Raw genomic sequence first — 72089 nt, forward strand, 5'->3', positions numbered from 1 at the left:
ATTCACAAGCACTCACTCATATACATACTCACACCCAATCACACTAGTTAACTTACGTCTGCCTAAACTCATCGTCCCTGACTTTCATTTGCATTCACATTTACTGGCACTCATATTCATATTCATATAGGAGGTTGTGGCCAAGTACTGCACCAGGGTGGCCAATCCTGCTCTGGTGAGAGAGTGCGTTACCGGTTCTGGTCCCCGGGATCAGGCCGCACTCCAGGCCTGTTTGTGCAATTTTCTCAACACACTGTTTTTTTTTATTTTCCGGTGGAGAATTGCGCGGCATCGGGATTTGAACCAAGGTCCTCTTGCACGGGAGGCGGATACTCTACCGTCCCCGCAGAAGTTAAATTAAAAAATTAAATTATGGGGTTTTACGTGACAAAACCATGATTATGAGGCACGCCGTAGTGGAGGACTCCGGAAATTTCGACCACCTGGGGTTCTTTATCGTGCACCCAATTCTAAGTACACGGGTGTTTTCGCATTTCGCCCCCATCGGAATGCGGCCGCCGTGGCCGGGATTTGATCCCGCGACCTCGTGCTCAGCAGCCTAACACCATAGCCACTGCGCAACCACAGCGGGTCCCGCAGGAGTTGTGCGCCTCATTTCACCTACAGTGGTGCCCTATTTGATCAGTCAAGGTGGACCAATCTGAGCTCGGTTATACCGCACGGATGGCACTCGGCTAGAGAACCTGGCATTTATGATCTGCATATGTGTGGTCATATATAATTGACCATATATATCTTGTTTTTTGAAGGAGGGTTCCCGTACAGTGATAAAAAAAAGGAAAAGACATTAAAAAGAAAAAAAAGCTTTGGGGGGAAAAAAAGGAACATAGGTGATTTGAACTCGTGACCCTAGGATGTTGCCCGGAAAGATAGCTCAGTCCGTTGGTTCGACAGGCCCCAGGTTACTTTCAAACGCCATAGCTCCTGCTCCAAGCCTCATACTTACTTGGAAAGGACTGATGTTGTCCGCGACAGTGGCTTTTGTTGGAAGGCATAATTTCTTGGAAAAATGGCCGGCCGAGGAGAAGAGCGAACTTGAGCGGCTTTAGAGACTAGGAAAACTGCCTTAAAATATTTAGACTTGAGGGAAAACTTCGTTAACAAACTTTAACACGGCAATCAGCACTCGAATACGACGAGAGAAATTATTGAAACGTGGCAAACTCCCTTGAAATAAATATGGTTTGCGAGACAAATGCGTGTAAGTATTAAACCTTTTAAAAGATGAGGGGAAATATGCACTCACCGAGAGGTCACCGTCCGCACGAGACCACCACCAGGCACCTTACTGAGACGTGGAGGGCTTTGCGGCCGGAATCAAAGCCCCCCATTCCCGTCGGCCAAGAGCAGAAAACGTGTTTTTCCGATCGCTCAAGGTTGCGCGTACCTATATAGTGTAACTCTAGTGTCTAGGAAAAGCGTAAACAGGTGCGAGGGTGGCACGCATAGCGTGGGAAGCTAGCCGCCAGAATAACTATCTCAGGGACTGCTGCTGACGACAGCGAAATACCTTCGTGTAATTATAATAACCCTAATAGGACTATTTTCGAAAAAAAAGGAAACGGCCCAGAGCGCTATACTACGAGAGCTATGACAGATAAGTTTCTATATATATATATATATATATAAATATATATATATATATATATATATATACATACATATATATATATATATATATATATATATATATATATATATATTTATATATATTCATCTCGGCTATGGGAGCGCACGCGCGCGCTGTTGCTTTGTCTCTGCGTGTAGTAGTTAAGAGAGCCAGTTTAAAGGCGCAGAAGAAGGAAGGAAAGGAAAGCGAAATTGCAGCGCCGTGATTTTAAAGCGCACCCGTGGTAGAGAAACGAAAGGCGATATAAGCGTGCGTGGCCATGATACGCACAGGACAAACTGCCTTAAAATATTTAGACTTGAGGGAAAGCTTCGTTAACAAACGATAGCACAGCAATCAGCATTCGAATATAATTATAACCGTAATAATTATTGTAAATATTCATCTCATCTATAGGATCTAATGCGCGCGCTGTTGCTTTGCTGTTGCTATGAATACAACAATCAAATCCCGGTCCTCAGTCCCCAGCAGCCGCGAAACAACTGACCACGGCGGCGGTCAGATCTGTGGCGCTGCGGAGGGTGCTAAGAATACCTGGCTCCGGACAGGCCGCCATTGGAATCTGAACCTGGCAACGTTTAACGTTAGAACGTTATCTAGTGAGGCGAGTCTAGCAGTGTTATTGGAGGAATTAGAGGGTAGTAAATGGGATATAATAGGGCTCAGTGAGGTTAGGAGGACAAATAAAGCATATACAGTGCTAAAAAGCGGGCGCGTACTGTGCTACCGGGGCTTAGTGGAGAGACGAGAACTAGGAGTCGGATTCCTGATTAATAAGGAAATAGCTGGTAACATACAGGAATTCTATAGCATTAACGAGAGGGTGGCAGGTCTTGTAGTGAAACTTAATAAGAGGTACAAATTGAAGGTGGTACAAGTCCATGCCCCTACATGCAGTCATGATGACCAGGAAATCGAAAGCTTTTATGAAGACGTGGAATCGGCGATAGGTAAAGTCAAAACAAAACACACTGTACTGATGGGCGACTTCAATGCCAGGGTAGGCAAGAAGCAGGCTGGAGACAAGTCAGTGGGGGAATATGGCATAGGCTCTAGGAATAGCAGAGGGGAGTTATTAGTAAAGTTTGCAAAACAGAATAATATGCGAATAATGAATACCTTTTTCCGCAAGCGGGTTAGCCGAAAGTGGACGCGCAGGAGCCCGAATGGTGAGACTAGAAATGAAATCGACTTCATACTCTGCGCGAACCCTGGCATCATACAAGATGTAGGCGTGCTCGGCAAGGTACGCTGCAGAGACCATAGGATGGTAAGAACTCGAATTAGCCTAGACATGAGGAGGGAACGGAATAAACTGGTACACAAGGAGCCAATCAATGAGTTAGCGGTAAGAGGGAAACTAGAGGTATTCGGGATCACGCTACAGAACAGGTATTCGGCTTTAACTCAGGAAGAGCACCTTAGTGTTGAAGCAGTAAACGACAATCTCATGGGCATCATTAAGGAGTGCGCAATAGAAGTCGGTGGTAACGCCGTTAGACAGGAAACCAGTAAGCTATCGCAGGAGACGAAAGATCTGATCAAGAAACGCCAATGTATGAAAGCATCTAACCCTACAGCTAGAATAGAACTGGCAGAACTTTCTAAGTTAATCAACAAGCGTCAGACAGCGGACATCAGAAACTATAATATGGATAGAATTGAACAGGCTCTGAGGATCGGAGGAAGCCTAAAAACAGTCAAGAAGAAACTAGGAATAGGCAAGAATCAGATGTGTGCGTTAAGAGACAAAGCCGGCAATATCGTTACTAATATAGATGAGATAGTTCAAGTGGCTGAGGAGTTCTATAGAGATTTATACTGTACCAGTGGCACCCACGAAGATAGTGGAAGAGAGAATAGCCTAGAGGAATTCGAAATCTCACAGGTAACGCCAGAATAAGTAAAGAAAGCCTTAGGAGCTATGCAAAGGGGGAAGGCACCTGGGGAGGATCAGGTAACAGCAGATTTGTTGAAGGATGGCGGTCAGATTGTTCTAGAGAAACTGGCCACCCTGTATACGCAATGCCTCATAACCTCGAGCTTACCGGAATCTTGGAAGCACGCTAACATAATCCTAATCCTTAAGAAAGGGGACGCCAAAGACTTGAAAAGTTATAGACCGATCAGCTTACTGTGCGTTGCCTACAAAGTATTTACTAAGGTAATCGCAAATAGAATCAGGAACACCTTAGACTTCTGTCAACCAAAGGACCAGGCAGGATTCCGTAAAGGCTACTCAACAATAGACCATATTCACACTATCAATCAAGTGATAGAGAAATGTGCAGAATATAACCAACCCTTATATATAGCTTTCATTGATTACGAGAAAGCGTTTGATTCAGTGGAAACCTCAGCAGTCATGGAGGCATTACGGAATCAGGGTGTAGATGAGCCATATATAAAAATACTGGAAGATATCTATAGCGGCTCCACAGCCACCGTAGTCCTCCACAAAGAAAGCAACAAAATCCCAATAAAGAAAGGCGTCAAACAGTGAGATACGATCTCTCCAATGCTATTCACAGCATGTTTACAGGAGGTATGCAGAGACCTGCAGTGGGAAGTATTGCGGATAAAAGTTGATGGAGAATACCTTAGCAACTTGCGATGCGCTGATTATATTGCCTGGCTTAGTAACTCAGGAGACCAATTACAATGCATGCTCACTGACCTGGAGAGGCAAAGCAGAAGAGTGGGTCTGAAAATTAATCTGCAGAAAACTAAAGTAATGTTTAACAGTCTTGGAAGAGAACAGTAGTTTACGATAGGCAGCGAGGCATTGGAAGTGGTAAGGGAATACATCTACTTAACGCAGGTAGTGACCACGAAATCCGGATCGTTAGACTGAAATAACCAGAAGAATAAGAATGGGCTGGGGTGCGTTTGGCAGGCATTCTCAAATCATGAACAGCAGGTTGCCGTTATCCCTCAAGAGAAAAGTGTATAACAGCTGTGTGTTACCAGTACTCACATATGGGGCAGAAGCCTGGAGGCTTACGAAAAGGGTTCTGCTGAAATTGAGGACGACGCAACGAGCTATGGAAACAAGAATGATGGGTGTAACGTTAAGGGATAAGAAAAGAGCAGATTGGGTGAGACAACAAACGCGGGTAAATGACATCTTAGTTGAAATCAAGAAAAAGAAATGGGCATGGGCCGGACATGTAATGAGGAGGGAAGATAACCGATGGTCATTAAGGGTTACGCACTGGATTCCAAGGGAAGGGAAGCGTAGCAGGGGGCGGCAGAAAGTTAGGTGGGCGGATGACATTAAGACGTTTGCAGGGACAACATGGCCACAATTAGTACATGACCGTGGTAGTTGGAGAAGTATGGGAGAGGCCTTTGCGGTGCAGTGGGCGTAACTAGGCTGATGATGATGATGATGATGATGATGATGATGATGATTACTGGCACTAACATGTCCGCATTCATGTCCACTAAACCTTTTGTCACGCACTGAAGCTCTAACCATGCCTGTTAAATGACTTGAAATCAAGGGGAGAGCATGATCCTACGTTTAGACAAGTGGACTTGTCTTTTTCAGGGCGACAAAAAACAAGTCCACTTGTTAAACCTTTGGCTCCCGCTCACACCTTGTCTTCATGTCGCTCATCGTTTTGCATTTCCATCTCCCACATTCCTCGTGTTTTGCCTGTTGAATGACTAAAGTATGAGTCAGCGTACTCGTGATTGAATTGCCAACATATCGGAAAATAACAGAAAGGCGTCCTTGAACCAGACTTTCCAGGTATGTAACAATTTGTTACTTTTCATGCAAACAGACAAAAATTAAGGATTACTGAAGAATGCGCTTTGCAGGCAGCACTGCATAAATAGTAGTTTGCAAATCATATTACATACGCTACTCAAATTAAGTAAACACAGGCTACTTCAATGTCATTGCTACACAAAACTGTATTAATGCTACTTGACAAATGGAACACTCACTTCTTTTTCAACTGTCAGTGCTGGATACAACTTCAGGAAGTCTTGAATATTCATTGAATCCACTTCTAGGCGCTATCTCCTAGCCTGTGTTGTTCGATCCATGGCATCTTTGACCTTTTCCATGCTTGGGTTTGGACTTTACAACTCTTTTTTCATGAAATTGATGGTCTCTGTCACAAACACTGGATCCATCTCAAAAGAAGTGGAAACAGTGGTCTGAAAATAGAAGAAATTAGAACATATTCCCAGTTGGCACTTAGGTACTCTTAATAACTTTTATTTTTTTCATTTTCTTTAAGCTGTTAGCAGACACTGCAACAAACTTATGTCAGGTGCAGGTACAAACTGAAGCATTTACCAACTGTTCCAGTTTTTCGAAATATTTTTCTTGCTCTACCATAATAATTAATGACCTACTATTTCATTAACTAAAGTGCAAGCTACCTACATTTTCCTTTGATCTTGTTTAGGGCAGATGCTTCTATGCACACCAAGCTCATGCCTTACAGAACACAGTGGTCTATTGTTAAGGTAATAATGAAAGGTTATGCTACAAGCCTTGTGCAACACAAGATAGAAATCAATGCAGATTTAGGAGCTGAAGACATGTGATGTGACACTAAAAGGTCAATCCACAAGTACTTGACTGCTGGCGCATAACACTGTCAGAAACACGAGGACAGAATGCATATCATATTAATTGTGACACATAGAAGTTTTCTGATTTGAATTTCAGAAGCCCTTACCGAATGAGAACATTTTCTAAATATTTGCCAAGATGTGTAAAAATAAGCAACTGAATTTTACAAACTGGCTAAACTGCTAAATCACAGTGAAGTAGGAGTATGAGCTTTACTTCCAAAAAGAACGTAAGAAGGAAGCATTTATAGAATTGAGCAATTAAATGTAAAAAGGCCTGTGCACGTTCATCATCATCATCATCATCATCATCATCATCAGCCTGGTTACGCCCACTGCAGGGCAAAGGCCTCTCCCATGCTTCTCCAACAACCCCGGTCATGCACTAATTGTGGCCATGCCATCCCTGCAAACTTCTTATTCTCATCCACCCACCTAACTTTCTGTCGCCCCCTGCTACGCTTCCCTTCCCTTGGGATCCAGTCCGTAACCCTTAATGACCATCGGTTATCTTCCCTCCTCATTACATGTCCTGCCCATGCCCATTTCTTTTTCTTGATTTCAACTAAGATGTCCGTAACTCACGGTTGTTCCCTCACCGAATCTGCTCTTTTCTTATCCCTTAACAATACACCCATTCTTCTTTCTATAGCTCATTGCGTCGTCCTCAATTTAAGTAGAACCCTTTTCGTAAGACTCCAGGTTTCTGCCCCGTAAAAGCCCCTCAGTGCTTAGTGAGGTTTAATAAACACATATGCAACCGCCTTCCCTTTGGCAGCTTTGTGAACAGGTAAATTGCGCAATACTGCACTTGCCAGCAAAATGAACGCAATGAAAGTTAGACAACTGAATTATGAGGTGTGTGGTATGACATACTGTCATGCATAAAACCAAATTTTTCCACAATAGTCATATTTGCTTACATTCCACGGGATGACAAATCGTAGAAAATCCAGTCGACAATCCTCCTTCTCAATCGGTCTGGAACATCACCTTTTCTCACCGTCTTCACCTCAACTGCAATATCAACTGGCACTTGAGGCAACACGTACTCGTGCGCCTCTTTAGGGGAACCTTCTGTGCTTCCCATCTGGTTTAGGTCTTGAAGCCCTGTGTTTGGTTGTCTAGAACATAGTAGCCATAATTAACAACCTGCTGAAGCTGAGTGCAACAAGGGACTTGAGCTCTGTGCAGTAAAGTGTAACCACTCAGAAATCAATCGATATAGGCATCTCTGTGTTTGAAACTGGAATCACTGGGGGATTTAACTTTCCAAAAACGCGGATATTTTGCCACATGGTGCTTCAATAGCCACACCACAACTAAATGTAGTGCAGGTAGTCGGTTCGCAACAAAAAGTAATTGCATGCATACAATAAGTCAATGTGGCTTCACGACTTAACTGGTGTACCATTACCTTACACTTCATGAAAATTGAGTAAAGGATTAGCGGGAACAATTTTTTAACCATTAGCATGTTTTAATTAGTTGCGGCATGTTAAGAAGGTTTGACTAGAAGGTATACTAACAAAATAAAAATTGAATTCATTAATGAAAGTGCTCCACAAGGCCTTTCAGAAATATATCAGCATGAAACACAATGCAGCAAACAAACGTGACATAACTGGTTAAAAAATGACCTCAGCAGTGATTTCAGTCGTGTACTGGTGAGCACGACATACATATGCAATGTGTAGATGTACCTCAAAAAAGCAGTTATTTAGGAATTTAATGAGTAGAGAATCCTTACTTTTCTGCTATTGGTCGGTCAGTGTCATCGCAGACGAGCAAATTGATTTTTGCTCCATCCTCAATCTCTGTGTCATCGTCCAGGTCCACAAAACACTGCAAGCGCTCATTGTATATCTGAAAATACACAATTTCATTAGGATGGCATGCTGGCATTGTGCCTGACTATACTGTGTTAGAAAACAAAATGTGTTTGTTTAGTGTTTAATGCTGTACGGAAGCTTTTAGCGCTTCAGTACATTAAAGAAAAATTATTCCTTCTTGGGTTTGAAGTTCACTTAGCCTGCACAAGCTGACAAATATTAAGGCTATAGCGTGCTCAAATTTACAAGCATTTTACACCCACTAGCAATGTACGAGCTACTGACCTCACTTTGAATAGCATGAAAAAGATAATAATAATAATAATAATAATAATAATAATAATAATAATAATAATAATAATAATAATAATAATAATAATAATAATAATAATAATAATAATAATAATAATAATATCTATTGTTGCCATCTTACAATAATAACAATAATAATATTATTATTACACTATGAGGAGGAGGAGAAACTTTATTTTCATCAGATCTTTAAATTATGTGAGTTACTGGGTTATTTCTTCTGGCAGGCGGCGTGAGGTGGCTGTAAGCCATTGACATTCAGCGATCTGCAAAGCCCAGTTGACGGTCAGCAACTGGACACCGCTACATTCCAGTCCGAAGTGTTGTTAAGTTGGAGTTCTACCCAAGCCTTTAGCCCAGGGTAGTCGCTCAATATTTGTGTCAGGTCTGCCTTACTGGTGTTGAGTATTTTGCATTTATATTTTATTTTGCCCGGATATATTAGTGGGTACTTGTAAGGGTGGATAAAACATATCTTTCAAAAAATGTCCACTGAAACATAGCAAAATGATGTCTACAATGCGATGCTTTGGTTCACTAACAACGGAATAGTTGTCAATGCCCAAAAAACATGTTTGTTGTTGCTCTCCGTTCAAAACTACTGTAATTTACATGCCTTTCTACTTATATTAGTCTAACTGTGTTTCTTGTAAATGTGCATTTTTTTCATACCTGGATTGTGTGAAATATCTTAGAATATCTTTGGATAGTAACTTATGTTCGCAGCATTACTTATCTCTTATTTGTTGAAAACTGAGGTCACTTGCTTGGCTGTTGTTTAATATCGAAAGCGTTGCAGCCTGTCTGTAAAAAGAATGATTGTGCATGCATTGGGTAACAGTGTGTTGAGATACGGCATTACAGTCTTCGGCTTTTGTTCGGATTGTTGGAGATGCAGAGTAGACAGGACTATAAATATATTCTTAAAGAATGTTGCCTATAATTACCCAATAGTGACAGCTGCAAATACCTTCCGTGAACTTGGTCTACTGAATTTTCCATCACTGCTTATCGAAATAGCTGTCGTTAAACATTATTGCAACTCTGCATTGAAACGAAAAAATTCCGCCACAAGGGAACTTTGAAAACAGGTCCGTTACGTAGTTCCTCGTTCAGCCACAAGGTATGGTGCGACCAGACACTGTGCATATGTGCCGGACATTTTTAACAAGTTACCAGGTGAGATATTTAACGTAACATGGCGAAATTAACTTCCAGGACATTTTTGCATCGTTATATTTACTTCGTTTTTATTTCTTCTCATTCATTTTTTCTTTCTTCTACATGTCTCATCAATTTATGTATTTTTTTCGTCATGTGTATCATGTTCATAGGCACGGCCCTACAAGCCAGCAAGGGCTCAGACTGGCTTGTTTGTGTTGTTTCGCATTTTTGGTGGCAATAAATACTACTACTACTACTACTATTATTATTATTATTATTATTATTATTATTATTATTATTATTATTATTATTATTATTATTATTATTATTATTATATTAGAAAGATATCGCTGCTCTTAATGCTAAGCTGCTGACAGGGTGGCCATGATTGCAGAGAATGTTGGCAATGGATAATAAGGTTAGCACTTTCCTTTTGATGAGAAATTGTACACATTATTGAGCACTTCCTTAAGAATTCTTTAGCAAGACAGTACTTCACCTACACACTCAACTTCCCATGCACATCAGTTTCAATCTTTGAGCTAATTGAGCGTTTTAGATTAGGCTACGTGAGCGTTGGGTGCCGCAAACCGCCGGGGGTACAAAAAAAAAAAGAAAGGAGGTAAAAGAATGCAAAGGGCCCATAAGTTGAGCCATAATTACACTTCACAGGCCACACATTCTTGCAAATGTAAACTCGGTGCAACGTCGTCGTCTCGGAAAAATGCGAAACATAGCGAATAACTGCCATGTTGCGCTTCCAAGGCATTAGAACGCATTGCGGCACGTTGAGTTCTCTTAGGAAATTAGGCAATCTGCCCATGTGGTTCGCAAAATACGATTGCAAAACTCTTGTGCGCTTGTATACATTGCATGAAAAGATAATTGAAACGCGATACTCGGAGCGCGCGGCTGCCGGCACTTTCCGCGCAACCGGTGGACGCTGGGGCCACCGAGCTGATAATTTTCGTATCTCAGGAAAGCGAGAGCCTTTGTGGTGCACTGTGACAGCATTCCGCCTCTCAGCGCTCACCGGTGGCGAAAAAAGCGCCGGCTGCCGCGTCATCCCAGTAGTGCGTTTCGGAACGTATAATAACGTTACATGCACTCCACTCAGTCCACATGCAGAATTTATCTCAGCTTTGGTTCACCCTGGGCGGCAAGAAAACTTGTATATATTTAATAAAGTGATTCTAAACCGACAGAAAACAAGGTATCAGCAATTTAAATTGTGCCCTTAATCAACCCGGGTAGTTATTAATTTGCCTACTCGCGTATCACTGTCAACGTGCCCCACATTTCCTCTAAGTATATATTCGATAGGAAACCGTCAAAACACGCATGTAAAGTTTCCGAGTACTTCTAGTGATATTACGGCTTCGCTTTAAGGACATAGGGAGATAGAAACTAATCCTTCGCACACTCACCTGAATCAGAAAGCACCTGCCAGACAAGATCGCGAAGTGGTTTCCAAGCAGGTTGGCACGCAGATCAGCTTGCTTCCGGCCACCCGTGAGTAGAACCACCTTCTTTGATCGGCCATAAGACACTAAGCAAATAGCTTGCGCAGTGGTTTCAAGCGCGCTCCAGTTCGCTACTTTTTCACAAGGATCGTGTGAATTCGTCGCCATCGTCTCGCCCGACCGTACGTCTAGCGGGTCTTCCCGGTCGCTTTCTCCCGATTTTCGCGCCATACGAAAGCCAAATCCATAGTAAAAAGTCAAAGCCGTCAAAGCTGTCAAATCTAACATGTACGACTCACTCCGTGTAAACAAAGCTGATCTCGTAGAATACGTTTTTTCTTCCGCTGTGTGACGAGCAATTGAAGGAAATAAAGCTCGTCATAAACGCTATGTTTGAAATTATAATGCCGTCTTCGACATATATTTTACTTATGAATAAGTTTTACGCTTTTTCAGCTTCCAAATGCATAGCCTTCAAGATCAGTAAATTTTTACCGGAGTTGTTGCTGGGCGTAGGGTATAATGATGACGATGATGATGGCTCACTCCGTGTAAACAAAGTTGATCTCGAAGTCTACGATTTTTTTTCAGCTTTATGAAAAGCAATTTCAGGAACTAAAGCTCGTCATAAACGCTGTTTTAAATTATCATGCCGTCTTTGACATATATTTTACTTCTCAATAAGTTCTTGCTCTTCTAGCTTCCAAAAGCATAGCCTTCGAGATCTCAGAATTTTTTGCCGGAGCCGTCGCTAGGGCATATATGGTGCTTGATTAGAACCTCTCTGGAGCGTGCAATTGTTCATTTCAATGTGTGTGTGTGTGTGTTTCTATTCTTCCAGATTAAGTTGCCGTCAATCTTTTTCATCGACATGCTCACTTTCACAGTGGATGTTAGTTACGAAGTGGAGGTTTAGCTGGCGCCAAGGGATGCTACGGTCCCGAAATTAGCCCGATATTTATTCGAAGATAACAAGCTGATGGGCATGAGGCGCGTGAGTCATGCGTGAGATTCCATAGGTAATCGCAACGCAAGCGAGCGGTATCAGTGGTATCTTGCAGACGATCACTTGCGGCGCGGAGCTGTTGATCGCTGCTGCTACTTTGCTTTTCTGCTAGCGTTCCCCGGCGCTTCTACAGTCGACGATGTTGGAGGTGTCTGCTCTACACGCTCATCGATAAACTTGTCTGCAGGCTTCGTCGGTGGGGCAGCTGCGCTGTTTGTGTCATCCGCTAACTCCGCCATGGAGGTTAGTTTCTGTATGTTGCGCGCTGACTGACGAGATACTCAAGCAACCTGCGATTTTGGTGCATAGCAATGAGTTACGTTCCCGGCTTTCGGTGTCTGCGATGCCATTTCTTTGCGACTAAGTATATGCGCGTGATTTGGCATCTTGAAGATACCCACTCCACGGAGTCACATTTCGAAGTTACGTGTGGCGTTGAAGGCTGTGAGAAGCGATATACAATTGTGTCAAGCCTTCGAAGCCATCTATATCGCAAGCACCAGCAGTTGATTTCGCGCGTTGACGGAGAAACGCTGACTCAGTCGGACGAAAATCTTTGTGCTTGTGACTCAGACGCAACAGAAGATCCTGGTGCAGGTGTTAGTGGCCAGCTCGCCGCTCATCATACGCAGCATGAACCTGATACAAGATTCCAGGAAATGTCGGAGCCCCCAACACTAGAACACTTTGCCATAGGATTGAAAAAAATCACTTGCAAACCTGTTCTTCCGTGTTGCTGAAGCACGAAAGGTGCCCAATTCGACTTGCGAAACTTTGTTTCAAGAAGTTGAGGCTATACTTAGGTGGACCATACAACAGTTTGCAGAGCGAGTGAGGTCTGCGCTGAATTCATCTTTTTATACTGTGCCTGAATCTCTCACTAACATGTTGAACTGCAACTTCCTTGAAGGCATTTTTGATGATATTCACTCGCAGTACCAAAGAGTTCAGTGTGCTAAATCCAAGTTCCTTTTCACCGAGGCTCAGAAGTGCACATATACTAACAGTAACCGAGCTTCTTTCTACTACGTTCCTGTAGGCAGTGTGTTGAGCAACTTTACGCATTGCAAGGGTATCTCTGAACAGATAACAAAACCCAAGGCAGCCGAAGCAACAGTATTGCAAAGCTATCGTGAAGGCAGGATTTATCAGGACTATGTGACTGACATTCCTGCAAACTCTAATGAGAAGCTGATTCACCTTTTATTGTATACAGATGAACTTGAAATTGCTAACCCAATTGGAGCAGCCAGAGGTGTGCACAAGCTTTTGACAGTGTATTACAGTGTCATCAACGTACCTCCTGCATATCGTTCACAGTTGAAAATGCTGCATCTCGCAATCATGGCAAAGTATGTAGACGTGCAAAAGCATGGCATTGAAATTTTGCTCAGGCCATTGCTTGCAGAATTAAAAAGTTTGCGGGATAGGGGCCTTAATGTCATGTTGGATGGAAAGGCAGTGTGTGTAAAGGTGCTAGTTTTAGCTTTCTGTAGAGACAACTTGTCGATGCATCGCTTGGGCGGTTTCTCCTGCAACTTTTCTCATGGATCTGTTTGTCGGTTTTGCATGGCACAAATCAAAAACCTTTCATCACTAACAAGAGAAGATTTATGCCAGATAAGAACTAAAGAACTCCAGAAAGACCACCTGAAAGCCATTCAAATAAACCCAGCATTGTATAAGCGGCTGTATGGCGTGAATGGTGAGTCAGTAATGTCTCCTCTTGAAGACTTTGATGTTACATCGCAGCTACCACCAGATATCATGCATGATATGTTTGAAGGAGCCTTGCCATTTGTAATGCAGCATGTGCTAAAAGGGTTGTTTGAGGAGCGTATTTTGTCCTCATCAGACCTTGAAAAAGTACGCAAGTTTCAGTATGGTCGAAATGATGTGGCAAAAAAACCGATGCCACCAAGTGAAGCCTTTGTGCAAGGCAAAAGTGCTCTGAAGGGCACTGCATCACAAAAATGGTGCCTTTTTCGACTCTTGCCCCAAATATTTGGGCCCAGTGTTCCAGAGGGAAATGAGGACTGGGAAGTATACCTCTTAAGAGAAATATTGGACATGTTTTTATCAGACAACCTTCCATTGCAGTCCCCTTCATACCTGGAAATTAAAGTTCAAGAGTTCCTTCGTTCTTTTGTCAGACGCTACCCATCTGCCCGTCTCATTCCAAAAATGCACTATCTGATACACTACCCCCGCATGATATCTCTTTTTGGGCCACTGAAGCAGTTGTGGTGCATGAGGTTTGAGGCAAAACACCAATATTTTAAGAGCCTTGCAATGCGTGTAAAGAATTTCAGGAATATATGTAAGACCCTTGCAGAGAGGCACCAGCTGCTTCAAAGTTTTGAGTTCACTGAGTTAGCTTTGGACGGTGTGCTGTCTACGAACAGTGCAAAACCTCTGGATAGGGCTGAGCTTCACCCATGCATTCAAGACGCGCTGCCAGTTGGCATCACATGGCAGGCAAAGTCGGTGGCACAACGCCAGGTAACTTACAAAGTAGAAGATGTGCTCGTAATGCGCAAAGGGGATGACCCAGAGTTTTGCCAGATTATTGGCATCTTCATTGTGAGCAGTAAAGTTGCTTTTTTAGTCAAAAGACTTGAGGTGCTAGAATTCAGAAGGCACCGATATTCCTTTCGGGTCGCAAAAAGTGGTACAATGTCTCCTGTGAGACCTGGAGATGAAGCACTTCCTGAATGCCTTGACCTCCATTTTGGAGGAGAAGTTGTCACAAGATGTGAAATTGTGTTGTTCGATTGAAGTTATTGACACTGTTACTGAGTTGTCCTTGCAATCATACGTTTTGTTATGTATCTGATATTTCATATTTTCATTGCCTTGTCTACAACATTGCTTCAGTGTAGCTTAAAAGTGCGTGCACATGCGTTCAACTCGCATTACCACTATAGATTGCTATTATGTATGTAAATAAACCTAGCATTTTTTGTTGTTAACATAAGGAAATAAATGTGCCATTATAAAATCCTTATTTTCGTGATGCAGTTAAGTTGATCAAATTAACATACTATAGTTCTTGTGTGGATATGTCAACGCCGAATTCACATTGTACACATGATGTGTTTATAGGTGGTATCACGGACACACAAACAGACACACTGAGGTTTAATATAAGACGTTTCTATGCATAAAATTACGTTCTTGATGTGTAATGACGGTTCTCTAATTATTTATAACATACCATATTTGAACAGTTTAATATAATTTGTTCCAGAGTGTCCTTGTATTCACTATGAGGAATAATTTTAAGTGCTACTATATAATGACTATCTCTTATTGGTTCAATAATAAAACGTGTGTAGAACTGCGTAGTAACTGTATTACGGTGATATGATTAATGGTTAAACTAAGAAACTTGTATTTGGGAGAGTGCTTAAACACAAACCCAGGAAAAATTCTAAAAGCCATTGTCGATCTTTTGTGCTCCTGAAGTTTTAGCTTTCCCTCAGGAGTCGCGATCTTCCACGACAACTCTTCACGTGCTATTGAGAGTCAAACGACTCACGCACAAATGTTGACTCTTGTTTTGTGACTCTACTCGAGAAAAATGGGTCTTCGGAAGAAAAAAGAGAGTCAAGTTGCCGTGACTCACTTTTTACTCTCTTTTTTCTTAGAGTGTAGGACAACTAGGAGCGTTCAAAAATGTAGATATTTATCCGGTGTTCTAGAAAACGAAATAAAGCTGGTAATGGGCTATCGCGTCGCGCAGAAGGTCGCGACAGCGGCGCACTTGTAGCCTAATGGCAAGATCAATAAGGAGCAAAGCAGGTTGAGCCCCACGCGAAAGAACATTTCAACAAGGACACCTATAGGATCAAGCAGACTGGCTGGAAGAATAGCTGGTCGCTTTTGGCGTTTATATAGGTCGCAGCTAGCGATATACCTTTGCACAGAGTGATAGAGACCAGGGCAGAATAAACGCGGCTTGGCACCAACACAAGAGTTGGGGATGGCCAGCGTTGGGCTCATTATCAAGCTGGCGAAGGATAGCTGACTGCCGGCGACGATGAGAAGGCGTTCAGGGACGGGGTGACCATGTTGTGGCCACCATTAAGGCAGAGCAAGTGGAGACGAAGGGTTGGGTACACGCCGTAGGGCTATAACTCTCGATGATGAAATGTAAAGACGAGGGACGGCGCAGTTCGTCCCCTATATTAAGGAGGTCCATGATAGACAAGACATGGGCTTTGGTGTCTCGCTCGATGACGTAACGGGGATCTAGGGGACGCCGGGACAGGCTATGGGCATATTGATGCAGCTGGCCGAATATTCACGACCGAAAATATGTATTCTTAGAGGTGGAGGGCGCGATGACCAAGGCGGCCTGTACGGTCTTTGAGCGGAGAAAGTCAGTGAAGAGCAGGATGATCATCTACGGCGCTAAAGGTGCGGCCAAACAGGTAGTGACGAAATCTGGCGGCAGCCCAGACAAGAGCAAGACATTCGTGCTCTGGCCTTGAGGAATTCTTCTCCGGTCCACGCAGAGGGCGGCTAGCGTACGCAATTATGCAGTTGTGTCCGCAGTGATGCTCAGAAAGGATGGCACTGCTGGCACGTCCGATATCATTTTTTTTATTTTCCAGTTTTATGGATGTACATAATGCAGGCACAAGAAGGGTCCAAGCAGGAGGGACACAAGTTGTATACAAAGGTGAAAGGAAGAGATCCACGAAGCTCAAAGATAATAGCTATAGGTCAATAGGTTTGAACAATAAAAAAACTCAAGAAGAAGGAATAAGAGAAATTGCAGAATATTTCAAATCAAGGAAGAAGAGCAATACGTAAATTTACTTTACTAAAAGCAAAGTGCGTGTCAGAAACGGAAAACAAGTTTAGCAACCTAATTGGTATATCATGAGTACTACATAGATGCATTATAAGTAAGCTTTTCCAATTGATTACGGTACATAAAATAAGAGCAATGGAAAACATTTGTCCTGGCAAGATAAGTGGCTGGTTTTAAGTGGCTTGAAATAGGGGGTGCCTGACAATAAAAACAGTTGTTTTTCACAAAAATTTATTTTAGACCGTCAATGGTCCTTCGTAATTGCGATGTTGCAATGCTATCTTTCTACATTAGGCTGCGTTAGTTGGGGAGCCGGACGGGCGGTACTCGAACGAAAATATCTAACTCATCGATTTGCCCTGTGCAATTTTCGAGTGGTCGGTGTTAGTATTGATGCAAGGATCGCATACAATGTATCCATAGTATGGTTCAGTCGGATTTGTAACAAACTCTTAATCAAGCGTCAGGTCAACCTATTTTATTTTATGTCTCAGGAAGCAAAGTTTTCGTAAGGCAGACTTGCATGCATTGGGAACGTATCTGTTTTAAGATAACTTATTTGTTATTGTCACGCCTACATACTTGCATTGATTAAGGTGCGTTAGACGCACGGAAGGACGGCTGTAGGCAAAGGCCATATGGTTAATTTTCTTAATCTTCATAAAAACTTCTTCGTCAGCATTTCCGTGTTAGACTATCCACAACGGCATAAATGTTTTGGAAGTTAGAATGCAGTAATATTTCGTTAACGTGGCCAGATATTTCGACACATAGCGGACAGTAATCTGAAAACAATCTGATTATCAGGGCGAAGTAATTACGTTAAAAAATTTGGAGGACGCTGGAGCTTTGCCTTTAAGAGTGGAAAGCGATAGCATTCAAAGATCCCTGAGTGCTTGTCACGCTTCGCGGCAACTGCAGCTATACTAGCCGTAATGTTCACCGGGAAACACTGGCGGTAAAACTTATTCACAAAGGCGAGCTGTGTGCTATTTTTTTATGGTGTTCAAGGAACCGAGGGGGTTGCACCGCTCCTACTAAAGCAGACCTCAAATGACAGCTTGACAACGATATCATGTTAAAAGTGGTTCGTGTTTGAGTTTCCTAGTAAGAGAAATATGTTTTCTTGTATATGCAAATTATAATGAGACGCTGTTATTTCAGTAGGTTGTGCGTAAGTCTAACTTTTAGACATTTCTACGCATTTTACCTTGACAAATTTAATTTGTTCAGTAACGCCTCTGCGCCACGAGGAAGGCATGCGTGGTTGGGTATGCGTGAATTGAAATCCATTTTGCCGAAGCGATGTCCGACAATGGGCGCCGGACGACGGGTTACTGCTGACGTCCCTGCGTGTTTCACGTCACGGGCCTCCACCCCTCACGCCATGACAGCTACGGTGCCATGGACTCCTTCGAAAGCCCAGGTCTTCCATGTTTTTGTGCCGGCGAGGAATGGTTCCGAGACCATCGTCTACGCGACGGCCTCAATAGCTGGCCTCTCTGAGGTCTATTGCGTGTAGCACATAGGAAGCTCCAACTTCCATGTCGCCTTTTAGAGCATGTCTTCCATGGCTCTAATCGTCGATGCTGGCTGCCTTCGCATCGGTGGCGAGCCTTGTCCTGTCGTTCCCGTAGGCCCGCATGTCACCAACGTAACCTGCCTCTTCTTGTCATTCTTCGTTCCGAACGAAGTCCTCGTCAAGGCCTTATCACCATACGGCAAGGTTCTGTTTGTCAGCATTGCTCTTATGAGCGGACGACGTGGCGCGCTCACAGGTAGCCGCTTCGTACGGACGGAAATGAGCACCCGAACCCCTGTCCGCAATTACCTGCGAGTCTCTACAAGCCCGCAGCGAAATTACTGCAGAATGGTATAGGGCACAACTTCTAAAGAAAATTTAAATAATATTTCTTCTATCCAGAAGAAAGCCATCCGTCATTTATGCAGTCTACTTAATGACAGTCCATTATAAGAAACCTGTTCGGCATACAACATAATATTCTTTCCAAAATTATATAAATACAGCCTGATAATGAGGTACAAACATATTAAATCTTCTTGTGCGTAAACAAACAGGGACGAAGAATAGGAGCTACACAGGGACGAGCGCTTTCGTCATGTGGCGCTCATCCTTGTGCTACTCCTATTCTTCGTCCCTGTTTGTTTGCGCACAAAAAGTTTTAAGATGAATCTGTTCCAACTAGGCCAATTCGCAGTTATGCTTCAGTACAAACATAGCTTAAAAAACAATAACGACGCATTTCTGTCCCTATGCAAATTGCAACCCCCCTCCCTGATAGGGGATATGCATTGAGGAAGGAAGAAACATGCTATGTGCCATTCTGAACAATCAGCCATGGTCTTCAGAGCCTCGAACATTGCCTGAAAGAATAATAAACGAATTCATGCAAAACTAAATTCACCCACGAACAGCAACTAAGGCTAATAATAAACTCCATTTCATCAACCAGTTTTTTTCGCATCGAGTAACACTATCAGTCACCTTCATTAAAAGTAGATATGTGAAATACTTCGTTTCACCACACAGTGCAGTGACTGCGTTTCGTCCTTTGTCTTAATTTTCTTTTATCCGTCCCATTTAGCGAATATGTTTCTCATTACTCTCATCTTTTACGTCACAAATCGTACTGTCACGCAAGTGTTTGTTGTAGCTGCAATAGAGCTGTATGAAACACTGTCGCCCTCCTGTGTGAAAATGGCATCTCCGGCGATTTGTTTGTTCTTTGACTTAGCAACTGATCTAGAGCTATTGCAAAAACTGCCGTCTAAAGGGCATGGAGACCCAATCAATCTTGCTTCAGAGCAGCTTTCTGTCTCCAATCCCTGCATTTTCACCTATGTGAAAACGCAAAAAAGAAATGATTCATTAATTAATTGATTGATTGAATAATTTATTTATTTATTGTATGACGTTTGACAACCGTGGCTTGCAACGCATGTGCCGTCGGCACGGTTCCACCGACCACTACCATGCACAATCTACCCCTTAGTTCTGTGGCCGCTGCGGTGTCCAATTACACGAAAGCGATCGATATGACCATCCTTGTCGGCGTTGCGAGTGTGGCCACCCTACAGTCGTGTGGCCTGTGCGGAGTTCATACTCAGACGCTACTGCTGCAGCCTTTCCTCCCTTACCGCCGGCGTCCATTGCAGTCACGAGTGCGCGTGACCCCGTAACCAAAGAGATTACCTTGGCACCGCATCAACAAGCAACGGCAAATGACAAAGAAGAAGGTTGCAGCTCCAGCACTCACAACACACCATGTACGCTGGTCTCGTCGACCGAAACAGAAGACCGTACTATTGAAGACGTGGCCGTTTGCAACACGCCATGTTCGCTGACCACCCAAGCTGCGAAGGACATGCATGCTGCGGCCGATAGGGCCTCCGCTTTCGGCTGCTACCATCAGTTCTGATAGCACCGAAGTTCTAAACACGGCTAAAACGCCTAGCCCTGCTATTTCTACCCTCGATACACCAACGAAATCTGCGGTGGCTTCATCTGCCTCAGGTGCGTCGCTTACAACACCACAACCGATTTGTGGCTCTTTTACAAAAGCCACTGTGCCGTTTGCACATGAATGAGCCCCCGGCTGCCGATGTTGTTGGTGGCGGTGACACCGATTCCGCAGCCCAATCTCTACCAACATAATCATCTCAAAATAGCTTCATCCTCGGAGTTGATTGTGGCGTTGGACGCCCTCCAAGCCTGGACGGTTTCTACGTAGAAATGGTAGTCGCCCGAGACGAAAAGCGTGGCCACGCGTCAGCCTCTGGCTCAGATGGCGCGTCGGGTCGCCGCACCGAGTTACAGTGGCCAAAAAAACCTCGGCCTTCTTCGACACTGTCGAAGAAGTGACGCGTGTACGGCATGTCCCCTGGACTTGTTACCGGATCGCTGAGTTGAACAACACGACCAGGTATGTTCGGTGCACTTTTGATTAAATACAGCTGACAGCTTGAATATTATTTTATTAAACGCACAGGCGTTCGAAAGTCCCATTAAACAAGCCCAAATTATCAGCGTGGCCCGTGGTAAATATTGTGACATTCTGTGTTTGCAAGAAACAAATTTTTTCACCATTGGACATGCTCTTGCTTTAAACGAACTTTCAACCTAGAATGTTTTTTTTTCTCCTTCGCAACATCACGTTCTAGTGGAGACGGCATTATTAAAATAAATAGAATTTTGCTGCAAGATTATTGTGTTTTTTGTGTGATGAAACAGGGTGGATATTGGCATTTGATTTTGTGTTATCTTCATTTAGGTTACATATTTTGTGCATATTTTGACCGGCGCAAGCCACTAAGTCCAGTAATTTTTTTCGTTACCTGGACATGTATTTCCTCTACGGTCATCACGTGATGCTTGTTGGGGAATTTAATTGCGTTTAGACACGCAAGCAGATGTGCAAGGCCCGGGCTGGGGTCGCCTTGATTGGAACGCACGGGAGTTGCGTCGCCTCGTCCGGCACTTTCCTTTGCTGGATACATATCGCCCTTTTCGTGGTTCTTCATCTGTCTGGACATGGTGACGCGGCACGTCGTCAAGCAGGTTAAGTCACACTTATGCGTCTAGCAATTTAGCTAAGTATCTCTCTCAATCTCATGCGATAGCTTTAGCTTTATCTCCTGTTTATATTTCCGATCGCAAACAAGTTATACCTAAGGTTTCCTTCCTGGCTTCTTTATCAGCAAAACCTTGGCGCCTCGACATCTGCGTTCCACATGACGTGTACTCGCGCTCTTCTTTGTCAATAGTCTTACGCGCCTTTCTTTCTAGATGTCACCCAGAGTCATTGGACGCGCTCAAGGTGCAGTGGCGTCTGCATTTTTCAGTTGAAAGTCGTGCAAGCAGACGACGCACGACAGAAGGACTGGCGAATACTGCTATGAAGCTCCGTATTTCCCTTCTGGTCAATAAACTGACTCCGCTGATGGGGTCATGGCAGTGTGAGTTACGGAGGCGTTCCAAACGCTTCATCACAGCGTCGTCTTTGACAGCTGCTGCTTGACGATGCAAACGTAATCCGTGCGCACACCCTGAAGTTCTGCATTTTGCAAGAAACTCGCTTTTTAGTCAGCCGAATGTATTCGGTTTTGCGTCTCCAAGAGCACTTCCTGTTAGATCGCCTACCGTGCGTGATCATTCGCTTTTTGTATCGCATTTTGTAAACTTGGCCCGCACAAATATGCGAATGGATTATGATGACGTAGAAATGCTTGGTGAGCTGATTCTGGTTCCACCTGAGGTCCCTGAACACCTTTGTGGACGACTGTCAGCTGACGAGGTGAAAGCAGCATTATCTTCCATGATGCGCGGCTCGGCACCAATACCGGACGAGTTACCCGCAGAGTTTTCTCTAACATTCTGGGAAAAGATTGGTCCCAATTTTGTGTCTATTATCAGCTGCTGCTTTGAGAACTTTGAATTGCCGTCTAGTTTTCGTGACGGTCGTATTGTGCTGATACCTAAGCATGATACATCATCTCTTCGTCCATAGGAATGGGGACCAATCCCGCTTCTCAACGTTGACTACAACACCATAACAGCAGGCTCAGTACCTGGCGAAGAGATGCAGTGTCTTGCTTCTTACGCGTGACATAATGTCATACACACTGACCAGGCCAGCACGTGGTCTCTTAGTTTCACTAGATCAAGAAAAGCTATTGGATCGTGTTGGCCATGCTACATAGTTATTTTGGTCAAATCGTTCGGCTTTTCATCAAATTTTATTGAACCTATCAGGACTGCTGATTCCAACATATCCGATGTAAATTGTTTCTTGATGGTCATAAAAGTTCACCATTTACCGTACCTCAGTGTGTTCGTCAAGGGTGCCCCCTATCTCCGATACTCTCTGTGCTCAGCCTTGAATCATTTCAGAGCTGAGTACTGAGAGACCCTTAAGGTGTGCGGTCTGCCACTGCCTTTGTGAATGTGACAGCCTTCGCCGATGATTCACGTCGTATCTTAGAAATGAAGATAACTTACCCTGACCCGCCGTGGTTGCTGAGTGGCTATGATGTTGGGCTGCTGTGCACGAGGTCGCGGGATCGAATCCCGGCCACGGCGGCCGCATTTCGATGGGGCGAAATGCGAAAACACCCGTGTGCTCAGATTTAGGTGCACCTTAAGGAACCCCAGGTGGTCCAAATTTCTGCAGTTCTCCACTACGGCGTGCCTTATAATTAAAAAGTGGTTTTGGCACGCAAAACCCCATAATTTAAAAATAGCTTATCCTGTAGCATTCAAATTTTCGGAGCGCGGGAAGTTTTCGGTGCTGGGCGCAATTTTTCATAATATCGTTATTTGTTCACTGGCACACCACATACACGCCTAAGTCTCCTTTTCCGTCATCAAACGAGCAATTAGCTTCGTATTTTATGCCTTGATTACACCTATGATTGCACATCAGACTCTGTGTGGGTCGTAACCCTTGAAGATGTAAGGCGGAATATTCAAGATGTTCAAGGGTATGATATGCCCCTTTTAGAATGAAGGCTCTTTGCACAGTCTGTATTTTGAGGTCGAGTGTGATACGTTTGTCACGTAGTAGAGCAAATATTATGGGTTACTAGGTACTAGGTCCTTGCAATCACCTCTTGGTTCCATCTTCTGGTCGGGCAGTACAGAACTGGTCTGTCGCGCGGTGCTTGGGCAACCACGCTCTCGCGGTGGGTTCACATTCCCCTCTGTGTTCCTCTACTGCCAGCTGCTTGCTCTGCAATTTCTGCTCCGACTGTTACAGCGTCACCAGTCCTGCGCGTGAACTCGCCTGCTATTTTCTTGGCACACAAATTCGCTACTTGTTACCGGGCGTGCACATAAATCGCGGACCACAATGGTTAACCACACCTGCAATTAACTCAACGGCCGTTGCATTTTGTCGCCACATACAACAGGCATGTCCTAATGTAGACGTTCTTGAAAACTGTATTATAGATACTATGCCAGCCTCACTGCTTCCTCTAGTTCCCCCAGCGCTTCGCGCACGTTCCAATATTGTGTCGTGGGATGCGATAACGGCGTTATTTTCGCCTGGGCACCTACCAGATTTCATGAGGCATCTAGGGTAGCAAGTGCTTCTGACTCCTGACATGCTACAGCGGTGTGGCGTAGTTCCATCTTTGCTGTGTCCCAATTGCCCCCTTTCAAAAATCCAATAAACCTGCGCTGCTGCAGTGCTTCATTGCCAGAGTATTTTGGAGGGCCGTGCATACAGTTTCCATAGCCTTGGAGTTACCCGCTTTATCACATCTGGTCGGTGCTAACGTGGCCAGCTTGCGCGACATTTATTGCGGCGGGGTCCTTTTGTATATGGCGTAACTGGTGTGAGGCAGTTGATCCGAGGCATCGTCGCTGCGCTCTGTTTGCCCTTCTGGAGAGGCTCTACTCGGAGCTACTGTCGTTTCTGTCAGAGGAGTTGTTCTTCCTTGGCAAGAAGAGTTTCTTCGACAGTGGTCGCGCCCTTTCCTGCCTGAGTCTGATAGACGCGTATGGCTTAATTTTCGACCAGCTTGGTTCTTCTAGCCAGGACATCAAAAGTATTCATTGAATGTGCATAGAATGCAGGAGCCCGTGATTACTGCGTGCGCGTGCTCTCATATGCATGATGATTTTGTATATACACATCCCATAGCATAGCTTCAAAATTATGTAAATTCTCTGTAGCATCATCATTGTACATAACCATTCTGTACGCTGGAAATATTTACCATCATTTTATACATGTTATAATTCGTTTATGCGCAACTGTGCCTTTCCGTGGGTCTATGTGGTTATTTGTTAGTGAGTGAGGACTCGGACACTACTATCAAAACGGGCCGTGTGTACAATGCTTCGGTTTTTGTATATGTTATCCTGGTGCTGGGATGGCGCTGTGATAGTGACTAAGCGTTCGCATCGTCGCTTGTTTAAATAAACTTTTTCTAAGCACGGTGATGTCGGAGATTCTGCGACACGGGGCCCTTAATGCTATCGCGTTATTATCAACAATATATATTAGAGATAATAAAGATCCTGGAACACTGCCCTGTTGGACACCTGAAGTAACAGACAGCTCGTCAGAGAAATGATCAATTTGATGATCATTTTTCCAGTTATGGAACAATCCAATTATTTGTGTACGTGGCAGGATACTAAGTCCATTTTTTACAGTGATAGATAATTTCATTTATAAGATAAGTAGAGTAATCGAATGATTATACATGTCACCACTTTCGTTCTTCAAGCTTCTGAAAGATTTATTCATATTTATTTTTCTGTTCTTTGAATTTTTGAAGATGTACGCACTGCTCTTGTTGTGTTGTGATTTGTATTGTATTTTATTGCCATACATGAGTGACCAATGAACCCAACGGTGATATTTTGTGATTCCTCTGAGTAACAATTCCCTGACTTTTTGTTCGCCTAAAGTGCGCAACACATTAGCAACTTCTATGTCATCAGTTCCATGAAGATACAAAAAATGCATCAGGGGACTAGGCAACTACATAAAGGTACATTATGAGTGATTTGAACGTGTGATCAAGAGCAGTCATTAGATTTTCTTGCTGGGCCGCATCTTTGTGAAAACTTATAACCCACTTCGTTACCCGCCTCATTACCCGCTCTTTATTTGCACCGACGTGTCGCCATTATAATACTGTCACGTAGTAGTGACCGTCAGTAATGCAGCGACAAATCTGTGAATGACGAAGCTAACTTTTAATGGAGGAAGTTGTGCCCACAAACGCGTTACACTCAAAGCACAGTGACAGCGGCCAATACGATCGACGATCGTCGAAATTTGATCCTCAGGTCCAGCGCGTCAGCTATTATGCAAGTGTTATCGAAGGCTCCCTTCTGATATATGCTGCCCACGTGTCTTCCAGAAAGTTCTGCACCATTGGCCTCGCGCATACAAGCAATCAGAGAACACAATTTTCAGCGAAAGCAGGCAGCGGATACTAACATCCACAACATTCTAAAAATTGTGGTACATGGAGGCATGTCCTGCGGTGAGCGATAGCATTTGATAGACGATGAAACGCGTCACCCAATAAGGAAGTACACGTGTCGCCCAGGCGTATCGCCGGGATGACACAAAGGAATTCAGCTTATCCCATATCGGCTTTACGTCAACGATGACATCAATCATGGAGTAGTAAAAGTCGTGTTTAGGAAGTTATTAAAGTTTTCCAGCGGTTTTTTAAGCTCCTTCAACTCGCCTTTATCAGGGCTATTTAAGAACACATGGTTCAGCCTATTTGTTTATTTTACAATTTTGATTAGATCACAGGACACCCATGGTTTACAAACACAATTCAGTTTGCACACGTGTTTGTAGGAAAGTGTTTTGGTTTCCTCAGCACAAGATGTAAAATAAACGGCCGTACGCACTATAAGAACGGAATAGTATGCCATGCCAGCTCCATGAGCTTATTTCGTCAAGAAAACAGGACAAATATTGTGAACATATGTATTGACAGTGGGTATCTGAATTGAGGGGGGGACTCTGCTTAATCTGTGCAGCCATGCTTGCCAAATTGGCAAATGATAACCAATATGCCAATGCTTATCTGGATATGGTTTAGTATGTTAGTAGAGTTTGTTATAAAAACTAAATTATGGGGCTTTATTTGCCTCCATCTGAGAATCTGATTTGCCTCCATATGATAACACCATCTGATAATGAGGCACGTCGTAGTGTGCGACGGCTGAAATTTATACCGCCTGGGGTTCTTTAACGTGCACCTAAATCTAACTACGTGGGTGTTTTCGCATTTCGCCCCCATCGAAATGCGGCCGCCGTGGCCGGGATTTGATGCCGCGCACTCGTGCTTGGCGGCCCAACACCATAGCCACTAAACAACCGTGGTCGGTCGTTTCTTATAAACCGATCTACAAAGGTTACCGTGAAAAATACAGCATATTGAACAAGTCAATTTTTGTTTGTGTTTGTATGCCGATGTTCAGGTCATCAGTAGTAAATGAAATTGTAACTATAACCATGCCAAAAGAATGAACCTAAAAATTGGAAAATATATTCGCATTCTGCCGTAAGGGGGTCTATACACAACAGTAAAAATTATGTTTTGGAATTTGGAACACACCACTCAACAGTCCGCACGGCAACAAGACCATTCATCAACGTACTCGTAGCTGACGCCTGTTTGCACATCTATGCGAACACCACCACCTATGGTATTTTTGTACATGTAGGCTACAATATACCAATCAATATGCAAGCTATCAGTGTGATTGCGGTACCAATTTTCATGTACCATTACCACCAAAAATATATGCCTAAGATCATCAAGAAAATTCCACAACTCATCTTTGAGAACAAGTTTACTGCATGTTCGAATGAAGAAAGCACAGACTCGATAGACGCTGATCTGTAACAACTGAATTCAATTCAGATGGACGACCACAACTCAGAGTCATTTCGAAGCTAAAGTCGCAGCAATACAAAGAAGGGGAATGCATTGCAGAAGTAGCACAGTGAATACTGCAACGAATAAAATGCTATACATGCAAAACCGCCTCTCGAAAAGGATATTACGAGCAAGTTAAATTTTTCCAAGGATGACTGCCTCAATGACAACACTGTTGATGGGATGCATAAGCGAATGTAACGGTGATGCACCTTAGGCTGTAAAGCATACAATATTGATCAAAAAGATTAGGCGCATGGATGGAAATGGTGTTTCAGAAAGCTAATGAATACATTGTTGTGCTAAGAGGAAAATAAAGACATAGGAAGGCAATTAAGAAACGATAGGTTCAGCGCTCGGCCTGTCGTTTCTTACTTGCCCTCATGTCTCTATTTTCGTTTTACCGCAACAATGTGTTCATTACATTCCAACCAACTTCGCCCAGCAACTACTTCTACTCAATTTCAAAGAGCCGTTTAGAGCAGGCACATGACGAGATTATGAGGTGCAGTAACAAAACAGCAGCAGGCGGGAAAGGTATGAGGCCGTTTACATTAGCACACCTTTGTCTGTCTTAAAAATATCAAAAATACCAAAAATAATCTCACGTTCTTTAGTAGTTTTTCCGCCATTGCATCTGTAAACCCCATGATGTAACTGATGTTGAATTTAAACAGCGGGTAACCTAACCGAATTTGTACAGGCCTGTGTAACATGTTACATGAAGGACACGCGAGTTTTTCAGATTTACGGATTAGAATCTTTCTTTTTGACACCCAAAAGAACATCCATATTTATTGCGATGGCAATTATCTGGACACTCCAGGCGCATTTCTGCCGTCGGCGTCGCCGCGAGGTTCCGTATGAGTGAAAGCGTCTAAAAGGGAGCCGGCGAACGTTCAATCTCGCGTGCGCGAGCGAGCAACGCGGCCCGGATGTGTGCCTTCTGTGGCTCGCTAGGCCGGGTGGTGTGGCGAGGAGCAGCGGCGTTCTTCTCCGGCGGCTGCTACAGTGCCTCGTTAAGGCCCGGCCGTACTAGCTGCGCGGCAACTCGCCGCAAAACGTTTGCCGTTCGCGGACCGCCGTTCGACGGTGCATGGTTTTGCTTGCAAACGGCAAGATTTCTTTGCCGTAGAGAGTATGGATCCGAGATCCATTTGTGTGGCAGCCGTACAGCGAAGTCGCCAATCAGCGATCGAGGAGTGCTCGGGGTGGTCACTCTGACACCGACGACAGCTTCACCGCGGCTGATCGCTCGACGGCGCTGATAACGTTGCTAGGCCTTCTCTTCCCTTCAAAGATAAAGCTGACGGCGCTTCGGAATGAATCGCGGACGCTCACGAGCCGTAATATTTTCTTACCGCTGATGTCGCTCTTCGCAATAACAATACATACAGAAGAAAATGCGGTATTATTATTGACAGCAGCATTCCAGGCAAGTCGGTAATCCATTACACAAATGATATCGAGTAACAAAAACAACACGGATGTTAGAGAAGACGACACACCAAGCGCTAACTTTCAACTAAGTTTATTGTACCCTTTAATCGATTTTATGAATGTGAAGAAGTGTAGACTGCGCATGCGCTTACATGAAAATGAACTGCGCATTCATGTAACATAATTACGAGTCATGTGATGCATGGCGCCTCCAAGAAACTTAGTTCGTTTTCTGTGAGAGCCATTGAAGGGAAGCTAACACACTTATCACCCGATTTCGCAATCATCTGTGCTTCAGATATTTCACGGATGAGTTGCGTGCTGCCAAAGGGAACAATCGTGCATCGGACCTGAATAGATTCGCATCCATGATCGCGACACTGAATCGCCAAGAACGACCCGGAGCCATTTTTTACGTTGTCGCTGTGTTCGCGGAGCCGATCATTGAGGCAACGCCCAGTTTGTGGGATATATTGCTTCCCACATGAAAGCGGGAACAGTGCCTGGTGAACACACTCGACAAATTTTTGGGGTGATGCTTTCTGCACTTATTGGACGGGACGGCATTTGAATCCGTCAACATGCAAAGCTTACCGAGCTTGTTGGGAGCAGAAAGACAACCCTTACATTCGCCCTGTGGGCCATCTTTTTCAAGTTATGGGATATCCCGTGCATGTAAGATATAACACTTACTTTAGGGCGTTTGCAGGGAGGAGCATCGGCAACTGACTCCTGCGTGCTGGATGGCGCTTCTCCTAAAATGCATTCCGCGACAGACACTAGCACCACCTTAGGATATCCAGCCAAGGACAAACATCGAGTTTGCTTTTCAATGCAACTACATGTGTGCAAGACTTGCTAAAGGCATTCTTGAAGCACACACTGATAATAGCCCGCTTAACAAGCTTAGAATGTATGGATGTACACGGCACACGTGGCTTGTTGGCTCGCAGCTCATATGACCAACACGTGTGATTGTCCTGAAAACTCAGGCGAAGATCAAGGAAACGAAGAGAATTATCTACCGGCATCTGATGAGTAGTTTGAAGGGGAACTAAGCACTTCTGGAACGTGTCTAACGCTTTCTTAGTTTCCAGGATGAAGGCATAAGAAGAGCAGTCATTTTGAGTCCGGAATTTTTCCTAGCAAGCTTAAAATAGCCAGAGTCTGCCCGGTTAATAAAGGTGGTGCTGACCACAGTGTAAACAACTTCCGACCTATATCAATACTACCTCTTTTTTCAACACTTTTTGAAACTGTTCTAAACGCTCGACTAGAAGGTTTCTTCAGGAAATATGCTATTATTAGTACGGCGCAGTATGGATTCCAAAAAAATAAATCATGTGAGGATGCGCTCCTAAATATTAAACATCAAATACTGCAAAATATGAAAAACCGTTCATACACGGTAGGCTTATTTCTGGACCCGCGTATGGCTTTGGAGAGTGTAAATCATGTTATACTTCTATGCAAACTTTATGACTAGGGTATACGTGGTACAGCATTAGATTTAATGAGAAGTTACTTAACGGATCGTTACCAGTTTGTTTCACATATTCAGGCCACTTCCTCACTTCTCAAAATACAGACTCTCGTGCCACAGGGATCCATAATTGGTCCTATATTATTTAATCTTTATATCAATGACCTTCCTAACATTTCTTCCTCACCTGATATCATCATGTACGCAGACTATACTAGTCCTTGCAAATTCTTTCTTGCAATGCTTTCAAAAAGAAATAAATGATTATTTAAATTTATGATCTGAATGGCTGTACATCAACAAACTACAATTGAATGTCAACAAAATCAAATATACAATATTTAAACCGATAAACAAGCTATTGCCTGTTAATATAAGTGTTCTATTTCAAGCAAAGAGGCTACAACAAGTAACAACGCAAAAGTTTTTGGGGGTATGGTTCCAAGAGAACCTCTCCTGGGAAAATCATGTCAATAAGCTCAGCAATAATCTCAGCAAAATAGTAGGCTGTATGTATAAAATAGGTGATGTAATACCTTTATGGCTAAAGAAAGCAATATACTCCGGCCTTCTTTACTCGAAGCTAACTTATTGTGTGTTGATTTGAGGAACAACTGCAGCAAAAAACAATGGTATATTATTAGGCTGGCAAAAACGAGTAGCCCGAATTTTCGAAAACTACCATGGTAGGCCGCGTGACTTACCTACACAAAATCTCTTCGGCAAACATTTACTGATCCGAGCAAATTAAGTATTTTATTACAGATTACTCTTACATATAAAAAAACACAGGCTCCATGTTGTCAGCATACCCACTTCTCCTCGATACCCATTACGTTATCAAATCAAGAAAATACCATTCACGCGTCACGGACGTCAGGATATAAACTATCAAATACCAAGGCTGCTAAACATCGTTGAGCAAAAAATTGATTTCTGTGCGCCTAATTTTAAGCAATGTATAAAAAACCTTCTCATACACAATCAAATTTTTTATACATAAAATGCTATCACACTTAATGTTTTTATGCACTATATATGTATTCCTTAATCTGCGCTGTAATGTGAATGCACAAACAAAAATTGATGCACAAATGTCTTTTTTCACATAGTCATTGTATAATGTACACATTATCTTGTTTATTTGTATTTTCTACATTATACTTGCTTGTTTCGTGTTATATTTGCTTTTTTCGTACATTGGATCATCATGTAAGCCGAACGCGTTTAGGAGCAAGAGCTCCGGTCAGGCCCGATGGCCTTTAGCTCTTGTTTCCTCTTTCTGTAATGAAGAAAACAAAATAAACTTCAAACTAAACTTCATACTAAGCTAAATTAAACTAAATAGTTAATGAAAATTAAAAAGTCATCAACGTGTCTAAATGTTTTAAAAACTGTGGTGCCTTGCATTTGTCATGAAATGTCACGGTCTAAGCAGGACAAAAAGCCACTAAGAATGGGAGCAATGCAAGAGCCAGTACAAACTCCGCCCTTCTGCAAAAAAAACATTGGTTATTCGAATTTTAGCGGCGCCGCCGCCCATCTTCCCGGTCGTCGATTGGCCCGTCGTTCGTGCGGCGGGCGGTGCTCCGGCCAAACTGTCGTCTACATTGGACACCTCTCGCGCGGCAGAGGGTCTACGGCACTGGAGACCGGTTCATCATTGATTGGTTCGCCATTGGTTCGCCATTACGGCATATTTGCCGCTAGCGTGGACGTGCGTTTATCCTTCTCGCCTGTCGCTCCGTAGAAAATAGACAGAAGCGCGGCGACTAATAAGGCGTTGGTAACGTAAATCGCGGACGCCGTAGGGACGCGTTACTGGCGCTCGTGTGTCTAGAAAGCGATCTGCGACGTGGCCAAAGTTCGCGTCCGCGCGGGCCTCCCCAAAGCGATCTGCGATGTTTGCACAGTGCGCGTAGTGCCGGCAGCTTTAGATGCGCTGTGCTTTCAACGTTTCGTTCGCTCTGAAGTGAAACATGCATGAAGGTCAATTCGCTTGCTTCTGCTGCGAAATGCCAGAATTTTCACAACGACTTTGCGCGCTCATTGAGCAAGATGTGTTCATGTTCACCTGGGTGCCCGTGGTACAGTAATGGTTAATTGAGTTAGAACACGTTGACCAACTATAGTTTGATTTCATTATAGACTGTAAGCTCCACTTAACAAGGGCACAGAAAGAAGCAGAAACACAAATCCGGCGCTGTCTCTGTGTGTGCTTCTTTCTACATCCTCGTTGAGTCACGCTTACAAATGCAATCATTGTTAATCTAGCTAGCAAGCCAATGTTTAGATGTTGATATGGCTGAGAAAGCTACTATCCTTACCTTGTACAGCTATCTACTAATTTGTTATCGCAATCGGTGTTTCGCCTTTCGGGCGGAGCTGCGAATTTTTTTCTTATTTCAGTTGTCGAGCTTTAGCTAGCAGTACCTTAATATCAACAAAGAGGTACTCATTATTATAGACTGGATAACTTGCTCCAGAGCCCAGTGTACCCAGCGTCTCGCGCTGCAGCTAGTATTGCGTTCCGTGCAGAGATAGTCGGGAACTTTACGAAGATGTTTGCTTTGCTCTCATCATTAGAAGGGATGAGTTGTAGCCAATCGATGTCGTTCTCAGTGACTTGTGCCTACACATGTGGCAATTGGTGCGAAGTTCCTTCGAAGATATTTGTTTCCGGCAAATGGTATTCCATTAAACTCGGTGTCCTCGCTGAAGCGTATCTGCTCTGTTCTTGCTCGCTCTGCTTGCTTCAGCTTTTCACTTCGTTACTCGTTTTCTCATTTACATCGCTGATTTTGTGACTCACGATGGTATCCATGGACATATATGTAATTGCTTGATCCTATCATTGATATTGTTAATGGATTCACGAATAGATCAACAGTCACTGCGAATCTCTGCATTTCAGTTTGCAACCCTCCCTACGTCCTTTCCCATTAGTAAGATCTTGATGAGCGCTAGTTGGTTCATACTTAGAACTGAAGTGAAACAGCGCGAAAAAAACGAGGACACAAGGAAGCAAATACCACAGACAGCGCTTGTCTGTGGTATTTGTTTCCATGTGTCCTCGTCTTTTTCGCGCTCTTTCACCTCATTCCTTTGCCATGTCCTTTCTAAACGCTATAAGCTTAGCTGTCAAGTATACGAACACTTTAGTGACTCACTACAAAATACCTCGTGGCCTTTCAGCAAGACTTCGACACATCGTCACACTCCCAAGGGCTAAATCTCCCATTGTGCAAAGGGGGCACTGAAATAGTATTTAAGTGATAATCCAATGCACAGTCACTGACAGGCGAAAGAACTACAACTCAGGTGGGAGTATCAGCGACCACAGGAGAGAAGCTATGCTACGCCACAATATAAAAAATGTCATCACGCTAAAATATCCACAGATTTTGATTTATTATACGCGAAATTTTTTCACCTGTATGCGCGCATACGGGAAAGTTCGGAAATAGCGTAAAATTCTGCGCACCGTGAACTTTGTCGGGATTGTTCAGGATATCCAACGGGTGCCACACGGCCCCCAAGACAGAAGCAATAGAAGATTACAGGAAGCTCAGCTTGCGCTTTCTTAATTTGAAACGCGAGTTTCAAATAATTTTGCACAGATACTATGGTGCCCTTCGATTTGTAAGTATTCTACACAATTTCCTGGCTTTCTTTGTGACATTTTAGGTAAATAAGCACAGGTCTCCTTTTATCTGGTTATAACTTTTCGCAATTGATTCGCATGTGGCGTCAAGTTTCCTCTGCAACAAACTGTCTAGAACTGAAGTGTTCAGAACCAGCCTGAAACACTCGCGTATTCCAGAATTCCGAAAACAAGAAGGTTTAAACGCCTGCTTCTGTATTTCGAATCCACCATTTTTGCTTTTACGGATTTGAGACGGCCTCGGACTGTCAACGATTTCCGTGGCGCACCATGTGCTAAAACTACGACACCGAGGAGAAAGTCCGCCACATCTATAGCACAGTCTGTCGCCCGGTCTAATGTCATTGTGTAGCGCCTCGCGCAATCGCGAGTGACGGCAACCCATTCATTTCCTGAAGTAGATGTAGGAAAGGGTCCGCGAAGGTAGAAAGCGACGCAGAGAGGACTCAAGCGGGAACGTCGATGGGATGCCGACACCAAGCAGGAAGCGCAAAGGGAGTCTTTCGGCGATGACAGAGCTCGCAGGAACAGACATAACGCCACACTGAGCCGACTAGAACAGGTTAATAGAAGGGGCAGCGCACGCAGTCAGGCGAACGAGTAGCACTGCGGTGACCAGTGGTTGGGGCTTCGGGAATCCCACGAAGAACTGTTGAATGCAGGTGTACGCCTGCAGTATGCCTGTGGTATCTTTACGGTGTGAATCAAGGTGCCATTTTGGAACCCACTCTATCTTTAATGCATATAAATTATATTCCTCAGGATATAGACACGGAAATCCGGTGATATGCCGATGACTGCGTTCTGTATCGGCCATTAAAAGTATGGCTGACTGTTAAAAATTACAAAATAACCTGTACAGTATTGAAAGATGGTGCTCAGACTGGCAAATAAGCATAAATACCGTACCTCCATATCTAAACTTATAAGATTTACTACTTGCAGTGAAATTACGAAACACACATACTTTCTTAAGGGTCGGGCTGTAGAAACTGGAGAATCATTTAAATATCACGGTGTTCATCTTTCTCCGACTTTGTCTAGGCATAATAATGTGGGTTGTATTGTTTCTGCTGCATGCAAATCTCTTGGCTTTATTCGCCGAACGCTTCGTCAGGCTAATAGTGATACCAAGCTTCTTGCATATACCACCGTACTTCGTTCAAAGCTTGAGTATGCCTCATATATATGGAACCCGCACCAAGCGCATTTTATTAACAAATTATAATAGTTTCAGAACGCGGCAGCGCGATTTATTACAGGTAGCTGTGCACAGCATTCAAGCATCACTAAAATAAAACATGACCTAGGACTCATCCCATTGCTGACTAGAAGAAAGATATCACGGTTAACTTTCTTCCATTAGCTTTTTCATCACCAAAATATCTTCTCTTAGGCACACATCTTACCAGACAAAAGGATTTTGCCCCGAATTGATCAGTAATTGAAGGTCGAACAACCATTTGCACGTACTAAACTATTGCAGTTTCGCTGTCTGCACTTAGCCATTTCGGAATGGAATCATCTTCCAAATAATATAGCCGAAATAACTGACCATATTGTGTTCAAACAAGCACTTAACGAAACAATCGGAAATTAGAAAAAATTAAATTGCTTCCTGCATTTCTTCAGATGCCATTGGATGTAATATTATTGTTTCTATAATTTAAGAATTGTTGGCGTATGATGTTGTCGAATGATAAGTGATGTAAAGGTTGCATGGCATGTACGAATTCATATAAGGATATTCGACTTACATGCGCGTTGCATTATGCTTTTGGATATCAGTTGTTCTCCCCCCCCCCCCCCCCCCCATGTAATGCTCAAACTGGGCCTTTAGGGTAAATCACTTGAGAAAAAAAATAACGAGGAATAGGTAAGTACCGTCACGGTACACGTTACGCCGATGTAAGGCACCATGCTTCAGGGTGAACATACGCACAGAGGCGGCGCTAGGACAAAATCCCATGCGCTTAATTATTTCGCTTAAGCAAGCTTAAGCAAGCATAAGCATTTCGCAAGCAAGCCCTATGCTCTTCGTCAGCGATGTTAAGCAACTGGCTCACGGAAAAAAGGCAATCGAGGAATTCCGTATGCGTAAAAGTCACGCTCGGCCACAGGGTAGCGGGATAAACAATCCGCATCTTTGTGCGGTCTTGTATACGGCCGTGGAGATGTACTATTGTAGGCGCAGTGCCCATCGGGCGAGTATGCCTGCAGTATCTTTCAAAGGAAAGAGCCAGAAGATGGCATGGTGGTCAGAAACTGGTGTGAACTGTCTGCCAAATAAGGGCGAAACTTGTGTAAACGGCCCATACCAGAGCAACGCACTAACGTTCTGTAATTTAGTGATTTCGCTTGGATGCGGACACCAGCCTTACGCATAAGCGGTGACGCGGATCCTTCGGCGTTCCGTCGGGCCAAGACTATTCCGTAACCATTCGCGCCAGGGTGGACTTAGGTTTCGCTGACCGGTTGGGATTTACCAAAATGGGAGGCGTTGGGAGGAGTGTGGCTAACTCGAAGAAAGCCGCGGGTTGTGCTAGCCGACAGTTAAGGTGGCCCTCTTGCCTAAGAGGATATGTCAGCGGCTTCGCACTAACTGCAAAATTCTTCACAAACCTGCAAAGATAAGAGCGGAGCCTCACAAATCTGCGAAATCTTCGGTGGGCTTGGCCAGAGGGAAGTCTTTCATGGCTCGAATTTTCTTCGGGTTAGGTTGTATGCCGGCGGCGCCCACAATATGGCCAAGAATCGTAATGGGGCGAAGACAAAGTAACATATCGATGAATTTACCTGAAGTACAGCAGGTTGGAACACGTCAAGAATCGCTGAAAAGCATTCAACATGTGTATCAAACAGTTGAAAACACAATTACGTCGCCTAAATAACATAAGCATCTATAGCACTTCTATCCATTAAGCAGAAAGTCCGTCATTCGCTCGAATTGGGCCGGGGCATCACACAGACCGAAAGCCACGACCTTCCAGTGCTAAAGCCTACCAGGAGTTACAAAAGCCGCTTTCTCTCGGTTCATGGGGTCTACTTCAATCTGCCAATATCCAGATCAAAGGTTGATAGAAGAGAAGTTAGCACACAATGCAGACAATCAAGGACATCAGGAACTCGCGGTAACCGTTAAGCTTATTTATTCGTAATGTGATTCAGGTGGCGATAGTCCACAAAAAACACGCATGATCGAACCTCCTTTCTAGCTAAAACGACAGCGGACATCCAGCGACTGGAGGATGGCTTGATAGTGTTCTTTGCTTGCTCTTCTTGATTCTTAGCGGATAGAGTAATGGTGGTCATAGCGCTGAAAGCCACGAACAAGAGGAAAGCATCAGGACGAGCGTGTCCATGTATTCCAATGTTATGACCCCCATCGTTTTATCTAACCAACTAGCCCAAACAACGATACTTCCAAATTCCCTAGTGGATGACGCTTCGCTCACACGTACGCACTCGATACTGGCGTCAGTGAACAGGACCGCCGTCGTCTGCGTGCATATGACGCGCGACAGCGGAAATCTGGCCCGATCGCAGATTACGTTAGTCAAAAATATCTCGATACGACACAAGAATGCATGTGAGGGCTTCGCTGTGGTCAGGCGGAAGGTCATTGGGGAGACGCTCCCGGACACTCGTAGCGAGCGGTCGCATTCCCCCTCGCTCCGACGACCACGGCACTCGCTACACCCCTAGTTTTGAGAGGGGTTTTTATCCCTAACCCTAGCTACTTGTTAACCTTCTCCCACGACAGCGCTCTTGAGCGTAGCCCTTTTTAGGGCTCCCAGGGGAGAAAGTATGCACCTGTAGCCGGCGGTTTCGGCCCTTGGTTGGACGCTGACATGGATGACACCCAGGACACAGTGCCCGGGTTTCGTCTCGGCACGCCACAGCCTCGCTAGCGAACACTGGGCTTGCTGCTTTTCTAGGCCTGCCGTATGCTGGGTTCAGAAGGGATGCCAAAGCGCCTGTCACCGACAACCCGCAAGAACGCCGGCCGCAAGAACGCCAACCGCCACGCACGTCGCAACCGCCATCGGCGAGAGGCCGCCAACACCACTGCCACCGCAGCATCTCTCGCCGAGATGGAAAGCGACAGCAATGCCTCAGCGCCTACGTCTCCGAGTGGCAGCACGTTCTCCTCCTCGCCGGCCACCAGCTCTGACAGCACGGAGTCGTCGCCATCGCTCAGCGCCTCGTGCAGCGGGTCACCAACCTCTAAAATCACGAGGTCTGATCGCTCGTCGTCGTCTGCATCATTGCCTGCCTCACCGCTGACTCGCGTTGACAACGAAACTACGACCGCGGCCGCGACGGAAAGCAGCCCACCGCCATCTCTCGAAGCTCCGCAACATGGCGAACAACAAGTGAACGACCCGCACCGGTGCCATGACAGCCACCCGGCGTCACTTTCCCCAGCCCTCCGCGTGGCAGCGATTCCCGAGCATTCGCAGAACGGGCCAGCTCCCCAAGCAAGCGCCGACAATTCGAACGGGGAACAAAAGCCCCCACTGGCCGAGCCACCCACTCGTCCGCGCCCGACAGAGCGAGAGAGAGAGGGTCAGTCTCCCTCTCCAAAGACTCACGCTAGGGCCACACGTGCGACAAGCTCTCAAGGTACGAGCAATGACGGCGCCGAAGTGAAAAAGGTAAGGGGAAAAAGGAATGCACTCCTCAACCGACCAAGCTGGCTCGGCCCACCCGCGCCCAAGCTGTGTTCTCGGGCCGCTTCAGCTGCTCGCTCCGCAAAGCAGCCAGCAGCAACAGCCCCACACCGAGCCTGAACGTCGCCCAGCACTCATCTCCGCTTCGGATTCAACCGAGCAGGCTAATCAACACAGCGATAATCCCCCCTCACTACCCAAGAGGGCCAGGAAAAGGAGGCCGCGCTACAGGCCTCTCGAGATGACCCCACATACACTCTCGGTCGGCGGCCCACCTCCAGAAGATCGCGCTGACACGGTCCTAAGTCTTCCTGAGTCTGACGCAAGGAACTACCGCCGCACTGCTCTCAGCTATTCAGGGGGCACACCGCGTGTGGGTGAGCTTTCGACGGAACGTTGTCGCCGTCGACGCACTCCCGGGGGCAGAACTGTCACATCTCCTACAAGTCCGCACCGTCGGCGTTGTGCCAGTGAGGGCGAAATCTCTCACAAAAAACACTTGTGCTGGCACAATCTTCGGTGTCGACCGCTCGTTCGACGCGGACACAATAAGAGACCACCTTGAAGCCTCCGTGACAGTCTCATGCGAGCGTAGGGGCCACAACATAGCGGTGCGATTCGCCGGCCACGCCGTTCCAGCCGAAGTGCTCCTCTTCAAGCAGCGTCGCACGGTTCGTCCCAGACTCCCGCGGCGACTCCAGTGCGATTAATGCGGCTTGTTTGGTCACGCCGGCACAGCATGTTCGCGCGGTGCCCGCTGCCTCCGTTGCGGAGAGTCGCACGCCACCGCCGGCTGCACCGCGCAGAGGCCGCGCTGTATTAACTGCAGCGGGAATCACGCAGCCTCGGAGCCGCGTTGCCCCAACTGGCAAATGGAGAGGAAGGCTGCCGTACTGTTGTCACTGTCGCCAGAGCCTCTCACGCGACAGCAGGCCATCGCTAAAGCTCGCGCCTCATCAGACGCCATCCGACGGAAGCAAGGAGCAGCCACCCGTCCTTCCGCGGTCCTAAAACCTGGGTTGCCATTCAGAGACGCGCTCAGCGATCGCGGCGCCCAGCCGGCGGAGCAAGCGCAGACGCAACAGCCCACTACCTCCGCCACATCTGATCCAAGGGATGCAGTTATTGCGGCTCTCGCAGCAGCACTATGCGCCCTCATAGAGACAGCAGCGATGGACGACACCACTTGGCAAATGTGCGTCGCGGCCCTTGCAGCCCAGCAAGCCCTGCCCCAGCATGGATAGGCGATCTCCGAAACGTCGGCCGCGCATCCTCCAGTGGATTGTCCGCTCGATGCGCTGCCGTCACGCTGAACACGCCGAGCACCTCTCACTACACGAATACGACGTGCTCGCGCTTCAAGAAACTTACGCGCGTCCCGGCGAGTTTAACCTCCTCGGATTTGCGGCCTATCACAGTGTCACCGAATGCCAGTCGCAGACCTGCAACAAGACTCATTGCTGTGATCCACTGCATTCACCTGGACGGTCCCGCACATCACTGTATGTTGCGCTTGTCTCGCGCAAGCCGTCGTAAATGTCATCGACATCGTGACCAGTGGCATCGAGTGCGTGGCCGTGACTGTACGTGTCGGGGGTGTCGACACCTGTGTCGCCAGTGTTTATGTTCGGCCCGTGCGTCGGTGGGACAGTTCGTTCGTGGTTGCGCTTGTCGCTCGCATCGGGGGTGATTGTGGTGTTGGGTGACTTCAACAGTCACCACACAACATGGGGGTGCCCGCACACCGAGCCGCGAGGTAGGGACTTGCTGAACGCCATCCTCTCTGCGGGCCTCCTACTTCTAAACACCGGCAGTCCCACATTTGTGCGCCGGGGTGCGCGGAAGAGCACCATCGACTTGTCGCTTGTGAGCGAGGGTTGCCGCTACGAGTGGCGACGCAGCCCCGACACTCAGGGCTCCGATCATTACCCGATCTCCCTCGAGCCGCACGCTGCAGCCCATAGACCGCGGCGCTCCTACCGTGTTACCGACTGGACACAGTTTCGGAAACTCTGTGCCACGCCTCCTACTGCGAACACGGATTTCCTGACTCACGTGACACGTTGTGTCAACGCCGCCACGAAATGCTCTTCTGTGCCTGCGGGAACGCCGGTGCCCGACATCAAGCTGCTTAACCTTCGAGCTGTCCGGCGCCGCGCTGAACATCGAGCCATCAAGAGTAAGAGGAAAGAGGATTGGACTCTCTACAATCGCCTTGATGCGGCGTGCCGCCGTCATGCCAGGCAGCGGCGCAATCATAGCTGGAGCAGTTTGTGTGTGTCGCTCGACGATACGCGCAACAGATCGCGCCCGTGGCCCATTCTCGGCGCTCTCCTTCGACCAAAGGTCGCTCGCTGTCCTGCGCTTTCCATCGCGGTCGCACAGGGCTTGAGCGCTGAGCAGCTCGCGGACGAGTTCGCCGCCGCTTTTGCACCGCCGCCGCCGTTGCTTCCACCGGACGGCCCAGCTTTCGAGATTCCCGAGCTTCCTGAGCACAACAAAGCCGCTCTCCTCGCGCCGCTGCGCTAGTTTCCGACGAATGGAATTCTGCAGCAGGTGAAGGCGCTGTGCACGGAGGACTTCACCTTGAGCGAGCTTCGCATCGTGCTCAACGCTCGTAGGCGACGTTCTGCGCCGGGCGCGGATGGGATCACCTACCAGACCCTGCGAAACATCGACGACGAGCAGCTCCCATCGCTGTTGGAGGTGTACAACCACGTCTGGCGCACCGGCGTCGTCCCTCCCGAGTGGAAAGAAGCAACCGTGGTACCGCTCAAGAGTCGCAAACCGCGAAGCAGCGTGAGCTCCTACCACCCGCTTTCACTCACGTCTGTCGCCGGTATAACACTCGAAGCCATGGCACTTCGTCGTCTGAAGTGGATTGCGACGGCACTCGACGCACTCGCTCACGAGAAGAGCGGCTTCCGCCGGCTGCGCGCAACGGCAGACGCCCTGGCCGAGGTTGTCGCTACTCTCGAGCAGGCGGCGGGCTGTCGCGAGGCCGGCTGCCTCGTTCTGCTTGATGTACAGGGCGCGTTCGATGGGTTGCCGCATTCTACGATCGTCAGTCCGCTGCACGAGCTCGGCATCACCGACCGGCTACTCGACTACGTGCGAACCTTCTTGTCTGATCGCACGCTTCGGGTGCGGGTTGGAGGTTTGCTCAGCCGGCCGCGCAGTGTGTTTACTGGTGTTCCGCAGTGCAGTGTTTTGAGCCCCTTTTTGCTTAACCTTGCCCTCGCGCGACTTCCGGACTACATCCCAAAAGCGATGCCGCACGAACTACGGGTGGCAATCTACGCTGACGACATCGCCCTCTTTGCGACTGGCCCTACTCAAGTGCGTTCATCTGTCCAGACTGCGATTGACGCGGTGGACCAGTACATGAGAAGAATCGGCCTTCAGCTGTCGGCGACCAAAATAGAGGCACTGCTGGTACACCCGCGAGGAACGCGAGCACGTTCCGAAGCGCCACGGCTGACTCTGCGCCGTTGCCCTCTCCCGTGGCGCAAGAGCGTCCATTACCTCGGCCTGCAGATCGACTGCCGCGTCAACTTCAATGCGGCCGTCTCCCACATCTGCAAGCAATCAAGGAAAGTCGCCAGCGCCGCGCGCTCTCTTCTCGCGCGTGGACACGGATGCACGCCGCAACTCGCACTGCGAGTGTACAACTCTGTGGCCACATCCAGGGCACACCACTACGCCCTCCCCACCACCAACACTCGAGCGGCTAATTGGAATGCTATTGATATGGCGCACCATACTGCGGTGCGAGAACTTTACGGCCTCCCCGCTCCTCCGAAGTAGGGCCGACACTCGCGGAAGTGGGCAACTGGCCGCCATCGCTTCTTGCACGAAAGCAGGCGGTCCACCACATTGAGCGCCTGCACCCCTAACCACAGGGCCAGGGGCTCGTCTGCAGACTCCACTCCCTGCCGAACTTGGGAATGGGCAAGCGCGCCACCGAGTTCTCAAAGCTCATCGGGTCGTCGCCACAGTTCGTCTCCCTGCCGTACTACTCCAGTCTGCTCGACGTGAACATCGCGGTGCCTGGCGTCGCATCAAACCGCCGAACTGCGGTGTGCGCCATGAGACAGGAAACCGCCTCGCTACTGCACGAGCGACTGGCAGGATGACTACTCGTCTACACCGATGGCTCGGTGGCGCCGCACGGGTCCGGTGCTGCTGCTTGCACGGCACCGGACATCTCGGAAACGCGCCAGTGCCGACTGCGCTTTGCCGCGTCGTCGACAGTGGCCGAACTCGCCGCCATCGATCTAGCTGCCGACCTCCTTTTGGAACATCCGAACATTGTGTTAGCGGCCATTCTCACTGACTCTCGTGCGGCGCTTTGCATGCTGGCCAGGGACTACGCCGGAGTGTCTCTTGTTGGTCGAGTTGGCTGCAAGCTGCGACACATCGTGAATCAAGGCTGCGTCCTGGCGCTTCAATTGATACCCGCACACATCGGATTGCCAGGCAACGAGGAGGCTGACTCCCTCACCAAGGCGACGCACGGTGAGCGCTTTCCCCTCACCCACTTGGTGACGAGCTGCGACGCGGCCAAGACAGCGGTTCTGCGCAGCCTCACTGCGCAACGGCCCGATCAGCGCGTCGCGGCGGGAACGCCCCCGCGCCTGCTCCCGCGTGTGGGCCTCTCTCGGGCTGACTGCGCCTTCCTTCTCCGCCTGCGCATCGGCTGCTACAAAACAGCGGCGCGCACACACAGGCTCACCCCTACTAGAAAATCCTATTTGTTTTCAAACGGGTTTCATCAAATAGGGTTATGGAACGGGACCCCGTTTGATCCTGTTCAGTCCTGACCTGTTTAAATCCTGTTTATTCCTGTTTAAACCTGACCCGTTTAAATCCTGTTTAAACCTGACCCGTTTAAATCCTGTTTAATCCTGACCCGTTTAAATCCTGTTCAATCCTGACCCGTTTAATCCCGTCCTATCTAACCCAGACCTGTTTGCCCCTGTTCAGACCTATATTTTACTACATTCATACCAGGTCCTTTCAGAATGGATTGATGTTGCTTAATATAATTTACTCTTTAAACCTATTTTGTACACTTGAGTATTTGCGATCAGCATTGAAGAGAAGTAGATCTGCATTATTTTTGCAACAAGAATGCCACTTTCACATGTAGGTTTGCCTGGTACATTGCTTGATACGAAGATGAACACAATTTTCGGCATAAATTGATTAGCACTACCAACACTGATGTGATACATCATGAACAAGTTTTGTATGACCCACGAGTACGTTCTCTATGTATGACCTACAAGAAAATGCACCCTGAAGAAGACTGTACCTCATTTTCCTATTTACTACAAGTATGCAAATGTAATTCTTGCAAGTTTAGTATATGTTCGATCACTTGTACTCGTCCTTTTTGCTGTAATGGTTTGTTGACAAATCCACAGTAAAGCGTAATTTTGGGGTGAAAAATGTCAGGCAAAGTATTGGCATGTACTTGTAAGTGAAAAAGACAAGTATATTTTACGTAGGTATTTCTGTACACCCACTTGAGCTTTCATTAAGCCTGAAGTCCTCCGGCTTAAGTAAAAGCATGTCATAAATGTCCCAAGCACTGTTTATTGGACCTTCTAACGGTATTTAGATGCATCCAGTCTGCCGAGAGAAGACCGCTGGAGTGGGTTGCTTGGGTGAGAGCGAGCAGGGCACCTGAAAAAGTAAAGCCAATAATTTATCTTGACTCATGCAACAGGTTGGCACATAGGCAAATTTGCCTATGTTCCCACAGATAAGAAAGGTTCAGCATTCCGGTCATAGGAGATAATGAATAAATATTATTGAAAAATATGTGGTTTCATGCAATGCCTATGTTTCAAGGGAACATGGATTACTGTGGGAGAATAAGCTGTCATAATTAGCAGGCGATTGAAGCAAGTGTTATAGGAAAAAGATGGACACATCGTTTGATTTACAATAATTACTAGTATTGAAGCAACAGAATACAAACAAGAAATACCTTTAAAAACAACACCGACAGGTTGAGATAATAAATTATTCAGAAACTAAACCCTTCTGCCAGCAAAATACCGTAGTGTACTGTCTTTGACATTGCGCTGCTCAGGCAGAGGGCATGGGATTGAATCCCGGCCACAATGGCTGCATTTAGATGGCAGAGAAATGCCAAAACCCCTATGTTAGGTCTATTGGGTACATGTTAAAGGAGACTAGGGATCCCGCCAACTTGAAGTTATAAAAACCGGAGTATATTTCGAGATAAGCAAACTCACAAAAGTAGAAGGCCCTGGCCATGCGAAGACCATATAAAGCCTTTTAAGGTAGGTGCCAGCAGCCGCAAAATTTCTTGTAAAAGCGAAATATAGCAGAAGCGTTATTTTTCCGTAGATCACTTTTGCAAGGTATTTTACAATTTGACACCCGACATGTTGGGCATCTACGGGCAACAGCAATTCTTGCACAGATCATAGCAAACACTGTTGCACCTAGGTATACATAGACACATAGGTATAGGTACAGTCACCGACTGATTTTCCGGACTCCGAAAATTCGAACATGATTACTCGGTCTGCTTCACGGCACCGCCATTCTCCCCATGGACCATAATGTATAACAACTTCCGAAAGTTCGGACGCCTTGCAACCTCTCGTCTGATTTTTCGGACACTCCTTGAGCCAACTTGATCGAGAGCACCATGCACCGACTCTGACCGTTGCATGGTTCTACTTGCTGAACGCCATTTTTGTTTTGAACGGAGCCACCTTGCTGCCCCACGAAGTGGCGCTACTGCAAATCCCTGCTCATCATCATCGTTTCTGCTTGGTTTGTAGCTACAGCAGTTCCGGTCTCAGCTTAGTATGCCATGTTAAGACAATCCAGCAGCTGATTTGTTTGTTTCTTCGTGCACGACGCTGCGAGTAGGCCAGGTTTTTGTTTGTGCAACTGATGTCGGCGTGACGATGTTTGACGAAGCAAGATGGGCCAATTCATTTCACTAATATCTAGAATAGCTACCCGTAAGCACCACCTACCTTTCGACAAGATTTGCAAAGCAAAAAACCTCATCCTGAAAAGTCTGCACATGAAGACATCGGTAGCATCATCAGCGTGGGGCCTCAAGATAATTCGGCAAGCCAGGAAATTACTGACAGCATGAGTGCAAGCATGCCAACAGGAAATCAGTGGCTGAATAATGCACCTTCTACCAATTGGTAGACAGTGTATTTTCGCAAAGCCCTAACTACAGCAGATCATTGTTCAGGAGTTCCCGAATGCACAACTCCATGCCATTTTCACGCCGACTCTAGGGAAGCACCTCTGCACAGTTGCAAGAAAAAAAGCTAGATGCCCCAAGAGAAATGAGCCCACTCAAGCCATCGAAGTTATGTTTACCTTGTCTTCCTACAACTACTCGAAACCTAGGACTGCTGTTTTGCACAAGGGAACAAACGTCAACATTGGTGCCTCGCCCAACACAAGTGGTCTGCGCCGTAGAAGGTGCCATCAGTCAGCCCACAGATGAGGCCCACATCAGTGCTGTCAGTGTGCTGTACAAATTGCAGAAGCACAGCCTACAAGCTTGTCTGCCTTAGTGTGATCGCACCAATGAACGAAAACCAACGAATCAAGTTTGTTTCGTGCCGAGAACAGTTGCCTCATGCTGGATTTTCCTACAATTCTTTCTAAGCACAGATAATGCTTGGTTTGTTGTGTAGGCATGTAAATAATGAAAAGGCCTGCATCACTATCTCTGAAAAAATCATGTAACAAAGCTTGTACAGTACACAGGTGCAGTGTCTATCACATACCATTTCGTACAGTAGAGGCTACATCGGATAAACCGACCAATGTATAAATGACTGGCAGCGTGACGAAGCAAACTTGATGCGCGGGTCAGTTAGCAGTGGTAGTGCACTGCTCTCGGCGCACATGCACCTATGTTTGAAAGCTGCTTGATCGTGACAAAATATAAAGACAAAAGCGCTGGAGAGATATCTGATGCTTTTCTTATATGTATGACGAGGAACCTAGCACTAGCTCCCCATGCAGAGAATTACTAGACAGTGAGACTGCTTCTTATCATTGTAAAACAAGTGTCACGCTCACCATGTGATGCGTCCTTTTCGTTTCCGTGCGAACAGCATGTATTCAGATCTATTCTCCCCCTTTCACCTTTTGCACAATATCACTGTGCGAGCAATAATACTGAACTGTTAGTAGCAGTCTGTCAGGTTGCCTCCTTTCTTTCCTTGTGAATTGTGTGCTAAATAAGGCTTTTTTTGGTGAAAGAGTGCTAGTTTAACGCATAAACTAGCGCCATGGCACTTTGCAATAAAGGAGTTATAATTCTCTAAAAATATGTCCATGCAGAACAGTGCCAAAAGAACACCTTAAAGAAAGAACATGAGTGTATCTATCATAAAGACCAATCCTTGTCTTTTTTCCTTAACATAATTTTCAATACCGATATTGAAGTACAAGCTCACCATATTATATCACCTTGTCAAGGAAGCAAGGCACAATGGTGCCCAACTGTCGCGGGACCAACTTGGATGTGGAGATCAGCGCAGATCAGCAACATAGCATGGTCTGCTTACACTTCTTCTCCAGGTCCAGCCATACCTATAGCAGCTATAAAACAAGTGAGCTTAGAATCACAAGCGAAACAATATAAAAAGTGACACTGAACAAAGCAACTTTCGTTAAGCATAAATAGGATCGAAATGCTGACATTATGCCCATAAGTAACTTCACTTTGAGCAACAAAGCATCCAATTTAAGAAAGATTATATGTATGAGCTATCTATGTGAGAAAGATTAATCGAACGCCCTCTATTTGCCATACTCCTCCCCTTATGCATGGGTGTCTCACTGACTGAGTGAGCTGGGCTGATCCCAGGTATAGTGTAATTAAAGGTTGTCACTTGGTGGGCCAAGCCCGACACCATTGCATGACTTGTACAATAATTTTAATGTGTATTGTAATGCTGGCCATCCTGCAGGCACTGCAACATTATAGCACCCATAAGTCTAATGGTATTACCTGATAAGGTTAACTAATAAGTGTCCCCAGAAGCATAACTCGGCATGTATACTCGGAGGCCATTATTATTAGAGAAGCAACAGCAGAGGTGAAGCTTTATCCTGTGCCATATGCAAAATGGCCGAGCACGCACAGCTTTTTGGTTACATTCTCACTTGTGACCACTGCAGCAGGCTGACTGACATGCGTAACCAGCAGTTTGTAGGACCACATTTTCATAACCTGCAATTTTTTTTACATCTGAAGAGATCAGCCTTAAGCTCCATGATGCGCTGCACTCGAGAAGCATTATAAACTGGCAACATTTAAATGCTATGCTGCATGGTTTGTTGCATGCTTTAGGAATTTACTTATTTATTATACACATAGCTCATAGGCTCCAGTTGGAGTATTGCATGAGGTGGCAAGAAAACATCATCATCAGCCTGGTTACGCCCACTGCAGGGCAAAGGCCTCTACCATACTTCTCCAACAAGCCCGGTCATGTACTAATTGTCACCATGCCGTCCCTGCAAACTTTTTAAGCTCATCCGCCCACCTAACTTTCTGCCGCCCCCTGCTACGCTTCCCTTCCCTTGGAATCCAGTCCGTAACCCTTAATGACCATCGGTTATCTTCCCTCCTCATTACATGTCCTGCCCATGCCCTTTTCTTTTTCTTGATTTCAACTAAGATGTCATTAACTCGCGTTTGTTCCCTCACCCAATCTGCTCTTTTCTTATCCCTTAATGTTACACCTATCATTCTTCTCTCCATAGCTCGTTGCGTCGTCCTCAATTTGAGTAGAACTCTTTTCGTAAGCCTCCAGGTTTCTGCCCCGTAGAAACCTGGAGGCTTACAAATTCTGAACTAACAAGGAGAACATTCAACAAAACAAGTCAGACCAAAGAAGAAAAAATAACATACTCTCATAATGGGACTACGTATCTGGCAGCTAGCTTATAAAAAAGACAATTAGGAATGTTTTACTACTGGTAGCGCTTTAGGGGCAGGAATGTAGAATTCCAAGCTTCATACACTTTTAAGCCACCTTTCGTGGCTTTTTGTTTTGAAGTTCTATTCTCTGTACTATTATAGAAATGAATACCCCCCTCCAAAATAAAACGAAGAAAAACATGTAATGCACAGTAATGTAACACAATAATGTAATGCACAACAGTGAATACTTAGAAAAATGTAATTAAGAACATGGAGTCTATGTGGGCACAGATGTTAGAACTCTACATGAAAGCATAATAATAAAGGTGGGCGAAGCATTTATGCTTTTGTCGGGCAACCTGCAGCAAGACATACAGGTAAAAGGATATGCATGCCTCACAACACAGTCCCTAAAAATATCTGTCACAATACAGCGAGTAGGTATATCATGCATATCTACAATAGCCCCTAATTATATTTAACTCAGAGGGGGCTACCTATGTAACTTGATCAAACTGCAGGTGGGCCAAATTCTAAATATACGATTCAAGTAGACAGAAAATGGACGTTATGAAAATGTATCTACAGCAAAAGTGTTGTACATTATTGTTGTACATTATGTCATACCTGCCAACCTGTGAACATAATATTTTGTAAAAATGCTGCAGACACTAAATTCTTTGTTGGGGACATAGCACACATTATTTTAAAGCTTGCTCTCAGCACCCCCATTGTTGCATACACACACACATTATTAATAAAGGGAAAATCACACATCTACCCGCTCGTAGCAATTGCTACAAAAGAAACCCGTACGGATTCCTCGAAAGGAAAGCCTCACATATGAAAAAAAGAAATCGTCCAGGTCTGGGAGTCAAACCCGGGACCACCGCCTTTCCGGGACAGCCGCTTTACAATCTAAGATAACCAGGCGGCTAGCAGATGGCCGGGCGAAGTCGAATTTGTCGACAACATGAAGCAAAGGCAAGGGTCTGACGTAATAGTTCTGCGGAAACGCGCAAGGTGTAGAGAAGTAATTAATAAAGGGGAAAAAAATATTACGTCAAACCCTTGCCTTTGCTTCGTGTTGTCAACTAATTCGACTTCGCCCTGGCATCTGCTAGCCACCTGGTTATCTCAGATGGTAGAGTGGCTGCCTCGGAAAGGCGGTAGTCCCGGGTTCGAGTCCCGGACCAGGACGAATTTTTCTTCAACTGTGCGGCTTTCCTTTTGAGGAACACATACGGGTTTCCTTTGTAGCAAATGGTGCGAGCGGGTGGACGTCTGATTTTCCCTTTATTAATTACTTCGCTCCACCTCGTGTGTTTGCGCAGAACTATTACGTCACACACACATTATCAACCATTATTTAACTTGTCGTGCAGCACAAAAAGCAGCAGCGAGCTTGAAACCAGTAACTGACAACATTGTTTTTTTTAGATTACAGAGCTTTACGCTGATTCAGGAATTTATCTGACCAAACTTCCCAAAAGCAAGTGCCCCTCTGATGTTCTCGTTAGAGATATTGCATTGCTAATAATAAAGCAGTACAAGTACCATTGCAATTAATTTTTACATGCATTTTAACAATGTCATGCCGTCAATCTCTCAACAGCTTTAAAACATCTTAACCAACACAACTTCGTTGTCTTTCTAAAGTGACATTCATAAAATTGTAAAATGAGCCCACATTTGTAAACCCACGAAAAATTCAGGAGAGTTTCCAAACATGGATGATACCAACAAAATCTGCAGCTCGTGTAAGTGGCAGCAACTGCTTTGCACACACCTTGTCACAGCATGCACATCAGGTACTTTTCCGTGCTGTTGAGGCTGCAGAAGTGCCGCAGGTGCATATGTGGAGGTGCCTCTGGTTCACAAAATCTTGCCATCCCTAAACAATAATAAATGCTCAATTTGTTGTAATCCCTGCTGAAACTGTAAACTTGTGATATAAAAAGATCACGTCATATTTTGATAAAAGTCTCATACAACCAGTTACATGAAGCTGCAACTGGTTGTGCAAATATCTGATTGTAACATCACAGGCGGTTAAATAACACGTAAATCGAACTGTAGCAAACATGAGTCTACTATGAAAAGGTTCACACAAACGTACAGCTGTATAACGTGAAATGTGAATTGTACTATCAAAAAATTCCGTAGGACATGAAAAGCGTTCCAAAACCTAATTTGTTTATGCGGCGCAACAAAGCACTGCTCCCAAAGGACGATGCGCTCAAAATTACAACAGACCACCTCTATTTCTGGAGAGACAATACAGAAAAGAGAAAGATTTTTCCATTAAAAAGAAGCATTGCTTATGTAATTTCGGCTTCTCTGCAAGATCGGAACCCTTTACAAGTACACGAAAACACACAGGACACTAATACACGTCATCTGACGACACTCTATAAACAGAAGAATTTCCATACAAGCTAAAAATCTGGCCATGCGTCAACGAATGAATCGGGTGCTATCTCGCGCAGCTGTTAGCTGTGAAGACCGACACATCGACGTACTACTTCTAGAAATGCCTATACCATTTCTCAATGAAAAATTACGTACACAAACAGTAACTTTCTTTCCTTGAATTTTTGTGCCCATTTAGATCAAAGAACCACCCGCGCTAGCGTGCTTCATAGGTGAAAGTAAATAAACCACAGATAGAGCTGTTGGTAACATGAATACGTTTTAGGGCAATTTCCATGGAACTTTTTGCTAAATGTGCACTGCGACATGAAGAACAACCATTTGAAAAGCACATTTATAATTCTTGCTGCTTTACAAATCCGGATTCGGTTGTTGTACGGATCTTGCGATACGTACAACAACGCACACTTCACGAACCATAGACAGGAAGAATGCGCGCAAGCGCCGGACTTACCTTTCTCGGCGTACTCGGAAAACGCTCCTTTTAGTGTCACAGGTGCCGCGGAATCGACTGCACCAACGGTCCTTCCGGCGCACACACTGTTGAATTGCGGATCAACTACAGGACGTAAGAGCACAACTTTCACCAAATTCTTCCGTACAGTGCGATACGATGCGACAGTGCCAGAGGATGAGATCCTTTCCATGAGCCCGGAACAAAGGAAGTGCGAAGGGTCATATCTTCGGCATCGGCGCACCACACGAAGGATACTGCGGGCTACATTACGCGGTCCCAGGGGTTTTGTGATTCTCAATGCATACAAGATGCACCACAATTTTTCTCGGCACAGCGTACACACGATTAAACAACTACATCGGACGGCGTCAATACACAGCCAGCACTCACATGTAGCGACAAACTGAAGACGGCAAAATAATATCACCTGTAACTTTACCGGCGCTACCTGTGGTGCCATCTGTAGGCCGCCACCGAAAGCGACCGTGCTTTCGGTGATCTCATGGATGGTGACGGCGTTGTATATCGATGTTATGCGAGTCGTACAGCGTCTTGTACGACGTGTTTCAGCAACGTTGCTTTTAATAGAGAGGACAGCAATCTGCGTATACGCCGTATAGACGTCTCACCGACTTGAAAAACACAACAGGAAATTTTCAGTCTGTCGTATTTTGGGACGTCGTGACTGTCGTTCTGTTCTCTGTAGTGTGACGTCCTGTAGTCGAAAATTCTGTAGTTCCTGATAGATATTTGATTAAAAATTGACAGAGACCAATTTAAGGATATGTAAAATTATTAATACAAAAAAAAATAAAAAAAATAAAAGCAGACAAAGAAACGCATCCGCTGGGAATCGAACTTCGGATCTACCGGTCCCGAGACAAGCATCTTACCACTGCACCACGCCGAACATAGTTACTATGGAGTTGTTTAAGCTATGTCAAGAGTGTAAATCGCTGTCTGGGTTGCTGTTTACATTTACATTTTAAAAGCCAAGATGCGCTTTCACTTCACCGCGTCAACTGCCGCATCTCTAGATGAGCAAAAGTGTTGTTACCATCGACAGGTACATCGTGGAGTGCTAGACCATCGATTTTGCTGTAACGATATCCATATTTGATAAGAAATTCAGAAGTAGACAACGGTGACCGGGGACACTGAGGGTTGTTACTGCTAATTCCGACAGTTGTCTCTTGCTCTTTACACTTTTGAGCTCGCATATAATTCGTGTTCAATGCTATATAGCTACATAAACACTCGTGGGTGAGTCTTCATCCCGACAGAATACTGGCTTCTCACGGCAGCGCTGTACCAGATTAATGAGACCCGAGCGAGACAGCTTTTCACGCAACTTTGTGGAACAATCCAAAACTTCTTTTCCGCTTCGCATAAGCTTGTGCAATATTTCTGGGAATTAACTAATGTCTCAGTGTAACCGCACATGTAAGTCCACAGGCTTGTGGGCCCCATCTTACCAAATAAAACAAAGCGGATACGCAGCCATTCCCGCAGATGGTATGATTTTGATCAGCGGCCGATTTTGAGGAGCCCGGTAGGGCGTTGCGGGGGGGGGGTGGGGGGGGCTGGTGCCGCGTCGTCACGGCACAATTATAACAATTGGCCACGTCGACTTTAATACTGGTGTCGGTGCTATCAGTATTGCCGGCTTCAGAGAAGCACGATTGAATACCGCGCAAGAGAAAAGTACAGTGTACACCACCGATGCGAAGCTGACATGTTAATATAAAGGGCCGCGACCGAAGGTGCTTCTGTTGCGACTTCAGAACTCTTGGCCGTTGCGACCGAATGTTTCTGTTGCGACGTCATAATTGCTGTCGTAACGTCAGCAATGTCTGTCGCAACTACAGAAATGTTAGGAACATCTGTCGTACAACAGAAATTTCTGTGTTTGCAGCAGGAATTCCTGTTGTCTTTTTCAACTGGGCAGGACCGGGAATCGGATTGAAATTCGTAGCTAGCATATCGCAGTTTGGTCTGTGAATGTTCCGAGGTGGTCACGCAATTTCAGTAGAGCTTGATAATGGCCCCAATTCAGCACTAGGGGCTAAATTGTCAGGATGTCGAACAATAAAAAAGTTCCTCCCCAGTTCTATTCAAGCATTAAACTAGTATGCATGATGCCATCCAGTATGGTTGCCACAAAGCTCCAGATTAAACCAGCTTTTGTGCCAAACAGGCGACCCTATATGGTGCCACTGCGTCCAGTATAAGCCAGTTTAGTTACAAACAGGGCCCCTGTTAAGACCCATTTCTGCGTGAACTGGTCATGCCTATACCTGCTTGCATGCCAAACGGGACCCCGCTCAGACATGTTTGTGTGTGAACTGGTCCTCTTTATACCTCTTTGCATGCCAAACGGGACCCCGTTCAGACCGGTTCGTGTGTAAACTGGTCCAGTTTATACCTGTTTGCATGCCAAACGGGACCCCGTTCAGACCGGTTCGTGTGTAAACTGGTCCAGTTTATACCTGTTTGCATGCCAAACGGGATCCCGTTCAAACCTGTTCATGTGTAAACTGGTCCTGTTTATACCTGTTTGTTGCTAAACAGGTCCCTGTTAGAACCAGTTTAAACCTGTATAACCCAGTTTGAATTTAAATAGGATTTTCCAATAGGGACGGTAACCGGCAGTCCCTTGTCTGGTAGCTGCGACGACGTGGAGACACTGGAACCCCTTCTGCTTCACTGCCCGGCCTTCGGGACCGAGAGGGAGGCTCTGTACGCCTCCTACCGCCGATGTGGCTTGCCATCCGCCACCCTGCAGTGCCTACTCTTCCCCAATGCTCAGAGTTCCATCACCAAGCGTGCATTTTCGGCATTGATGGAATTCTGTGAACCAACACAGCTCAGAGCGCGGCTGTAGGCCCCGCAAACGCTTATCTACATTGTCGTTTTTTTTTGCTAATCCGGTCTCTCTCTCCTTTTTACTTCCGGTCACTATCTCCATCTTTTTCTCCCCATACCCCTTCCCCGTGCAGTGCTGTTCAGGTGTCCTCCTGCGAGAGACAGTTACGGCACTGCACTTATCTCTTCCATTTCTCTTTAAAAATCACTTAACACACAGGTTATTGGTGATCATTCTGCGAATTCTGCTGCTCCCACAAGTTGTCGCCGTCGGAGTGCCTTTCTGAAGACATGTAGCATCCATTATAAAAGCTCCTAGCTGAATGTGTTGCACGAGTCAAACGTGGGCAAGAGAAACAACTCTGGAAGTACTTGCTTGATCAAAACCAAATTTAAAAGTCGGAGGCAGGTTCTGTTAGCCGCAATGCCAGGACCGCGTAGAGTGGAGCCACCCCGTTCGCGAGCAGGACGTCAGTAAGAGGCGTCACGTAATAGTCGTCACCTGCAAAAGCTGGTGACCGTGACAATTCCACATTCGTCGTGGTTTTAAATGGTCGGCGAGCAAAACCGCTGCAATGTAAGCGACAAAGAGGAGGTTGCTGACTGGGTTCACTGAGGCGAGATGGTTCAAGGACGAGGACACCTGCGGAGCAATCAATAGGGCAGAATTGTCAGGAAGAAAATCAAGTCCAAGTATGAGACCGTGAGGGCAGTGTTAGAGGACCGTAGAAAGTATCCAGCTTTTTCTGGACATGAATGTTCCGTTGGCGGGAGTGCCACAACTCTCGAAGGGGTCTTAAACTATTCGTACATCCCGCGGTAACGTATGATAACGTCGTCCTCATCATCATCATCAGCCTGGTTCGCCAACCGCAAGGCAAAGGCCTCTCCCATATTGCTCCAACTACACTGGTCCTGTACCAATTGTGCCCATGTCGTCCCTGCAAACTTCTTAAGCCCGGATTCTGAAACACTCCTTTCCTTACTAAGGATTTCTCACACGCTGTAAGGCGACCTGCCGTCAATTCTGGAACGTACCTTACTGGCACTAAGTTAGGGCCTCCTTGTTGCTTCCCCGAGCTTAGGGAGCGGGAATGCTACCTTCATGCTTCCTAACCGTGCTCCTCTAACTGAACATATGCTTTTCCGCACGACTTTGTACGCGTTACGCTCGGCTAGAATAGGTGCCATGCACAGCCAAGGCCGCGGTAGCCAGACGCCGTGTATTGACGTTCGGTTTGGTTTCGCGGACCGCGTTTTGTGCCATATCTTTTTACTTTGATTTTGTGAAAAGCAAGCGGCGAGAATGACGGCCTTGCGATATTTATCTGCAGACGATAGCTTCGACAGCTATGCAAGGTTTCTTCGACGAGCAAATGAACTTCTTTACGTGACTTTGTACAAGCCTCCACCTTTGACTCCAGCCCGGCATCTGATTTACAGGCAGAATCCACTGGAATACTATGACGAAGTGGACTTTATAGCCCGGTAACATTTTTTCCAAACGAGCTGTTACAGCCATACTGGCAGAGCTGCCACTGCATTGTAGCACTGACAAAAGAGGAGAGCCGCTGCCTGCTCTCTTGAAGGTCCTCATCGCACTGCGTTTTTACGGAACGGGTGCCATGCAAACTGTTACAGGCGACCTTCTGTGTATATCCCGACCCTCTGTGTGCCGATGTATTTGGGAGGTGACACAGCTGATATGCCTACGTCTGTATCCCAAGTACGTTTGGCTGCCAAGCACCAGTGAAGCGACGGTAGTCATGACCAGGTTCTATTCAATCGTAGGACGGCCTGGCGTTACTGGGTGCATCGATTGTACTCATATACCCATTAAAAGTCCCGGCGGAGACGACGTAGAAGTCTTCAGAAACAGGAATGTGGTATTCTCGGCAAATACACGCACACGAAACAAAGCACACGCATAAAAAAAGAAAGCGACGCCTGACCAACCAAACCCAGATGCTGCCATAGTTGATAGACTGAGTTTTCTTTATTTATTAATTTTATTTATTTATTTATCATACCCTCAGGGCCATTACGGCATTATAGAGGGGAGTGGTTGCAAGCAAAACGGGTAAATTCAACAAACAGGAGGTACTAGTGCAGAAAATTATGTATATAAATATGTATATACAAAACTATTTAACAAATGGCACCTAGATATACAATGTTAGCTAAGGCGTTTGTGAGTACAGGTTGAACAATATGAAAAAAAGGTTCCTAGTTATACAGTGCTAGCTATGGCATTCTTGAATAATTGGTGATCTGCGATAGTGGCTATTCCACTCATTGGAAGTGCGTGGTACAAATGACTGAAAAAAGCGTTGCATCTGCAAAATGAAATGCCGACCTTATGAATGTGGTCTAGTCTGGGTGATACATACGGAGGCGGAGAAATAAGTTTGTTGCGTAGCAGCGGGTGATGAAATAATTCATGACAAAGGCACAAACGGAAGAATTGTCGACGTGATGACAAGGACGGTAGGTTAAGGCTAGATTTCAAGGCACTGATACTCGCGGTTCTATTATAGTTAGAAAGAATGAAACGAGTAGAGTTATTCTGAACCATTTCCAGTAAGTGCATTAGGTTTACTTGACCTGCATCCCAGATTGAAGCAGCATACTCAAGTTTAGGTCGTATTAGAGTTTTGTAAGGATTAATTTTAAGGAAAAAGGTGCTTTGGAAAAGTTGCGTCGTAAGTAACCTAGCATTCTGTTAGCGTTACTTATTATATGGGTGATGTAGGTATTCCAAGTAAGATCAGAGGTGATGTGAAGGCCAAGGTACTTGTAAGTTGTTACCAATTCTAATGGAGCGTTATTAAGGGAGTACACAGGTGGTTCCCTGGTAGTTCGAGATACACGCATGAATTTACACTTGTTAACATTTAGTTCCATTAACTATTAATTGCACCATGCAGAAACGGCGTTAAGGTCAGCTTGAAGCCTGGTAACATCCTCGTCGCGAGTTATTTCGGTGTAAATTACGCAGTCGTCAGCAAATAGGTGAATTTGAGATGAAACACAGGAAGGTAAGTCGTTAATATCTATGAGAAATAGGAGGGGTCCAAGCACGGAGCCTTGTGGTACACCTGAATAAACAGGACTCAGATTAGATGTTGCTGCGTTAGCTGAAACGAACTGTGAACGTTTAGCGAGGAAAACCTCAAGCCAGTATAGAATTTTAGGGTCAAGGTTTAGTTTTTGCAGTTTGTAGATTAATAAGCTGTGGCACACTTTATCGAACGCTTTTGCGAAGTCCAAAAAAATTAGATCTGCAACTGAAGAGTGGTCAAGCAATAGGTTTAGTTTATGCGTGAATGATACTAGTTGGGTGTCACATGAATATGTTTTGCGGAAGCCGTGTTGAAACTCAGAAAAAAAGGAGTTTTCTTCTAAGAAGTTGGCAATATGAGAAAACAGAACATGCTCGATAATTTTGCATGGTATACTGGTTAAGGAAATAGGCCGATGCTTCAGTGGGGAATATTTAGTACCTGTTTTGTAGAGTGGAATCACCTTTCCCACCTTCCAATCAGCAGGCAGTGATCCTTTGTCAAGTGATTGCTGGAAAATCTTTGCAAGAATAATGGAGCAATATGTGCTAGTGTTTTTTAGAAACTTAGCGTTAATTAAGTCACAGCCAGGAGCGGATGAGAGTTTCAATGAGGCGATTATTTTTTCTATGCCAACGGGTTCGATTAATCAAGGGTGCATTGCGGCGTAGTCGTAAGATAGTGTAGTTTGGCGTGGTACATGAGCGTGTTTAGAAAAGTTACGCGTAAAAACGTCATTTAATACAGATGCGCAATCGGCAGGAGGAATTACGGTATCGGTGCTATCAACAAGGGTTATGGCGTCGTCATGTTTTGGTTTACTAGAGCGCCAGAACTTTTTCGTATCAGTAGTTAGCATGGATGGCAATGTGTTATTTGAAAAGTTATCTTTAGCTTTTTTAAGCGCTGTTATGTAGTCATATGTAGCGCGTTTGTAAGCTGCCCATCTTTGAGCGTTTCCAGATGTTTTAGCTAGTCTGTACGAACGCTTCCTTTTTTTTGAAAGGCGCTTAATGTGGGTGTTGTACCAGGGAGCGTTATCATTACAGGAAAGAGTGTAGGTAGGGATAAATTTTCCTGTTAATTCACGAATTTTAGTAACAAACATATTCCAGTTCAATTAAACACTGCGGTTATCGAAATCTGTCAGGAAAGTATCAAGGAATATACAGAGCTCGTTGTTAATTGATTCAAAGTCAGCTTTCTTATAGTCGTGAATTGTCTTGATCTTTTTTTCTGATTCCGGACGTGAAATGTTGATGTTCAAATGGATAAGGGAGTGATCGCTTAAGGATGGTAAGTAAGTAATGTTCCAAATAAAACCGGCTCGTGTTGTTAGCAGAAGGTCAAGGGTGTTAGCGACTTGTGGTGTGATTCTGGTGGACTGGGTTATCAGTTGATTGAAAGAGAACAGTGCGCACAAGTCAAGAAAATCTTTTACTAACGCGGAGAACGGGTGTATCACGATAGGTTCACTATGCCAGACTATGTTTGGAATGTTGAAGTCACCCAGTAAAAACAAGGGTAAGGAAGGAAAGCGTGTTACGACGATATTGATTGTGTCTTGTAATTCGTTAGCAAAGGAGGCAACGTCAGTAGCAGCGCGATAACATACGCCCATTATAATTTTTACGTAGTTTATTTCGATAATTGCCCAGACTATCTCCAAGTTAATAGCAATAGTAATGGGTTGAGAGTGTAGGTATTTATTCATTGCCAGAAGAACACCACGACCTTGACGCAACGTACGGCCGCAGCGATAAACTGAGAAGCCATGTGCGGTAGAGAAGATTTCGTGGTCTCTTATATGTGGATGCAGCCAAGTTTCGGTAAGTACAATAATATCTGGGTTAAACGTGTCGACTATGGAAGTAAATGAGTCGCGTTTGCTCTTGATGCTTCGAATGTTAGTTAAAAGGACAGACACGGGATATAAGTGACTTCCACTGCCCCTCGCGCTTCCCTATGGACGATTAGGTGGCGCAGTACGCGGTTCGGTGTTAGCACGCGTGTGTTGTGACGTGCACTCTGTCACGCTGTCTGTAACGGGATCGTACGTGTACTGCTTCTTGTTTACAACTAATTTGTTGTATCGAAGATAAAACAGGGGTTTGCCCGGTTACTTTTTTGTAAAAGAAATCAGTTTACTTCGGATATGGTGGGTGGTAGGCGAGTAGTCATCACAGATCGTGATGTCTTTATCTTTTAGGAGCTTACGCGCGGAAAGCACCTTTTCCTTTACTTTGTAGTTGCTGAATTTCGCTGTAATGGGGCGGCATTTGATGCATACTGCCATATGCATTATGTTTGAACTATTTTTACGTTATTAGCCAAAGAAATATAATTTATGCCTCGGTATAAAGTAGAAATGCAATTTTAACAGTTCCGGCACATTGCCTTGGCAATTAATTACAAATATTTTGCATTTTTTGTAAGTAATCTCGAAACCAGAAGCCTCTAACGTTACACTTCATTTGCTGAGGCGCTCCTTCCGCAGGGAAGACTAAAGGAAGCTTTAAGAATTCGCGGTGCCTTCCGAGGGCGCCTAACGTTTGGGTAGCATAGAGGACTCCTTGCGGAAGGTAGGGAAACGGTCTAAGGTTAGGAGCATTTCAGAATCCCGCCCTCAATCTCATCCGCCCACCTAACTTTCTGCCGCCCCCTGCTACGCTTCCCTTCCCTTGGAATTCAGCCCGTAACACTTAAAGACCATCCGTTATCTTCCCTTCTGATTACATGTCCTGCCCATGCCCATTTCTTTTTCTTGATTTCAACTAAGATGTCATTAACTAGCGTTTGTTCCCTCACCCAATCTGCTCTTTTCTTTTCCCTTAACGTTACACCCATCATTCTTCTTTCCATAGCTCGTTGCGTCGTCCTCAATTTAAGTAGAACCCTTTTCGTAAGCCTTCAGGTTTCTGCCCCATGCCTGAATACTGGTAATACACAGCTGTTATACACTTTTCTCTTGAGGGATAATGGCAACCTGCTGTTCATGATCTGAGAAATCCTGCCAAACGCACCCCCAGCCGATTATTATTCTTCTGATTATTTCAGTCTCATAATCCGGATGCGCAGTCACTACCTGTCCTAAGTAGATGTATTCCCTTACCACTTGTAGTGTTTCGCTACCTGTCATAAACTTCAGTTCTCTTCCGAGACTGTTAAACAATACTTAAGTTTCCTGCAGGTTAATTTTTAGACCCACCTTTCTGCTTTCCCTTTCCAGATCAGTGAGCATGCATTGCAATTGGTCCCCTCAGTTACTACGCATGGCGATATCATCAGCGAATCGCAAGTTACTAAGGTACTCTCCATTAACTCTTATCCCCGATTCTTCCCAATCCTGAACACCTGGACACCTGAATATAAACACCTACTCTAAGCACGCTGTGACTAGCAATGGAGAGATCGTATCTCCCTGCCTGACTCCTTTTTCATAGGGATTTTGTTGCTTTCTTTATGGAGGACTACGGTGGCTGTGGAGCCGCTATTGATATCTTTTAGTATATTTACCTACGGCTCGTCTACACCCTCATTGCATATTGCGTCCATAACTGCTGAAGTTTCGACTGAATCAAATGCTTTCTCGTAAACAATGAAAGCTATATATAACGGTTGGCTATATTCCGCACATTTCTCTATCATGTGATTGATAGTGTGGATATGGTCTATTATTGAGTAGCCGTTACGGAATCCTGCCTAGTCCTTTGGTTGACAGAAGTCTGAGGTGTTCCTGATTCTATTTGCGATTACCTTAGTAAATACTTTGCAGGCAACAGACAGTAAGCTGATCGGTCAATTATTTTTCAAGTCTTTGGCGTCCCCTTTCTTGTGGATTAGGATTATGCTAGCATTCCTCCAAGATTCTGGTACGCTCGAGGTCTTGAGGCATTGCGTATACAGGGTGGCCAGTTGTTCTAGAACAATCTGCGCGCCATCCTTCAACAAATCGGCTGTTACCTGATCCTCCCCAGCTGCCTTCACCATTTGCATAGCTCGCAAGGCTTTCTTTACTTTTTCCCGCGGGACTTGTGGGATTTCAATTTCCTCTAGACTATTTTCTCTTCCATTATCGTCGTGGGTGCCACTGGTACTGTATAAATCTCTATATAACTCCTCTGCCACTTGAACTATCTCATCCATATTAGTAATGATATTGCTGGATTTGTCTCTTAATGCATACATCTGATTCTTGCGAATTCCTAGTTTCTTCTTGACTACTTTTAGGCTTCCGCCGTTCCTGAGAGCATGTTCAATTCTATCCATATTATACTTCCTTGTGTCAGCTGTCTTACGCTTGTTGATTAATTTGGAAAATTCTGCCAGTTCTATCCTAGGTTTAGGGTTAGAGGCTTTCATACATTGGCGTTTCTTGATGAGATCTTTCGTCTCCTGCGATAGCTTACTGGTATCCAGTCTAACGGAGTTACCACCGAGTTTTACTGCACACTCCTTAATGATGGCCGTAAGATTGTCGTTCATTGCTTCAACAAAAAAGTCCCCTTCCTGAGTTAAATCCGAATACGTGTTCTGTAGCTTGATCCGGAATTCCTCTATTTTTCCTCTTACCGCTAACTAATTGATCGACTTCTTATGTGCTAGTTTCTTTCGTTCCCTCCTCCAGTCTATGCTAATTCCAGTTCTTACCATCCTATGGTCACCTTGCCGAGCACGTCCACAACTTGTATGGGGCCAGGGTTAGCGCAGAGTATGAGGTCTATTTCATTTCAAGTGTCGTCATTCGGGCTCCTCCACGTCCACTTTCGCCTATCCCGCTTGCGGAAAAAGGTATTCATTATACGCATAATATTCTGTTCTGCAAAGTCCACCAATAACTCTCCCTCCTATTCATTGTGCCTATGCCATATTCCCTCACTGACTTATCTGCAGTTTGCTTCTTGCCTACCTTGGTATTGAAGTCGCCCATTAGTATAGTGTATTTCGTTTTGACTTTACCCATCGCCAATTCCACGACTTGATAGAAGCTTTCGACTTCCTGGTCATCATGACTGGATGTAGGCGCATAGACCTGTACGACCTTCAAATTGTACCTCTTATTAAGTTTCACAAAAAGACCAGCCACCCTCTCGTTAATGCTATAGAGTTCCTGTATGTTACCAGCTATATTCTTAATTATCAGAATTCCCACTCCTAGTACTCGTCTCTCCGCTAAGCCACTGTAGCACAGGACCTGCCCGCTTTTCAGCACTGTATATGCTTCTTTCGTCATCCTAACTTCACTGAGCCATATTATATCCCATTTAGTGCCCTCTAATTCCTACAATAGCACTTCTAGACTCGCCTCACTAGATTACGTTCTAATGTTAAACGTTGCCAGGTTCACATTCCAATGGCGGCCTGTGTCTGATTCGCAGCGGTGGCGCAGAGGTAGAGCATCCGCCTCGCGTGCAAGAGTGCCTGTGTTCGAATCCCGGTGCCACGCAATTTCCCACCGGATTAAAAAAATCCGCGTGTTGATAAAATTGCATAAACAGGTCTTGAGCGCGGCCTGATCCCTGTGACCAGAACCGGTAACGCGCACTCCCTTGGATTGGCCACACTAGTGCAGTACTTGGCCACAACCTCCTATATGTAACAATGTTGACGTCAACGAAACAAAAAGAAAATATATCCCTGCGCATTGAACTTCAGCACAAAGCTTGTCGCGGCGGCGTTATCAGTGTTCTTGATAAAGAGATGCCGCTCGTCGGCTGGAAATTCCTTGTCACCCTAAGAAGGGTTAGTCGCGATGAGGCAAACGCAGGGGTGATTGGTTCGTGGCTTTTGAGAGGCTTCCCGAAAAGCAGCGGCTGTATGTTTTTTTTTCGTTTGGTTCTTCTTTCTGAATGCTGCGAAGGGGCTAGGATAATCGTCTGAAGCACTTCGCGGCAACTTTTGCTCAGGCTTAACTCCGATGCCACCTATTGAAACACATGTAAGCGCAGAAACGCTTTCCTGAGCTTACCACTTCACCAATTTTCATGAAATTCGTTGCATTTTAAAGAGGATGTTAGTTTGTAGTGAAAGTGCGACATGGAATTTTAAATTAGTTCGGGGTCTTCTAAAAAGAATTTTCAATAATTGGTAAGCTTGAGAAAGAAGTACTGAGCTTCAAAATACGCACCTCTGCACCTAGAATATATATCGCAGTTATGCAAACTGTATCCATAATAGCATCCAAAGTGGACAAATTGGATACGTCACTTTATATCTTACGCGAGTTTCTTACAGTGTTTACAAGGGTTTCGCAAAAAAGTCCTGTATAATATATCTATTTTGTACGCTTAAGGTGTACTTTAAAGTGCAATTGACGAAATTGCGATATGCTCTTTTAGTGTTGAGTTACCAACCGTTTCGCTTTCTGAAAATATGCGTTTTGTACTAACTTTTATAAAAAGATTGGCGACACAAAAAATTGGCAACAAACATTGATTATATTCTAAATTTTTACTTTAATTGCAGCCAACTTCATTAAGTTTGGTGCTTTCGTTGCCGAGAAAGACGATTTCCCAATTTTCATGCATTTAGATACGAGATCCGAGCTAAAGCTTTCTCAGCGTCGCGCAGCGTCTACGAGAGGCGCCGTCTTGGATGTGTTTTGATTTTCACGCATCGGTTTTGTTAAGGTATCGAAACTTATTATCCGGTCTGAAAGCCTACCGCAGCAGCTGCAAATCAAGAAAAGATGTTCTTAGGTAATAAGACGGACACATGACCAAGTTGGCTTTGCACCTTCGGCAAATATATGACACATTATATGTGCGAACTATTTTTTTTGTCGTCGTCCAGTAGCATGTTCTTACGAGTCAGTTGTTTTGAAGCGAGAAAGAAGACAATCCTCGCTTGAACTGGGGTCATCTAGCTTGAACTTGAACCATCCAGCCCGAATGAATGTTCTGAATCCTTGTTTAAATGCCCTAGGGACAACGTCAGTGTTCCCTTCCAAGTAATCCACGAGGCTTTTAGATCGGGGGCCGGCTCGTTGCTGGTCAGCGAAGTGTTCTGCGATTCTTATTCCAAGGAAGGCGTCGTCATCTTCCTCATTTAGCAGTGGGGTCAAAGGTGGCACGTGATATGCAATTGGCATCACCGTCTTTTCATCCGGACTTGTAGATTACAGTGATGGCACATACTTGCAGTCTGTAGATCCACCGCGCCAGGCGTCCTGAAGGGTACTTTATGTTCGCTCTCCAACACAACGCGTGACAGTCGCTGACGGCTTTGAACGGCCTACGATATAGGAAAGTGCGCAATTTTGCTGTAGCCCAAACGATGGGAATGCATTCCTTTTTGGTCGTAGAATAATTGCCTTCCGCTTTTGACAGCGACTGGCTAGCGTAAACTTTCATCCGTTCAAATCTCTCTTTCCTCTTGACTGGAATGGCACCGAAGCCAAGGCTACTGGCGTCAGTGTGGATTTCTGTACCGGCGTCCTGGCCCATGTGCGCAAGTACCGGTGGCTACTGCATGCGTCGTTTGATTTCTCGAAATGCGTCGGCCTGCGGCATTTCCAGCTTGAACTCGACATCCGATTTATTTAGATGTGTCAGCGGCTCAGCGATGCGTGAAAAGTCCTTGACCGAGCGCATGTAGTAGGCACACATGCCAAGGAATATACGCACTGCCTTTTTGTAGATGGCCTGCTGGAAATTTGTGATGGCAGCTGTCTCATGCGGGTGGGGGCGGATTCTAGATTTGCTGATGACGTGGACCAGGAACAGAAGCTCATCGTAAGCGAAGTGGCACTTTTCTGGCTTCAGAGTGAGCCCTGATGACTTGATGGCCTCTAGTACTGTCGCAAGCCGCCTAAGGTGATCGTCAAAATTTCCGGCGAAGACGACGACGTCATCCAAGTAAACTAGGCAAGTCTGTTACTTAAATTCTGCTAAAACCATCTCCATCACGCACTTGAACGTTTCAGACCCCGAGCACAGTTCAAATGGCATAACCTTGAATGCATGGAGGCTGTCTCACGTAATGAAGGCGGTCTGTTCGCGATCTCTCTCGTCGTCTTCTATTTGCCATGAGCCAGACTTGAGATCCATCGACGACAAGTAGATATCGTTGCCGAGCCCATTCGCTGCGTCGTGTATGCGTGGGAGAGGGCATACATCCTTAGTGATCTTGTTCAGTCGACGATAATCGACGCAGAAACGTAGGCTTCCTTTCTTTTTCTGCATCAAGACAGCAGGATATGCCCACGGGCTTTTGGATGGCGGGATAGTTTCATCACGCAGCATTTCGTCAACCTTTTCTCTTATAGTTTGGCGTTCTCGCGTCGAAATTCGGTAAGGGCTCTGTCGGAATTATCGAGGAACATCTTCGGTTATTATGCGATGCTTTGCTCCTGGTGTTTCTTGAATCTTGGATGACGTTGAAAAACAGTTTTTGTAATGTCGGGGAAGACTTATGAACTGTTGCTGCTTGTATTTATGTCTAAGTCTGCTTCGGGAACTATAGTCGTCGGGGTAGATGAAGCAGAATCCAAGATGACAAATGCACTGCTGGTTTCCACAATTTCGTCGACGTACGCAATTCTCGTGCCCTTGATGCGCCTGAATACCTGGCTGAAGTTGGTAAGCATCACTTTCGCTTTCCCTCTATGCAGTCGAGTAATCCCCCTTTCGATGCATATATCATGGTCGTGGAGTAGACGTTGGTCGCCCTCAATGACGCCTTCTAAGTCAGCGGGTGTTTCGGTGCCGAGGGAAAGAGAAAGGCTGGTACGAAGCGGAATGCTCACTCGATCGTCGAGCACCCTCAAGGAGTGGGGACTACGAAAGCTTTCCAGCGGTATCGCTTCATCTTTCGACAGCATTATCGACTTTAACTTCAGGTCGATGATTGCGCAATGTTGATCCAGGAAGCCCATGCCGAGAATGACGTCTCGTGAACACTGTTGGAGGATAATGAAGGTGGCAGGGCAAGTGCGGTCATGAACGGCCATATTGTCCGTGCAGATTCCCGTGGGCGCTAGGAGGTTTCATGCAGCTGCCCGAAATTGAGGACGTTCCCATGTAGTCTTAACTTACTACAACTTGGCAGCGATGAGTCCCCTCATAACGGAGTAATTGGCTCCTGTGTCCACTAAAGCGGTGACTGCGTGGCCGTCGAGAAGCACGTCGAAGTCAGTGGTTCTTTGTTTTGTGTTGCATTTAGGACTTTGCTTTGGATCACGGCTGCATCGCGTTGACGTGTGGCTGGTACGTCGCGTCATCAGGTCTTTGGTCGACGCGTTTTTTTGCTTCCAGGCTTCGTCGGGAAGGCGGCGTGTCGTTGTTGTGCCGCCGAGAAGGTGTCTTCGGCATCTTCGTCGGCGGTGGAGTTTCTTCGTCAGGTCGATCAACAGCTAGCGCACCTCCATTCGTTGCTGCTTTAGGTTTTTATGCGAAGCATATTAACGTAGGTTTCGGGCCTTCGCGCGACGCCCGGCGGTGGCCACCATTGACCCTGAAGCGGGGTCACGTGACATGACGTCACGTGATGACGTCACACAGGCTGCAGATGGGGCCTCATATCGCGCCGTCAGTCGCCTCCTGGCGGTGGCCACCACTGACCTTCAAGTGACCTTCAAGTAGGTCACGTGACATGACGTCACGTGATAACGTCACACCGGCTGCAGATGGGGCCTCATATCGCGCCGTCGGTCGCCTCCCGGCGGTGGCCACCATTGACCCTGAAATGAGATCACATGATGTCACGTCACGTGATGATGTCACACCGGCTGCAGATGGGGCCTCATGTCGCGCCGTTGGACGTCGCCCGGCGGAGGCCTCCACGCTCCGGTTCGCGCCGTCGCGCGCGACGCGGCGGCGGCGCCACCATCGCTTCATCACGTGATATGTGACGTCACGCCAGGGATGAAGCGGCGCGCGCCCGCCGTCGCGTCAGTCTCTGTGCCCGCAACCGCGCCAGCGTCTTTGCGCCGGGCGTGTATGCGGTCAAGATTCCTCCAAACGCTAAGGTTAAGCCCAATGGATGCTTCGCATCCACTGGGCTTAACCTTGATAAGCTTCTAATTTTTTTGGATAAGAATCGCAGACCGGCCCTGCGCTAGGCCAGTGTATGATCGGCGTTGCGGCAACAGGTAGCTGCCTCGTGAGGGCGAACGGGACGGTCGTCGAGAACCACACTGAGTGGCGGTGAGGCAGTCGGCAAAATCGCGAGGTCCTTCGCCAAGCTTAACAGCGAACCCTCGCCGTCCCATTTCCCTGCATGAGCACCGTCGGTAGACGTCACCCACTTCTCCGCAGTGGTAGCAGAGCGGACTGTGGTCAGTAGCGTGCCAGACATCTGTCTTTCTTAGGTAGTTTCGTTGGACGACGGGTGGGCGAGCTGGCGGCGGCGGCGGCGGCGGCGGCAGAAGGTTGAACTGCGTCGTTACAAAGCGCTGGCGCAGGCGGGTGACATCGGCGTAGGTAACTCCGGCTGCCCCTGGCGAAGTTTCCGGGACCACTCGATTTCTTCTCTCACGACATTAGGTATCATGCAACCTGAGGCTGTCATCTTCAGAACATCCTCTTAAGTTCCTCTCGCACGACCGCTCTGATGGCCTCACGCAGGTCCTTGCTGCCGAGTGCTTGAACGTTGGTGTAGTTTGCGGCCAGTGGTGGGCAGTTATATTGCCTTGTTCGCATATCTAGCGTCTTCTTAATAGTTTTGGTCTCGGAAATAAACTCAGCAACGGTCTTGAGCTTTTTGCGTATAAATCCGGTGAAAAGCTCTAGTTTTAAGCCGCGCATCACAAAATGAACTTTTTTTCTGTTCCGACATGTCTGGGTCGACGTGTCGTAAAAGGCGAATCATCTCCTGCGTAATGACCACGATATTACTGTTTGAAACTTCAAGCAGGTTTCCAGTAAACCTTGGGGTCGCTCTTTTCGCAGGACGCTCGTGAACGTCTGCAGGAAGCCATCTCGGAACAGGCCACATGTCATCATCATCATCAACATTATCATCAGCCTGTTCTATGTCCACTGCAGGACGAAGGCCCCTCTCTGCGATCTCCGCTTACCCCTGTCCTGCGCCAACCAATTCCAACTAGCGCCCGCGAATTTCCTAATTTCATCGCTCCACCTAGTCTTCTGTTGTCCTCGATGGCGTTTCCCTTTTCTTGGTGCCCATTCCGTAACCATAATCGTCCAACGGTTATGTTACCTGCGCACAACATGACCTGCCCAGTTTGTTTTTTTCTCTTGCTGTCAATTAGAATACCGTCTATACGCGTTTTCTCTCTGATCGAAACCGCTCTTTCTCTGTCTCTTAACTTATGCCTAGAAGTCTTCGTTCCATCGCTCTTTGCGTGCTCCTAAACTTGTTCTTAAGCTTCTTTGTCCATCTCCAAATCTGGGCCCCATATGTCAGAATTGCTAAAATGCACTGATTGTACAGCTTCCTTTTCATTGATAGTAGGTTCCAGTCAGGAGCTGGCAATGTCTTCCGTATGTGATGCAACCAATTTTTATTCTTCTGTGAATATCTTTCTCATGGTCCGGGTTCCCTATGATTAGTTGACCTAGGTAAACGTACTCCTGCACAGACTCTAGAGGCTCACTTGCGATCTTGAACTCTTGTTCCCTTGGCAGGTAATTTATCATTATCTTGGTCTTCTGCATATTAACATTTAGTCCCACTCTTACACTCTCCCTGTTAAGGTCCTCAATCATTTGTTGCAACTGGTCTGCATTTTTGCTGAATAGAACAATGTCTTTGGCAAACCCAAGGTTGTTGAGGTATTCTCCGTCGATATTTACTCCTAAGCCTTCCCAGTTTAATAGCTTGAATACTTCTTCTGGGCACGCAGTGAATAGCATTGGAGAGATTGTGTCTCCTTGTCTAACCCCTTTCTTTATAGGTATCTTTCTACTTTTCTTGTGCAGAATTAAGGTAGCTGTGGAACCTCTGTAGATATTTTCTAGTGTATTTACGTAAACGGTGTGTACTCCTTGATTATGCAATGCCTTTATGACTGCTGGTATCTCTACAGAATCAAATGCCTTTTCGTAATCTATGAAAACCATATAGAGAGGCATATTACACTCTGTGGATTTCTCGATAACATGATTCACGACAGAGATTTTATCCATTGTAGAGTATCCCTTCCTGAACCAGCCTGTTCCCTTGGTTGACTATTAAATATTTCATATAACACTGGGAGCAAGTTAATAGGCCTATATTATTTCAATTCTCTAAGGTCGCTCTTTTTGTGGATTAGTATAATGTTTGCATTCACCCAGTTTTCTGGTACCCTTGCAGTTGATAGACACTTCGTACAAAGAGCAGCCAGTTTTCCTAGCATTAAGTCGCCTCCATCTTTGATGAAATCGACTGTTATTCCATCTTCTCCTGATGCTCTTCCTCGTTTGTTCCTCGTCAGCGTTGATTCTCGGTTCTCAAACCACGGGCTAGCAGCATCTTCAAAAACGAAGTACATAGGCCGGGGTTTGTCTTCGGAGTTAAAGTTGTTGAATGCAGCAACCCTTGCATATGTTTTTAGCCGGATATTCGGGTCTTCAAATGAAGACCAGAATAACTTTAGCTTAACTTAACGAATAACTTTAGCTCTCACTTACATTACTGCATGCTAATATGGGGAAACACGACAACATCGAACTTGCAGAAACTCTTCCTTATTCAGAAAAAAAGCACTTAGATCAATACAAAATTCCTCGTTCTTAGAACACACAGAACCACTCTTTCACAAACATAAAATTCTACAAATCCACAATATATACAACTATAAATTATTAAAAACCTATAAAAACGCCACATTAGGTAGGGCGGAACTATTCCAAGAATTATCAAATATCAGGAAAAGTACAATTTCCTACCCTTTCCGATATCTACCGCCATACTACGTTCCCTTCTCGCGCACCCATTATGGGAAAGAAAAATTTGTCTACGCTCTAGCAACTACACTAAATGAGCTAGACCAGAAAAATGTGGACGTTCTGGCCCTTACTAACAAAACCTTATTTGACCTGTTTGTTTGACTGTGTTGAAACTGCTTATGCTGCTAATTGTTCTTGTAATTGTCATTTGTGATGGGATTGTCTGATCGTTTCTTTATTTGCTGATATGTTTATATAACTGAATCCAGATAACAAATCGTTGTGTCACTGCTGCTGTACGGGTGGCTAGACAAACTAGATATCTCAATACTGTTCCTAGTTTCACTGGGCAAGCGCCCAGTGAAACAAGGAAATAAAACTTGATTGATTGATTGATTGATTGATTGATTGATTGATTGATTGATTGATTGATTGATAACCCACGGAAGCTGCTTGGCTCCTTGGGCTGCTGCAGCATGATTGGGGACGCTGGGCAGCCATTCTGGTTGACTTGGCGACAACCTTCCTTGTCGTCTCAAGCAAACGTCGGTGCTCTGGGGGAAGTCTTTGCAGCCTGCCGCTACCTCACTGGTTCGTGGCATGGTTGGTGTTGTCTTCAGCGTTCGGGCTTGGGTTGGGTCACGGCTTTGTGAGGGCCTTTCGGTACATGAACGCAAATCACCTCCACCAGCTGTCACGTAGTAGTGATGTGAAGGATGTAGCAAAACTGGGAATGACGAAACTAGCGTCTTATTGGCCGAACTTGTTCCCTAAAAACCGGCTAAACTCAAAGAACGGCGACATCGGCGAACAATCTGCGATCACCAAAAATCTGATCTCCCGGTCAAGCGCGTCGGCTTTTATGCACAAGTCATCGTACGTTCCAGAGTAATCGCTGATGCCCGGGCGCCTGTCAGAAAGTTGTACACCATTCGTGTCGCGCGCTACATGCAATCAGATTACACAAGGTTCGATGACGACGGACAGCGGATAGAACCATCGCTAATATCGCAGAAACTTGCGATACATGCTGGCGCGTCCCACGCTGAGCGATAACATCTCTTAGACGGTGAAAAGCGCTCATCCAAAAAAAAAGCATACAAGTCCTCGTGTCAATGTATTGGGCGCAAAGCCCGCCACTGGAGATGCGATTTATGCAATCGTTTTGACAATTGCTTGGATTGGTCTGACGATTGACGGGGCTGCAGGTAATTCTTGCTGGCACCCACGCGCTCCAAGTTTTCCGTTAGAATCGCTGGGCACTGCACGTTGGCCACAAACCACCAGCATAACATTTGCTCCTTCCACGGCATGTGTAATAATATGTCAATAAATTGGATACTGATCTGGCTCCATCACCGAAAATGCACCATGTCACAACCGTATGAGATTCGCATATAAGGCATCATTCTAACAGGGGGAAAAGAGTCACTCCAATCCCTTTCCCCTGTTGAGTTCTTCTTTTCCGCTCCCGCTAGGGCACGTGGGCCCTTTTAGCGAAGTCCGACAACGACGGCATAGGGTCCGCATAAACAGCTTCGCTAAAGACAAACTAGATATCTCCATACTGTTCCTAGTTTCATTGGGCAAGCGACACGTAGTCCCTACGAATCGAATTTTCTGAACATCATAGTAGTGGTGAACGTCGGCCTGGCGTAGCATTAGATGTCGGCTTGCTTAGTTCCCACGTTGCGTAGGCGTTAACTTCCGTATCAAGCGACGAAGATGTCATCGACTTCGGAAACCCGCGTGAGACAGGACGCGGTCTGGACACATCGGAGTTGGTGCCACTGACGTGTCAGGTGAATGCAGCGTGGAGCTGGACCGCTTCGCAGCATGGGCCACTGCCACGGTGACGTTTTCGCGACACAGGAGCTGGTGCTTTCAAGTGGCAACTCTCAGACAACCCTCTCCAGTCCATGGCCTTTG

The 72089-nt window shown here is 45.7% G+C and overlaps 1 long non-coding RNA gene across 1 annotated transcript; it reads right to left on the reverse strand.

The window, feature by feature from the left end:
* Nucleotides 1–43693: 43693 nt before the first annotated feature.
* On the reverse strand, nucleotides 43694–51794 carry LOC142590700 (uncharacterized). Its single transcript, XR_012830226.1, has 4 exons — nucleotides 51398–51794; nucleotides 50300–50404; nucleotides 47036–47180; nucleotides 43694–44243 (listed from the first exon to the last, which is right to left on the reverse strand). It is a non-coding gene; the product is annotated as an uncharacterized LOC142590700 (long non-coding RNA).
* Between the last annotated feature and the right edge of the window lie 20295 nt (nucleotides 51795–72089).

This window comes from Dermacentor variabilis, chromosome 8 (genome assembly GCF_050947875.1).
Source record: "Dermacentor variabilis isolate Ectoservices chromosome 8, ASM5094787v1, whole genome shotgun sequence".
In the NCBI taxonomy this organism is placed as follows: Eukaryota; Metazoa; Arthropoda; class Arachnida; order Ixodida; family Ixodidae; genus Dermacentor; species Dermacentor variabilis.